Here is a 72,089-nt window from a genome sequence, read left to right on the forward strand (position 1 = left end):
CGACCTGAGCCAGAGGAAGCTGCTTAACTCATTGAGCCACCGAGGTACCCTAAAACCACCATTTAAAGTGGGCCTTTAAGATAAATTTATACATTAAAATATACTTTTTTGATACTGTAGAAATTAAAATAACTGTGAAATCATAGGTTCATTTAAAACCATCAAAAATGGGTGTTGGGGGCACAGTCTGTTGAGCATTTGACTCCAGGTTTTGGCTTAGGTCTTGATCTCAGGGTCATGGGATCAAACCCCATGTGGGGCTCCGCTCAGCACAAGTCTGCTTAGGATCTCTCTCTCTCTGCCCCTCCTGCTCATGCTCTCTCCTCTCAAAATAAAAAATCTTTAAAAATTTAAAAATAAGTAAAATTATCAACAGTGATGGCAATTGAGTGACTAAAGGCCCTAATATAGACCATTACTGTTTGTGATCTCAGAAGCCAGAAATATAAAGCTGGGAACCTGAAAAAAATTAGAAATTCAAATTATGAAGGCAATGAATAAGGATAATTTAAAAGAAGGAAGGATTTCTCTGTTCAGAAATATTAAAATTACTGTACTAATCTCGTAAAAAAAAAAAACCACTCAAAGTTTACTGGTTGTTTAGTTCCTATGGCTGCTGTGACTAATTACCCAAAGTGTGGTTAACGAATGACAAATGGTATTCTCTCACTGTTCTTCTGGAAGCTTCAGAGGGGGAGAATCTACTATATAACTGACCTTTTGGGTAGCGTACCCTGAGGATACCCCCTGTAGTTCTAGGAAGCGTGAGCCCCCTTCCTCCACCTTCAAAAGCTGCCACAGAACCTACTTCTCTCTTGTAAGTAACAGAATCACCTAACTGACCTCCCTACTTCTCATTGAGGACACCTTGCGATCCCATTAGAAGAGCCCACCCAGATCGACCCAGGAATAATCTCCCCAATCCTCAAGTTTCTTGAATCACATCTGCAAAGTCCCTTTTACGCCATGTAAGGTAACCAGTTCAGGTTCCAGGGATTCTTAGGACGTGGATGTCTTTGGGTCATTGCTCAGTCTACAATACCATTAGGTCCCCAACAAAAGGACATATTTTAGAATTCTCATCCCCTTCCTAGGCAGTTGTACTAAATTATTGCTTTCTTGATCAGCTTTGCTAAGCCTGTAGTAGTTATTTTCTATGGACCATTCAGTGGAGTGGTTGATCATCAATAATCTTTCCCAACTGAAAGTTTATCTAAAAGCGATCTCTGAGGGTGTCTGCAGCCCAAAGCTAGTGACACCAGGCGCTACAGTTCTGTGAAGAGCGTGCCTTTGCTTGTGAAGGGATAGGTTACAAAGTTCACCGATTCTTTCCATGACTAGTCATTTCAGATGGACATGGTTGTTGTGCTTGTGTTTGGGTCTTGTCTAATCAATGGATATGATAAGTGATGTAGATTTCAAACCAAAACACACTTCTCAAAATTATTCCTTAACTGCGGCAGGATAAATTTTTTAAAATTTTCTCTTCTTTAAAGAGTGACCTAATTATTTCTTGAGCAGGCCCCGCATAGTGGAAATAAGGTGGGCTTGGGAGTTATAGCTCTGGGCTTACTACTCACTGGGTTACTTTCCACCGTTATATATTCAATAGACTATCTACTTTATAAAAAGTGTGCAGTAATAGAGGATCGATTTACCATGTTTTCAGTATGGTCTTCACAGAATGAATTCGGATGTGATTGGCAAATAAAAGAATGTGAGAATAGTAATGATTCCAATAAGTCCTAAGTAACAGCCTATATTATAAATGTTGAAAATTTTAAATGGGTCCCCCTGTCGCTAAGTCTTAAAAAAAACGGCCACGGCATTGGTAAATGCTGAAAGTTACCATTCTGCTGTTTAAATTGTCATTGAACTGGCAAACTGCACACCAATCTCCCACGCCTCAGCATTTTGCTATTATGTCATTCCAGATGCTTATATTAAAAAAATTCTAGGCAAAGCGTCAAGATTAAGGCCCGGTTAGTGTGACTTAGATATCAGAACAATAACTTTAAGAATCCCTTTGATAGTGACGGAGAAGATAGAGGTATTTTTCTAGATCACAGAAGGTTTTTAGTAAGAAAATCCACCCACACACTAAGGTGTTAAAGAAAAATATATCCTTTCCCGTACAAAAATATTTGAAGTCGTTCTCCTGAGAAATGCCTGCCTACTTTATATATCATTCTTAAGGATGGGGTAAAGAAGATGCTGTTGCAAACCCCTCCTGCCAACAGAACACAGATCTCAAATCCGCAGCGATTGGTCACTAACATGCTCAGAAGCAGTCTACAGAGTTTCTCAGATCTCCATAGGATATGTCATTAAATCTTTCCTCTCGCCCTTGTGGTCTGACTTCTGGACAAAAAAAAGCATATGGTATAAAAAATTACTATATTTGGTAGTGAATACTAATGATCACTCAGGAGGCCCATCCTTCAGTTTTCTTTAGCCTTTAGCTATGCTAGTTGGTTATAAATGTGACATGATTTGATTGATTAATAATCTTTTTTGAATATGTGGGTTCAAAATTGACGGGTTAAATTTAAAGATGTATCTGGTAAAATCAGATGCCCACATATATGGAGATGATATATACATTTATTGTTGGTGTTATCCCATTAAACAGATGGTTAAAATGAAGGCAAGAAAAAAATTCAGGGACTGTCCAAAGCTAAGTCTTACAGAGGTGCTTGTTCCTCTTAAATCAGTGTAAAACTCTGGAAAAACAGATTCAACACAAAACCTACACACAAAAGAGATGTTAAGTGATATAAGGTTTAACACCTGTTGTTTCGTATATAGTGTGGAAAATTGAAGTGACGTCACATAAAACTACCAAAGCTTGTATATTCCACTCTCTATACAGATAAGGGTCTTCTAATCATTGTATGAAATGACAGAAAGAAAGTGTAAGGTTGAAATATGCAGAGATATTTCTATGAACTATACAAAAACAATCAATAATATTTTCTGCGTTACAATAAATTTGCAAGTCGTGTTTACATGTTAGACAGGGTTTAGTCTGTAATATTCAAAACCTGGCATGGTTAATAAAAAATAATTCCACAGAAAGAACTAAGAGAGGTTTTGGTTAAAGAATGTAATTTTACTTCATAAAAAAGCTTCTAAATTACGCTGGCTCAGTACTGTAAGAAATAGGATTGTGTCACATGGTAGGACAGTCATAGTTTCACTTCCGATGGCATAAGTCACTTGGCTAATTTGGCTAATAACATCAATAGTTAGTATACAAATTTTTATTTACCAAGGCCAAAAAAGATTCTCAGAAGTTGCATTATATTTGGATCAAATGTCACTGTAAAAACAAGAGAAGATAGTTTCCATAATATACACGGTTATTATCTAATGTATTCCATAATGAAAAAAACTCCATCATGAAAAATAGTATAAAATATGGATTTTGTATCAAAACTCTGTCAAAAAGTACAGTTCACATCAGAAGTTAATAGCACCGGGGAGTTAAAACGATTAATACAAAAACAATACATATTACAGATATTTCTTTGTTCTTCACTTACCATGATGCAAAACTGCAAGGATTTAACCTTTAAGGGTTAAAGAGTTTAATCAATGTCAATGTCTGATCTTCTGAAGGCGATAAAGAACAGTCTGTTCTAGCGATACCCAACAGAACATCACTTTGTCAAGCCACAAAGCGCCCAAAAGCTTGTCAAGTAAGTTACCAGAAACCTCTTTGTGTTTAGAACTCAGCTCCTTCCTGCTTGAACCTATTATTTGATATTTGACCACTTGGTTGCAAGACACTTGCTCTTTCTAGCTGAAAGGGTCACTGGGGCATCTTGTCAGCTCCCCGACATCTCGGCCTGACATACAATTTTACTTTGTGTGCTACAAGGCAGAAAATGCAGGGCAATGGCCTTGTTTTAAATTCTGTCAGCATCAAAGATGGGCGTCACTCTGGGGTCCTACCAACAACCAAAACAAAAAAGGAGTCTCTTTTGAAGGTCAAAACAGCCATTACCTTGAAGTTTTTCAGCTCGTACTATTTCGTATTACCTGCTCTCCTCGTGTGGGCACTGTCCTTAGGAAGGGCCTAACCATACCTCAGAAATCCTGCCGGCACGCTCGTGTTACTTCCTCATCAAATGCAGACTTGATAAAAGGATGAGTTTTCAGTGCCTGCAGGGACCGGATTCAGCAGTTAACTTAACTTGTTCAAATGGGCAAGTGGTATCATGTAGCTTTACAAGGAGCAACCTGACCTTCTCACATTGACCAGGAGTGACATTATTGTGCAGGAGGGAAAGCAGTCCCATCATTTCTGTTTTGCACAACCTGCTTAAAGTTTGCAACTAAATGCTTGTCTTCAGCCGAGCTGACAAGAGAGGAGAAGAGGGGGCTCAGTGAACCATGGCAGGGCTTGCCATGAAATGACAGGAATCATTTGGCATACATTTCAAATAGCTCTTTCAATCCTATTAAAGTATTGCGGTCCTGCTTTAAAATAGACAAGTATGAAACAACTTTGATAGATAGAGACTAAAATGGCTTATTGATTTTTTTAAGTCTGAAGGAAATTACCCAAAATGTGTCATTCTTTAACATTTAAAAAATATGTTACATAAAAATGAGCCACTGCGATAATAAATAAAACTTAGAAGGAAAAGAGTTGGTTATTTCATTATTCAAGGAGACTTAGGTACCTGCACACATCAAGATGTCACACGATTCTTAAAAACCCACTGCCACTTGTGCTGAAACAAAATTCAACTGATAAGAAAAATCCCCCTTCAAAACAATTTTAATTGTACTGTTAACTCTTCCTGCATTTTTTGTTTGTTTATCTCATAAAGTCATTATCCAATCTGAGTTGGTCGTTTGGCATTGGCAGACATAGTTGCTGAAGAGGAGTGAGATGAGTCAGAGGATTTATAAAATGTCTCCTTTAAGAAAGTGTAAGTTGTGTCCAGTTCAGCTTGCAAAGGCAAAAAATCCCCCACACCAACTGTGTCCGCAGGAAGAGCAGCTCTTGAAGGAATGGAGAGATTTGAATGGTCTCGTGATCCTACCTACAGTATAAAGAAGAAAAAACAAATAAACATAGAGTTGAAAGTGCAGAAACAGAATAAAAAACCAGGAACAGGGAAGTGAGGCCTAATAATCATTGTAGCACAAGATGGGGTGGAAATGTTATTTTTAATTCTGCCATTCTGCCAGTCTGCCAGTCTGTATGAAAATATGTAAATATTAAATTTTTTCCCAAGCATGTGTTCGAAGTCATGAACTCTGCTGGAGTTTGCCTAAACACTGAAACATTGTATAAAACTTTTATAAAGTTATTGCATCAAACAGTCAGTGCAATTGGGCCTTTTTGCCTCTACTTCCATAGGCAATCTCCAGAAACCAATGCCAGGAGTGTTTATTTCATTATGCTATATATAATATGTGCTCTGTAATATGAAAGATCCGACTGCTTAGAAAATGAACTGTGGGTATTTATGTTTTTAAAATCTATCAGCCTGTCTCATTTAATTGACAAATATGGCCCAAAGAAAAATAAGTCAATTCTAGTGACCTCTAGGAAATAGTGCAGTGAGAAATAAAATGCCAGGGAAATGAACTCTTTTGCCTTTTCCTTTGATAATAATGCCACTGCTCTGTTTCAATAAAAACTGTTCTATTAAAAGTATTTGGAAATCATGTATCAATATGTGGGATTGCAACATGGAAACTATTTGCCACATATTTTAAAACATTATTGGTTTCCAGAAACTACTAGAAGTCAAATCAAGAAAATCCACACATCCCTGATGTACTTGAAAACAGAATTAATATTTTGATGAAGCCTTCAGTAACACTGATAACCAGTAGTTAACCTTAACATGAACGAAGTCTTATCAGTAAAGCAAATAGGTATTGTTATTTTATGATATTTGTTGATAGTAAGTAACTATTGATCAATCGTAGGTCAGAATTTTCCAGATTTCCAGCAAATAAATGCTCTTGAGATAATAAGCCTAGCTATAGGTATCTCCATAGGTGTCTCCATTAAAAACCGCACTTTACATTTCAGAGTTTAAAAAAAAACCAAAACCCTCTTTTTGGTAGATTCTCTTACAGTTTTAGCAATAAAATTGCAAGAACTATAAGGATCTGCTTTATTATGTCACATTCTATAAAACCACTCCTACATGCAAAAATAAGAGGGAAGCCATCACTTTGCTTTAGGAAAATATTAGCAATGCAACTGTTGTATATGTTACTAATTTTTGTGGATTTTTTTTTAACTACAAATGGAGAAAAATCGATAGCTGCATCTAACACCTAGTTCAGCAATTTTCTTTGATCTCTGTTCTTTTGATTTCTTGATACTCCACTGCAAGCCTACAGCTGACGGAAATCATCCCTTTTCATGCTGAAGTTAAAAAAAAAAAAAAAAAAAACACCTAAAATGACCACTTGAATGACGTTACGAAGGAGAGGGGTTAGCTGATCCCGACGGAAGGAAAAAGACATCCCGAGATCAGGAGCTGACCCTGATTAGCAACGTTAATAAGGTTTCATTTGCAAAACTGGAATACTGGACCCTGAACAGAGGCATCTCATTCCATCTGAGACCACAGTTTCAAATTCTTGCACTTTTACAGCTCTTAGAATCATCTTTTCTCATTTTTTTTTCCTGTATGTCCGAATGGGCAGCATCATACCTGGTTGATATTGCCACTATGAGGACTTTATTGCCGTCTACTAACTTCTCCTTCTGTCAGACCTGAGGGAAAAGGGGAGATCCAGAAAGGCAGGAGATGGTAGGGCCTGATTTTCTTCTTAATCAAACTGAGCCACAGTATTCTTTATTATGATATAAGAAAACCATCAGGCGAGGCTTCAAAAGTTTGTTTGTTATGTCTTTATATCGCAAGTCTGGTCAAAGAAAACTATACATGAGAAGAGAGAAGTGTGCAAAAGTGGACCAAGGTAGGTCAGGGAGTCTCAGAGGGTATTTTGTTCTGATGCCTTCAACCAGAGCAACAGAATCGCGCCACACGGACCAGTCATCCCTATTGGCAATATTAAAGGTATACGTGATTTACTCCAATCTGTATTCTGTTCCTGTAAGTTTCCTTTCTTGTTCTCATGATTCCATCAACCCAGCACATTATACATTAGGGAGACTGTCCTTTAGGGAAGGCCTCTAACTCATTTCTCATTAGTATTCAATGGATCTTGGTACTTTATAGGAGGGGAGTTCTTTTTTTGCTCATTTCTCCTTAATATTCGATGGATCTTGGTACTCTATGGTGGGGGGTCCTCTTTTGCCCTGTCTCATCTTAACTTTTTAATATGTCTATTTTTCTACCAGGTTGACCAAAAGCATCTTTTCATCTAATCTAACATTTTTTTTTTAACTACATCATCTTGAAATGGGATGTTGGGTATTTCCCTAGTATTTCAAATCAGACTCACTTTTTGCATGTTAGCTTCTGAACTTTTATGTCTTAACAATGGAATATAACTTTTAAAAAAGAGATTTTTTTTAAAGATTTGCACTCCCAAAAGGTATGCCCTCCACCAAGTGAACAGATTGACTTTTGTGTAAATAAAAACACATTTTTTTTTTTTTGGTAGGGTAATTTGCTATACTCCATACATTCCTAGAAAATAGGGGGTTTTTTCCCCCATGAAATGGGTGGGGGGGGGATCTGATTTTTAAGTCACTTAATAGCTTGTAAACAAGACAGCAAAAATTCTGGTGAAATCTTGATTTGAGAATGTGATGCTAAAAAAAAACAAGGAGGGGAGGGGGGTTAAGGGATAGGGTGATGGACATTCGGGGAAGGGTATGTGTTATAATGTGCACTGGGTATTATGTAAGACTGATGAATCAGAGCTGCACACCTGAAACAAGTAACACATTATATGCTTAAAAAAAAATTCACCAAGAAAAAGTAAATATGAACTTTTTTCTTGTTACAAATAGTATCCAGAAATATATCATAACACTTTTAATATAACACAGACAGCAAAAGACAGTTAAATAACTTTTTTATCAGAGACCATTAAAAGTTAATATTCACCGCCTGATCTTATATTTTAAATCCGTAAAGTCCATGGTCATTTGAATTACTTTTTAAACTGCTGAGGTGTTCTGATACTCTCTCATGTAAATCTAAATTTAAGCAATTTTTCAAAAAGAGATTAGTTACCTGAAATAAAAGCTAGGTGTCAGGTGAATCTTTATGGAAGCACTTTTATTTACTCAATAAGCTGTAAATGATTCTATTTGAACTGTTACAGTCCATCAGCTAAATACATATTCACAATACAGAATGTGTTCACTACATTTCTGCATTTTAAATTTTTTATGAAATACAATAATTGGACATGTCTAATAGCTATTTTTCAAGGCTTTAATACCTTAGTCTTCCAAGAGTGTTTTCCCAACAAAAAAAAGTAAATAAAGCATTAGTCTAATAATACAATAATCACTAGATAAGTTGTCTATAAATGAAAGCCAGCCATCTTGCAGACCAAGGCTCCCAAAACAATAACACCAAACTATTTGTCTCCAATGTGGCACATACGATCAAGTTAAGTCTTCTGGAATCTAGTATTCTGAAAAGTGCACGGTAGTGTGATTTAGTAAGCTGCATGCTTGGGTTTCTGCCAGGCACATCATAGGAGCTGGACTGGAGAGCCAAAGACCACGGTTTTCCCTCCCATTTCTGTTGCAGTCTAGCTGGGCCATTGCCGGCATGGGAATTAGTCCATCCACATATCACATCCCCTTACCTATAAAATAAGGAGCTACACACCCTTTACAGCTCTGAAGTTCTACAGATCCACCAAATTCCATGTATGATGGCATATGACATAATCTTAACACCCAAATTTTTGTGAACAATGTTAACCCACAAATCAGTTTTCCAAATACAGTAGTTCAAATTTTGAGGGGGACAAAGAGAGGAGGAATGCACATTGCACATGGTTCTCTAAAAGGTTGCACAGAGGGATGCCTGGGGGGCTCAGTTGGTTAAGTGGCTGCCTCGTGCTCAGGTCAAGATTCCAGGGTCCTGGGATCAAACCCCACCATGGGGTTCCCTGCTCACTGGAAAGCCTGCTTCTCCCCTGTCCCTCCCCCGACCTTCATGCTCTCTCTCTCACAAATAAATAAAATCTTTTTTTTAAGTGCACAGATAACAAAATTAGCCACAGTTTAGATGATGTGGCTTCATTCAGTTAAATTCTGTAGTACCTTTTTTATGTCTTTGACGCCCATGATGATGTTGGAAGTTCTGTAAACTATTGACCGGTCTCAAGTAGGTTGTGCAAAGACACATAAACTGATGGAGAAATCCAAGTACCCCACCAGAGGGCCTTCCAGTGAGGCTCTCGCCATTACTACTCTATCTACTACAGCGTTCTTACCACTGGAGACTCTGAATGCAATATCACAGAGTATTCCACCTTCCACAGACTTCATGTTAGTTAACCAAATTCTACCCATCTTCCAGTTCCACCATGCTGGTGTCATGGAACATTGAAGTCTGCACGAAGTTGGCAATAATGGCAATAATCATATATATAGTTTTCTCTTGTGGAATGATCTATTATATACTTGAAATATATATTAATATATATATATGTATTTGTATGTGTATATGCATATATATATATACACACACAGGCACATATAACTATATTATACTATATTATATACTACTATATACTATATACTACTACTATACTATAACATGAACTTGACCAATATTTGTGTGTGTATTATATGTACTTGCTACGTGCATACATTATATATACACACACAGGTACATATATATGCATGTGTACATATAAACATACACATACACCTGCTATCACATCATTAAATATTTATTCCTTGTAGCTACCAATCCAAACCTACCAGTGCCAAACCTGTAGGGATATTTCATGCATTCTTTTCCCTGTAAGTCAAGAAATCTTCCTGCAGACCAGTTTGGCTCTTTAGCTCATTCTCATCAAGATACGTGGGATACGTGAGTCAGGGGAGTATTGTAAAGGAGTTTCTAGATAGGGAACAACTTAAGAGGCCTTGAACTGAGAGTTTAAGAAGGAAGGGCAACCAGAGAAATAGAAGCAAACAGAAAAGAGAGATGGCAGATGTTAATAGCATACTTGATTCACGTTGCAACAGTTTTGTCCTCAAGTAGACATTCAACAATGGTTCAAGAGCCGGAGCTCTAAAGGCGATCTATCTGGGTCAAGTTTGGCCTTGACTGCTTGGTTAATGCAGCAGAGTGACTGGAAGAGCAGCCTTGAGTCTTTGTGGTGCCTCAAAGCACGTCCTTGGCTATGGGCCCATAGGGCTCTTTGTTCCCCTTGTCCAGCTTTGTCTACCATTTCCTCCCTCGTACTCTGCAATCCTGTCAGATGGAACTTGTGAGCCCCTTATACACCTTTAATATCTATTATTTCATTTAATCCTTATAACAATCCTAGGAGGGATTATTCTTCTATATTATTCCCCACACTTCACACCCACCTTCTACCTGTCCACTGCGGAGTATCCTTCTGTACTTTGTGAGATGAGGGGCTCCCACCACCTTTCAGACTCTGCTCAACGTTTCCTTCTTTGTGAGGCTGTTCCAGATCCCCGCCCGCCTTTCCCTAACACCCAGTCACACTTCTACATTCCCTCATGAGTGTCTAGTTTTCTATTTTTACTTATTTGTATGCATTTACAGCTCCCCTACAAAATTATGAGTACCAGGGGCAATGGAATCAGGACTTTGCATTCCTAGCACTTAGCAGTGTATCAGGGGCTAAATAAGATTTCTGATGATGAACAAACAGCTCACATGGTGTTGGTCTCCTATGGCTAATTGGTCATTTCATGTATATACAGATTCTGTCCCCCCATTCAAAGCAGCACAGTATACTGGGAAAGGATATGAACTCTGAAGTCAGAGAGACCTTGGGCTCCATACCTGATCCTGCCACGTATGAACTGTGAGACCTCTGACAAGTTACTGAGCCTGTGTCAGTCTGCATCCTTAACTGTGAAGGAGGAAGAATAATCCCTCCTAAGGTTTGTTACAAGGATTTAAAACGAAAAAAATAGATATAAAAGGTAAGTATTCCCTTCTTCCCCTTTCCCTCAACTCTTCTCAGATGACAATAAATTCCAATTTATAATTTATAATTATAGCTAACATGTACGAGCATATATGTCAGGCACTGTGCTAGACATTATCTTGATTCTCACAACAACTCAAAGAGAAAGTACTACTGTCACCCTCATTTTGCAGTTGAAGGACCGGGGCTCAGAGAGTACAGTAAATTGCTTCATGTTGCACAGTGGGACATGGTAGACAAAGGTGTGACTCTTGGTCCATCTGATTCTTCTTCAGATGGCTTGACCACTACCTTATCATGCTGCCCAAAGAAGACTGGCTCGGGCTTAATTTATATCCAAAACTGTTCCATAAAGAGAGCAGTGGTTCAACAAATCTCTGTGAAGCTGAGAAATAAAAGTACATAGATTATACTAGAGGATAAAAATAAATGTTTATATTTTTGATAACATATTTTATTATAGTCCCACATTTGACTATCAATGGTACTGGAGTAAATAAATAGATTTTGCAGCATTTACATAAAATAAACGTTCTAGTCCTTCACCAAAGGAGCTTGTATATTGCTATATTCAGAGATAAAAGTCAGCACTGAAGTTTTAAGTGATGCTCGAACATTTAAACTTTAATTTTAAATTACTTTAAAGATGTCTTGTGCCTGACAAGATAACAATTCCCATTTTCTTCTGTGGATGTTTTGATTTCCTGACATGACTGAGGTTGGAAAAACAGTAGAAGAATTTTCCCGAATAACTTTGGTTCTATCTTCTTCTATTTTCTTTCCCAACCCTGTGCTCCTCGCCAGCTCCCGCCCTGGTAATTCTGATACACCTGCCAGGAGCAAGGTCAGAAATGGTCAAGAAATGCAAAGGTGACCATTTCTTCCTCTGTGTCTTAGAAACACATAGTTGCAAAAAATTCAAAGGGAATTTGAAACATAAAAATGTGTCCACACACTCAGGGATATATGAAGGTACAAAAACTGAATAAATATAAACTTGGGCAAACTATTTAGAAAAAAAATGTCACTGGAAAACTGAAATGAAAAGATGATAAAAGTAGCATAACACACATGACAGCCATAAGATTGACTTGCTTTTTTTTTTTTTTTAAGATTTTATTTATTTGACAGAGAAAGAGAACAAGTGGGGGAGGCAGCAGAGGGAGAGGGAGAACCAGACTCCCAGCCGAGCAGGGAACCCAGTGCGGGGCTCAATCCCAGGACCCTGGGATCGTGACCTGAGCTGAAGGCAGACGCTTAATGATCCAGCCACTCAGGTGCCTCTAGAGTGACTTTCTTAACTGACAATAGACTCATGCTATTAAAGAAAAAAGAAAATCAAATTAGAAAAGAGGCTAAGGGTAGTCTAATATTAAGAAAAACAGTGTGGATGGGGCACCTGGGTGGCTGAGTAGGTTAAAGCCTCTGCCTTCGGCTCAGGTCATGATCCCAGGGGCCTGGGATTGAGCCCCGCATCGGGCTCTCTCCTCAGCAAGGAGCCTGCTTCCTCCTCTCTCTCTGCCTGCCTCTCTGCCTACTTGTGATCTCTGTCTGTCCAATAAATAAATAAAATATTTTTTTTTAAAAAGGGGAAAAGAAAAAGTGTGGAGATTCCTAAAAAAATTAAAAATAGAGCTACCCTACTACAACCCTGCAATTGTACTACTGGGTATTTACCCCAAAGATACAGATGTAGTGAAAAGAAGGGCCACATGCACCCCAATGTTCATAGCAGCAATGGCCACAATCACCAAACTATGGAAAGAGACAGGATGCCCTTCAACAGATGAATGGATAAAGAATATATGGTCCATATATACAATGGAATATTACACAGCCATCAGAAAGGATGAATATCCAACTTTTGTATCAACATGGATGGGAATGGAGATTATGCTGAGTGAAATAAGTCAAGCAGAGAAAGTCAATTATCATATGGTTTCACTTACTTGTGGAGCATAAGGAATAACATGGAGGACATTGGGAGATGGGAGAGGAAAAGTGAATTGGGGTAAATCAGAGGGGGAGACAAAGCATGAGAGACTGTGGACTCTGAGAAACCAACTGAGGGTTTTGGAGGGGCGAGGGGTCGGGGGAAGGGTGAGTCTGGTAGTGGGTATTAAGGAGGGCACGTATTGCATGGAGCATTGGGTTTGGTGCATAAACAATCAACCTTGGAACACTGAAAAAATAAAATTAAATTAAGATGCTAAAAAATAAATTAATTTTTAAAAAAGATTGGGTTTAGCTGTAACAGAAAACTCAAAATGTCAGTGGTTTAAACAAGATAGTTTATTTCTCTCTGATACGACTGTTTGAAGCTATCAGGAATTCCAACAAAAGAACAAAAACCAAGAAAAAAAAAAAAGAAGAAGAAATGAAAAGAAAGAAAGAAAAACAAAAAGGAACACAAACTGCCTCTATCTTGGGTTCCATAGCCTCGGTATATGCCTTCAACCTCAGGGCCCAAAATAATTGCTTAAGTTTTAGCCATTTGTCTGCATTCCAGACGGAAGAGAGACAAGAAGGAAGCACAATTTATATTTAAAGACACTTCCTAAAATCACAAACACTTTTGCTTACATCCCATTGGTCAGAAGTTGAGCTACATGTCTAATGAAACTTCAGGGATGTCAAAATTGTAACATCCCCCACCACCCCAAGTGGACCAGGTAATATTCAGAGGTTTTATTACTAAGAAACAATGGGAAAACAGGTATCAGGAAACCCTGGCAGTCTCTGCCTCAGATGTAAATTGGCCTTTTGGTTGGAAAGGGAGGAATACAATAACCAATAAACATGAAAAAGTGCTAAGCCTCATTCATAATTTTAAAAAATGCAACACAAGGGGCGCCTAGATGGCTCAATCGGTTAAGCGTCTGACTCTTATGTCGGCTCAGGTCATGATCTCAGGGTCCTGGGATCAAGCCCCAGGTCGGGCTCCACACTCAGAATGGAGTCCGACTGAGATTGCCTTCTCTCTCTCTGCTCCTTCCCCCCAGCTGGTACAGGCTCTTCCTCATGCACTCTCTCTCTTTCTCTCTCTTAAATAAACAAATAAAAGAGAGAGATACAATACAAAACATACCAATGAAGACAACCCTTCACCTATAAGATAGGCAAAAATATAGATGTCTGATGATACCCACTGCTGGGAGACAAGCTCAGACCACGTAGGCAGGGATGCAAGCTGGTACAACCTATCTGGAAGACAGAATTTTAATTGTACTTGACCACTGATCCAGCAATTCCACTGCCAGGCATTTCTTCTTAGGCCACACTCACAAAAGTTCACCACGGTGAACAGAGAGATGTGTTCACTGAAGCATTTTTGTTTTGTTAAAGAAAAAGAGTTTTTAAGTGAAACTAAAGGACCCCTCCAACCAAGTGCCATTCAAGTGAAATGACACATAGAATATAACCATCCAAAAAAAAAAAAAAAAAATTAAGGTGTATATGTAAATACTAATATATAAGTGGAAAAAAAAGGTTTGAAATTATATGTGTGTGGATAGAGAGAACCCACTTATATTTTAAAAATAAACAGAAGACACAGGCATACATATACTTATTTTTCTTTCTGAAAAAGGAATCACAAGAAAGCGTTCATTATCTTTGGAGTGTGGATGGTGGGGGGGAGTTTTGAAAGTTCAAAATTTTCTTTCCCTGGTTTTTATCTATAAAACTATTTGAACCAGGGCATCTGGATGTCTCGGTAGGGTTAAGTGTCTGCCTTCAGCTCAGGTCATGCTCCTGGGATCCTGAGATTGAGTCCTGTGTCGGGATCCCTGCTCAGTGTGGAGTCTGCTTCTCCCTCTCCCTCTGCCCCTCCTCCCTGCTCGTGCTCTCTCTCTCTCTCTTGCTCTCTGTAAATAAAATATTTTTTTTAAAAAAACTATTTGAACTATGAACAAAGGTTATGAAACTGGCAGTTTGCAAAAGTAAAACTACAGTTGATTAACAAATAAATGATAACCTCCAATAGTCATCAAAAATGGAAAGTAAAAAGGTATTTATTTGTTGCCAATCAAAACTGCATTTTAAATAATTCTGATACTAGATTTAAGTGAAGGTGTTATGAAACAGGCATTTATAAGTTGGTAGTGATGTAGAAATTGATAGAACCACTTGGACTATAATTTGGCAGCTGCCTTAAATGGATAATACTATTTGATCTGACAATTCCATTTATGTCTAGGTTCCTTATATCAATACTAACAGAAAAAATTGGAAATAATCGCAAATGCAACAACAGAAGTATCTTTAAGTAAGCTATAGCCACTTGGCGGAATATTATACAGCCATAAAACTTATGGTTATGGGGGCACCTGGGTGGCTCAGTGGGTTAAGCCGCTGCCTTCAGCTCAGGTCATGATCCCAGGGTCCTGGGATCAAGTCCCACATCGGGCTCTCTGCTCAGCAGGGAGCCTGCTTCCTCCTCTCTCTCTGCTTGCCTCTCTGCCTACATGTAATCTCTCTGTCAAATAAATATATAAAATCTTAAAAAAAAAAAAAAAAAAAAAACAAAAACTTGTGGTTATGAACTTATGGATAACATGGACACACGCTTAGGTTTGACTAGGGGTCAGAAAACTTTTTCCGTAAAAGGTCAAATAATAATTCATGCTTTGCAGACCATACGTTCTCTATCATTACTACTAAATCCTGTCATTATCACTGCAAAGCAGCCATAGATAATATGAAAATGAATTAGTATCCCATGTTCTATAAAACTTAATTCCTGAGCACTTAAATTTGGATCTCACATAATTTTCACATCACGAAATAGCCTTCTTTCTCTTTTTTTTCCAACCATTTAAAAATGTGAAAACAATTCCTAGCTTGCAGGCTATACGAAAAAACAGGCAGCAGGCGGGTTTGGTCCACAGGCCTCAGACATTGCCAACCTCTGAGCTAGACCATCTATGTGAAAAGGTTATACACGAAATCACATAGGATAACTTGCTCTGAGTTAGTGGAATTGTTGGCATTTTCCCCCCAAAAACTTCTGCATTTTCCAAATTACCTACAACAAGCATGCCTTGCTTTTATGACCAAAACCTTTTTATAAAAAAGACTAATTTTATGTATACTGAAACCCATATTCTAGTACAGTTATGACTCTGAAATGTGCAGTCGAAATGAAAATGTAATTGGCTAAAGGCCTCAGAGGGTAGGTCTTTAGACAAGTGGTTTGCAAGTTTCGAAAAGGTCTTAACTTCTTGGAGGCCACTTTCCTATTTTTCACCTTCTTCCATATCTAACCCACAGCCACAATCTCAAGTGGAGCAAATACAAATAATTATATGGAGTGACTTGTCTCTCGACCCTGCACAAAAGCCACTCCTTATGTAGAGTGGCTACTTACAACTTGTGCGCCTTCGTTTTATTCCAAATAGCACTTCCAGCTGCCAAATTACAACTTCTGTGGTCAGAATGTACACATGTCACACTCTATCTGGGAACCATTAGGCAGAAGTGTTCTGACCACTTTTTCATTACTCAAGAATTTCCTCTTAAATTGCTACACCTTTTTGATTCACTGTCAAAAATTTAATAATAACCTGAAAGCTATAAATTTAGACCTTTTTAGCAGTATGTTTTTTCCCTGGGTGGAATTATGACCATGCACTTGGGTAAAGAGGAGAAGGGAAGAACTGTCTAAAATTTAAAGTTGTTTGAAAGAGATGACTTTCCTAAGTCTTAGTGACATTGTACCTGTCGATCACTCAACAAAATCAGCAATAAACTCACATTTGGAAATTGGAAACTCATTTTTTCCCATGCCCCCCACACACACACTGCTGTTTTAAGTTACATTCCCTCATTCTACTCTATCACACCCAAAATTTCTAGCAGTTCTTCACAGAATGCCACGAACAGTCTTTATTCCCTTTGACTGCTGCTACAGCTGGGTCTTTCTGGAGTGGCTGGTTACCTTCAATTATCTTCAGCTAAAAAAAGAACATGGTCTCTCTATCGCCCAGTGAGAGAGAGACCCTTCAAGATGGAAGACAAATCACATGATCTGAGGTCCACATCTGCGGAATGCCTTCACATCACAGCAAGCACTGGGGAGTATGTTCCAAAACAAATCACTTAGCTGGCAATGACATTTCCTTTACATGATAGGCAGGAATGTTCTTTCTCATAGAAGCGGGCCATTTCCCAAAGTCTCAAACCAAACCCATATCTCTAGGGAGAACATCCCATAGAACTGTGAGAATAACACAGCGACCACAAAAATTCCAAAATAATACACCTACAGATTACATTTCAGGAATCCATTCCCTACATTATCAATTCCATATGATGGGTTTTCCCCATGTTTGCATAATGCATAAAACATATCTAAACCCACATCCACCGTCAGGATCCTAAAAATCAGCAATATTCATTAATTCTTTTGAGAAATAACCTATTGAGTGCCTACAAGGTGCCAGATGTTGTCTAGGTCCTGGGAAAGAGTGGTGAACTACACCCACAAAAACTGTGTCCTCAGGGGAGCTCTCACTGTCCTTAACTGATCGGACTCTGGGGCCAGTTCTCCTTCAATAATAATTTGCTGAAATACTACATAACCACGCAGCTGCTATTTCTCGTAGTGTTAAGTTTTGATGTCCGGGGTACTGGGTGTTTACCAGCTTCATTGTTCTGTGGATATAGACAAGGTTCCAGGAATGAGTTACATTTCCCTGGGTCTTCCCCGACTTGCTCACCCAAGACCTCAAATGCCCCACACAGTCCCCGCCAAGAGTTGTCGGGTCTCTCCCCCGGCTGCTGCCTCCAGTGAACCAGCTGTGTCATATGGGTGATGTCTCTACACAGAACTGGCCATATACGCCCCCCACCCACATCACTTGAAAACCGTGACAAGTCTGATGAACCCAGTGTCTCACCGTGTCTGTCATAAAACATTCCCTTCCGTTTCCACCCAGAGGGCCTTTTTCTAAGAGTCCAGATGCCAGGCCCTAGGCCTGGGGGGAGGCTAGGCACTAGGCAGGTCTCTCCACCTCCCAGCTCCTCCTCTGGGCACCTGCCCACAGAATCTCCACTCGTCCTTCACCAGTCACCAAAACCCCATTCAAATGAGCTTCCTCAGAGCCCGCACGCCGATTTTCAGAAAAGCCTGGCCTGCATTTGAAATGCAGTTTGGGCTCAGGGTAGGATGTTCACAAGATGATATTTCAACACAGGCTTTCAAGCTGTTATATATATATATATATATATATATATATATATTATATATGTACATATATATATATGTACATATATTTTTTTTAGTTATTTAAGAAGGTGTCTCTTCATTTTCTCTAACTTAAATGCACTTTTAATATTTGTATACAAGTTACCTCTTTGGTCTCTCTATTGCCTCCTTCATCTCTTCTTTATTTGATTATTATTTGAGAGTATTCAAATTTGCTATTGGAGATGAGAAAAAAAAAATTGGATAGATGAAACTCGAAATAAGTGTTGAGCCTAAAGGATGAGGCAGCCAGTCATCTGTGAGATGCGGCAGATCCACCTGTTGAGAATGTAGTAAGTTAGTGCCCTAGAAAACGGGTTACTTATAGTCAGACGGGGGGTGGAGAGACCACACCATAAGAAAGAGATATGTGTCCTCCAGGCTAGCATCATTCTTAAAATCGGCCCGAGAGCTGCAGACAAAACTCAAGACCGTTCAGCAGCGGGAAGTGGCAAGCTATGGCTGCGGGCGGACATCTTTGTCCTGCATCTCTCCTGGAAGGGAAGCGGGGTGAATGGCCCAGGCGCCTCTATCTCCCAAGCCCCCTGTGTCAAACCTCCGCCCTGGTCCTCACAACCTCACGGTGAGTAGAAAAGGCTGATGCAGCCGAGACACACAGGTCCCAAGATCACATATGACCACCCAGTCAGGAAGTACAGTCCTTCCCCTGGTGGCTCCCTACCACGCTTCTGCTTCCGCCCGTGTGTCTTAACTTGATCTGATCAGTCAGTCATGTATTTGGGTATCTTAATGTGCTCTGTGAGACCTTCTGTTCTGTGACCTCTGGCATAACGGGACTGGCCATGAGCTTAGAGGCGACCATGGCATCGAGGTGATTTCCCATAAAACACCTCTGCTCCCCAGGACCTATCAGCACGCCCACTTTCTCCTGTCCGAGATCCTTGTCATGCTAATCCTTCTCTTTAAAAGGAGGTTTTTCCTGTTTTTCATAACTCACCTTGGGGATCGCCCTGCCCCCAGACTTTCCCGGCCACCTGTCACCTCACATCTGGGTTGGAGGTCCCTGCTCTGTGTCATGGCAACATAGTCTCACAATCTGTTTGCAGCTCAATATAGTGGCCACGGGCCACATACAGTCATTTCAGTTTTAATTAATTAAATTTTATCCAATGTAAAATTCCATTTAAAAAATGAAAGTTCAGTTCCTCATTCACACCAGCCACACTGCATGGGCTCGACAGTCACATTTCCATCACAGGGAGTTCCCAAGGACAGCATTCACTGTTTCTCTATCACCAGGTGTCTTCACTGGGTTCTGGCACCTAGCACGTGCCCCAGATGCTGGCGTGCTGTCGAATATACAGACTTCCTCTAATCTGTATTCCAAAGAAAACCAACAGGAAGGCCATGTTTTGATACTCAACTTTTCTCTCTCCAAAAATATTTTTTAATTCACAAAGTTTCATTTTCTTTAATTCTGACTTCCTTCAATGCCTCCCTTCTGGAGCATCTACAGTTTCAGGAGGGACCTCACTGCTTCTTTCTAGGTTTATCTTTCATGACCTTCTGGTGAGTTTCATTACGGCATTTTACGCTAGGGCACCCGGAAAGAGAGGGAAAGAAGCCCATGACAATAGGCAAGAGGAAAGTTATCTTGCCAACTATCCACTCTCCAGACCCCCAGGCAGGAACCCTTAAAAGCTCGATTTTGTGCATCAAAGAAAAAATGCATTCTTCCCATACAGCTTTTAATTTTTAATTTTTTATACTCTCTGGGGGAAAAAAATTCCATCATAGGCCAAATTTGGAGGCGATCTAATTGTATGATGGAAACCTTCTAAGTTTCTTTTGAGTCAAGCATCTCTCTGCTTGGGCAGAAAAGGAGAAAAGAGGGGATTTACATTTCACTTTGCTAAAACATTAGCATCTTTTGTTCAATCATTTGAATGCAGGACAGTGAGAGGGAAAAACAGCTTAGTGAACAGGAGTTGACACATACAGTGTAAAATCTTTTTAAGGTGCTTGGATTCAATGAGGGAGAAAGTGAGACGGAACTGTATTTCAGCTTCCTAACTGTGCTCCGGTCTGCGGGAACTTTGTGACAGGTCTCTGTCTCTCAGCTACACTTGACTGGCTTTTGCTGACATTCAGCTGTCAGACAGCAACCCTTTACCAGGCCCCTAACATGCTCCACAGCCTCACCCAATTAACTCGCTTTCACTTGACACGACAGCAAAAAGCTTCTTCATAATAGGTGGGCAAGGTGCATGGTGTCTCCTTGCCCTCAAAGTGTTCACACACAGCGAGATGCTTAACTACTTTCCTTCTTGCCTGTGTGCTCACAACTAGTGTGACCACAGTTCAGTCATTCCATGTATTGAATTGGACAGTAATACAGGAAATATTATAGTGATCATTAAGCTGCTCAAAAGCAGGCTTCTCGAACTTCCAAAACTGAACTGAAAGTTCCATTTCAAATCACTTCTGAGAGGAAGATTTGATTTTAGATTACCAAAAGTTAGTGTCAACTAGCAATCAATTTGTCGTTAGTTTTCCCACTCTCTCATCAGTAAGAATATCACCTAAAGAGGACGTGGTGTAGAAAAACAACATTTGACAGGGAGGACAGAAAAGTCTAGGCAAGATTTAAGAGTATGGAATTCAGCCTTTGCTCATAAACATGCACTTTGTGCATGAATTCTACAGTAAGTTTTCTGTAAATTTTGGTCATGTGGGCTTTTCTGATGAAATAGATTGTACTTGAAGATGTTTGGCTGAGAAATCAAAATTTTTATACTTATTTTGAAAACTTATCTGAATAATTTACACATTTTTCTCTTATCTCCCAGTATGTTCCAATCTAAGAATATAATCCGTTTTCATTTATTGGCACTCTGAAAATCTGAAAATTATGGGGGAAAAAGTGACATAAAGAAAAGGAAAAGTGATATAAATTGGACTGCCCTGGGAAACCTATGCTTGTAAAGCTTGGTGATGAAGAGAGCACTGACAAAGTTCCTTTTGATCGGACTCTTCATTATTGAATGCAGCTCTTTTATCGCTATTTTTTATTTTTTTTTAAAGATTTTATTTATTTATTTGACAGTAGATGGAGAGGCAGGAAGAGAGAGAGAGAGAAGCAGGCTCTCCGCCAAGCAGAGAGCCCGACGCGGGACTCGATCCCAAGACCCTGAGATCATGACCTGAGCCGAAGGCAGCGGCTTAACCCACTGAGCCACCCAGGCGCCCCTATAGCTATTTTTTTAAAGAGTTACTTATATATTTTAGAGGGGCATTAGAGCAGAGTGAGAGAAGCAGACTCCCCGCTCGCCAAGGGCAGAGCCCAACACGGGGCTCGATCTCATGACCCTGATATCGTGACCTGAGCTGAAACCAAGAGTAGGATGCTCAACCAAGACAGCCACCCAGGCGCCCCTCTTTATAGCTATTATGAAGATAGAGTCATGATTTCAATTCTAGGCATCCTATCAGTAATCAAAAGTAAAAGTCTGATTATAGGAATAGGGAGTTTCCAGCGTCCACCACCACCGAACCGTTTCTGCTCTACACCAGGCACAACAGGAGTTTAACCATACCTTGCCAATCCACGTAAGTCTGGGAAGACTCTCTGAGCTTCAGAAGTCAAGTCTCCAAGTGGCATGCCTCTGTGACATGTCTCCAAATTAAACAAAATCTTTCTCAACATAAAGTGCGTATTTGTTGTTTTGCTCACTTCTAACCAGAAGCTCAAGGTAGGGGTAAATCTTGACTGAATGGCTGAGCAATTAGGAAACCACCTCGGCATCCACTTGACTCATTAAGTCCTGTCGAGTTTTCCCTAACTCCAATGTCACGTTCCTCCACCCCCACCGTGAAGGCCCTCAAACAGATCACCCTCCCTTCTCACTGGGAACCTCTATTGTAAGTATCCATGTAGATGGTCTACCTTCTCACAAAAGCCACCAGTTCCCTGAGAGAAAGTCCCTCATTTTTTCGGTAAGGATGTAGTATGACATCATGCTTAAGACTGAGGACTTGGGTTCACACTGCCTAGGTTCAAATCTTGGACTCTACACTTGATTGTTTCTTCATCTGGAAGGAGGAGATAATAATAACGTCCCTTAGGTAAGGATAATGAGAATTAAATGAGTTAATATACATAAAGTGCTCAGTACAGTGGCTGGCACAAAGTAGGCATTCAATAAATACTGCTTGACACTGTTATTCTTATTACTACATCCTTAGCACTTGGCAAGGCATGTAGCACATAACAGGTACTCAATAAATACTCAATAATTAGTTATTCCTTTGATTATTGCTTCATTTCAAGATGATGTAAAAAATTAAAAATTTTCATGCAGAATGAATCATGGACATAAAAGCTTGAGTTCGGATGGTATCATTTCACAGAAATAAATAAAAACTGAAAATATAAGGGCACCTGTGTGGCTCAGCCGGTTAAGCATCTGCCTTCAGCTCAGATCATGATCCCAGCGTCCTGAGATCAAGCCTTAAGTTGGACTCAGCGAGCCTGCTTCTCCCTCTGCCTGCTGCTCCCCTCTGCCTGTGCTCTCTCTCTCCCTCTCTGACAAGTAAATAAATAAAATCTTTTTTTAAAAAACTGAAAATACATTAATTTTTAAGAGTCAGTAAAAATTTGGGCCATTTCTGAGATAATTTTTTCTGAGCAGATAACAGAGCCAGCATGAAGAAAAAATGTTCTTTCTTGTTCCACAGTCGTTTGTTGTTGTTGTTGTTGTTTTTTATGTCCACTCTTATTTAAGGATTTGATGCCTTCCTTACCTAATTTAAGGACAATCTCATTATTTACCAAATTTTTAGAAAATGTCAATAAATGGTTTATTTAAAATGAAGATTCTACTTGAATCCCATTTTTAAATGTTTTTTAATTCCTTTTTTCCTCCTGGAAATAGCTTTCCATTTTTCTGTTCTGAAGTTATTTTCAGCATCTTAACCAGAACAGGAATTTGGATTGATAAAATATGAGAAGTACTTCTTAGGCTGAAATGAACCCAAAATGACAGGCCATGCTTTACTAATATGCTGTGTGTCCTTTACTTAAAGATGCATCAGAAACTAGAACTATCCTTTACAAATAAAAAAAATTACTAGTATTCGGAGTATAAACAAAAATTTTAAATTTTGTTTTGTTTTGTTTTATTTTTAGAGGGAGGGGCATAGGGACAGGGAAAGGGACAGGGGAGAGAGAGAATCTCAAGCAGGCTCCATGCCCAGCACAGAGACCGACATGGGCTTGATCTCATAACCCTGAGATCATGACTTGAGCTGAAATCAAGAATCGGACAGATGCTTAGCCAACTGAGCCACCTAGGCACCTCCTTTTTTTGTTGCTTTTTGTTTTTAATTTAAAATTTAATTTGTTTATATCTACCTTCAATAATGAATGCCTTTTGTAAACTACACCCCACATTAAACTTAACCAACTGTATTAGGTTCCTAGGACTGCCAGAGGTGACCACAAGCTAGGTGGCTGAAAACAGCAGAAATCTATGGTCTAAGCACCCTCAAGTCTAGAAGTCCAAAATCAGGGTGTCAGCAGGGCCACGTTTCCTCCTCAAAGACTAGGCAAGAATTCTACCTTGGCTCCTTTAGTTTTGGGTGGTTGCTGGCAATGCGAGGCATTCCTGGTTTATAGCTGTGTCATCCCAGTTCCTACCACCATCTTCACATGGCCGTCTTCCCTGTCCATCTCTCCGTAGAGCTGTGCGTCTCTCTTTATAAGGGCACTGATCACTGGATTTAGGGCCCACTTTAATCCAGTGAGAACTCATCTTAATTTAACTGATTGTATCTGCAAACACTCTATTTCCAAATAAGGTCACATTCTGAGGTTCTTAGTAAACATGAATTTTCTAGAGAACACTATTCAACACTCTACCAACTATTCACAACATAAAACAGAAGTGAGCTTGGGGTATTATTCTTATAATTCTGGGCTCAGGGCACCTATATAATTCTCCTTCAAACTGTGTTAAATGATAGTTTAAATATTAGCTCAGCAAAATCTTGTGGACTTCCCAAGCCCAATTAACTTCTAAAGATCATTGTTCATGAACATCATTTCTGGTGAATCTATATATTTAGTCTTCAGATGCTACTTAGGAAGTGGAGCAAGTATTTTTTTATGTATTGTGGTATCTTAAAGTGAACTAGCTTTTCCCCCCCTTCCTTTCTAATTGCTGAATATTTAACTTTCATTACAAACCAAATATGTTCAGAAATTAGTGGAGTGTTTTTAAAATGTATTAAATGATGCCATGTAAAACATAAACTTATATTCAAAAAATCCAGAAACACCCTATGAAAGAAATTTTTAATATCTAGGAATGTTAAGGTCTCAGAATTTCTATATGTGCAATGATAATTTTCTAATAAATACATGCAGAAATGGTTTATAACAATAGTCCTACACACTGCTGCTTGTTCCATTACCAAATTCATATTCTGTCAATTTGTTATCCCTCCCAAATCTCAAATCTCAAAGTAGCTTGGTTCGTTAAGATCACGTTTTTACTTTTTAAACATAATTTATATATATAATGTATAAAATATATATATAATATAAATATAATTTTATTGTAATTGGATATTATCTATGTAAAAATGAGGCAGATTAAAATGTTAACTTTACAACCTAAGAAATAAAACTCCTATATTCAAAAAAAAAAGGTATTAAAATATAAAAGTAGTACTTCCCCCTGTTATCAATATGTCAGACATTTAACAACAGATCTTGAAACCTAACTGAATGACAGGTTTCTAGGCAAAGGCTACCACCATGCCAGTCAGAAGCGCTCTAAGGCCAAGTACAATGCTCTGAGCCCAGAAGGGGAGGGATTTTGAGGCTCCTCAGTTCCTTCGTACTTTGAGAACAAGTAAAACTTAAAACAATTCTATGTCCAAATGATTAGGACATAATAGAAACAGCATTAGTAGTAAGCAGGGGCTTTACAGATACCACTTCTTTAATCTTCATACAAGCCTAGAGACAGGAGCTACCATTGTCCTCATTTTCACAAATGAGGAAACTGAAGCCTTCTGGAAGAGGCTGTTCGTGGCACCAGGATCACAGGGTTAGCAAGAGGTGACTCTGGGCTTAGAAGAATCCCTCTCCGAGCCCATACACCCAGCCACTATGAACGTGTGGGCTCTGGAGCAGGGCTGTTGTGTTCACATCCTTCTCCAGCACCCAGTAGGCCTTACACTGTGGAAATAATGAGAGTAATAGCAGCGGAAAATACCATATACCCATAGGGGTGTTTTAACTATTCAGTAAGTTAACATATCTTCAATTCTGAGAATGTTGTCTCACACAGGGAAAGTACTGGATAAAAGCTCATCTCTCTCCTCCTTTTCTTACCTGCTCTACACCAGCCCTCTGGCTCAACAAACCCTGTTCTATTTCATGTCCAGAGACCAGGCCTTTACCTGGAAGATACTGTCCTTTGTGTGCAAAATGGCTTCAATAAAAAAATACAGATGACTTAGGCGCAAAAGAAAAGCGGTGGCCACAGAGTCTTCCCAACTTTTCTGAATCTCATCAGTAATACGTTTATCACACAAAAAAGTTATAAGGTTATATATGGGTATGGGTGTATTCTGAAAGCATGAAAGAATTACAGGAACAAACAAAATTATGATCATTGCAGAACAAAGAAAAGCAACACACGACTCCTAGCTTGACCTTGATTGTGACTAGGCCAGCAGCATCCTGTCTCTGCTCACGTAACTCTCCCTGCCCGGAATTCCTTATTCAAACCCTATCATCCCTCAAAATCAAGCTCAAATACAAGTTCTCAAAAATCTTCCCTAACCACCCTAGTCCAAATAAATCTAGCTTTTCAAGCTCCATGAGCATTTATCTTACTGCTTTATGCAAGTCTGTCCTTACTCACCAGCAAGCTTATCAGTTCCAACAAACTCGCCACTCTTCAGTGTGTCTTTTGGTATTCAATCCATGTACAGCTACCACTATCTTCCTTGCATAAAATATAGGAAGAGAAAGAGCTCTAAAAGATTTTAGAACTCTTCACAAGGGAACGAAATTCATTTATTGACTCAACAAACTTTTGCTGGGTACTTAGTAGAAGGTCAAGCACAAAGTAGGTACGAACGCACAAGGATGATTACACACGGCACCTGGCTTCCAGACCCCAAACTCAGCAAAATGAAAAATGCACATAGGACTGCAGGCCTTGATCCTGATCTAGCTCTAGACATACAGGCCTGATCTGAATGACCAGTAGTAGCGAGCTGGCATGTTCCTTGAAGATATTAAGTTGATTCTTGGGACCTTGGTCCTTTTGATCTTTTTTGCTAAACATTGAGAATCTAGAACTAGAGAATTTACCAATGCGCCCCAGATGTCTTCCCCATGAAAGACGGTGGACTCCCAAATCTCCCAAACCAAGGGCAGTCCCTGGACCAGGCTGGAACCTTGGAATTAGTTTGAGTGAAAACAGAATAGTGTGATAACTTGAAAATAAATTTATTATCCCAAGAGCATTATAAATCCCACCATAAATAACTGGAGGAATATGTCTCACTTCTCCTATATGATCCCACAATAAATATATGATTTTTAAGCTAAAGTTTATTAATTTAATAAATAGTAACTCATTGCTATCATGCTTAACTGTTACATGACTTCATATCAGTGAGGCTGTTTGTTTTGGTTTTTTTTTTTTGAAGATCAGGCTCTCACCATTTACAGGAATAAAAGCAAACACAGTTTCTTAACATTCTCCATATGCATCCCCAACATTCTAAATTCATAAATAGGCCTTTGTTTCTGTCACTGACACAAAAAGGTCATTTTACATTTCCTTTTGAAGATTTCTGCTCTTCTTTTCCTTAAATTGATGAAACTGCCCAACTGCCAACATGCCAATCTGAGGGTCACCGAATTAAATGCATCAACGACAATAGTGACAAAGCTGTTAAAAATGCTCAGAAACATACATGTAGTATCGAATCATTACTACATTGCCATGAACTTGAGAGGAAACGGGAAATCTTCAAGGGGAAAAAACTAACTTCAAATAGAGCTGACAAGACAGCCAGCAGTTTGACTCGGGATGTGTCTCCTTACCCAGTCTGGCTGGGTTCAGTAGCTAAGGTTCAGGGTTCAGAGCTATTCTCAGGTGGGCTGACATTCCTATCACCAGATTCTTAAAACTGCTTTGTTTCTTTTTTCAAATTTACTGTTCTACATGGCCATTAATGTTGTAAGAGCTCTTGATCATAGTTTAAAATTTCTAGAACACCTTGTATCTTTCTCTATATTTCTTATGGTAAAGAAAAATAAATTGGTCTTTTTTCTTAGGAATATGGAATGTCAAGACCTAAGTATTATTTGTTGCAGAATTAAGATTTCTATGAAACAGAAATGTATCATAAACACTCTCTTCACTTGAACTTAGAACTTAGAAGAACAGTATTTTTCATTCTTATTTTTAAGGACTTCAGATGGTCTACTCGTGAATTCTTCACCACCACCATTATTACTTATTTATTGTACTCCAATAGTATGTTATGTACTGAATCAAAGACACAATCCTTGATCTCAGGTGAACAATTCAAATCCAACCACCTATAAAAAATTTCTTTCCTCTCCTGTTTTCCTTCTCTTGGGAAAGGAGTCAGGGGGACCACAGAAACAATCTGTTAAATAACAACCGGATGTAACAGATGATCTTAGGAATAAAGAAATTCTGAACCCACAGAGACAGAGAACCAATCACAGCCACAATCTTGGCTTTTTGATAGTTCAGACTTCCAAACAGGCTGGTGAACTTTATGTCAGGCCACATAATTTGGAAGGTGTGATGGAACTTTTGCAAACTATGCCCTATGTCCTAGGTATTGCACTAAAATCTAGGAAGAGAACAATCTCTTATTCATGCAGTACTTGTGTTAGTCAATCAACAATCAATTCCAATAAAGTCCCGTAAATGTTGTTAACAGCCTAATAGGTGTTTTGGAGAGACTTGAGATTTAAAACTTGGGGAAAAAATCAAGTAGGTAAAGGGCAGAAAACAGTACTGCAAGCAAAGGAACCAGTATATACAATTCTCATGATATTGAGAGAGTGGTCCTAATTTTTACTAATTTGTTTTTAAAAAAAATATAATACACTGGTAACCCTACAGATGCTAGAGTCGGTAACCTTGTATCAGGTCTTCGCATTTTGTGCTTAAAAATGAATTAGCTTATTTTATATAATATTTGTGTATTTTGTTTCTACATGACTAGTTAAAAGGGCTTTAGGCTGCTCTATATTGTCTAGGATGTTCTTCAAACTACACATGGGCTGTAAAATGTATGTTAATATATGATTTTAATTCTTCAAAGTTTCACTATATGCTTTTACCAGAATTATATATATCACTATTCTCCCCAAAACAAAGGATAGAAAGTTATACATTTCATGACAAAAAATCAGCATCAACAGTCAAAATCTTATACCAGTAAGTAGTTCCTGGAAAAGTTTATGCAGAAAGTAAAGCAAAAATATTTTTTGGAAGAAACAAAGATAAGTCTTAGTTTTAGGCATTTGAGCAGCTGTAAAGCAAGTAAAAATGATTTTACGAAGTACAGAAGTTATCATCACATTATTCATTTTTTTTTCTTTGCTTTGCCTTGCTTTTTTTCGACCTTCAGTACAGTCTGTATTTTATGACATGTCTACATGTCACTTCTTTTTTTTTTTTTTTTTTTTTTTTTTTTTTTTTTTTTTTTTTTTTTTTTTTTTTTTTTTTTTTTTTTTTTTTTTTTTTTTTTTTTTTTTAATTTTTTTTTTTTTTTTTTATATATATTTTTATCCCCAGGGGTACAGGTCTGTGAATCACCAGGTTTACACACTTCACAGCACTCACCAAATCACATACCCTCCCCAATGTCCATAATCCCACCCCCTTCTCCCAAACCCCCTCCCCCCGGCAACCCTCAGTTTGTTGTGAGATTAAGAGTCACTTATGGTTTGTCTCCCTCCCAATCCCATCTTGTTTCATTTATTCTTCTACCCACTTAAGCCTCCATGTTGCATCACCACTTCCTCATATCAGGGAGATCATATGATAGTTGTCTTTCTCTGCTTGACTTATTTCGCTAAGCATGATACGCTCTAGTTCCATCCATGTTGTTGCAAATGGCAAGATTTCATTTCTTTTGATGGCTGCATAGTATTCCATTGTGTATATATACCACATCTTCTTGATCCATTCATCTGTTGATGGACATCTAGGTTCTTTCCATAGTTTGGCTATTGTGGACATTGCTGCTATAAACATTCGGGTGCATGTGTCCCTTTGGATCACTACATTTGTATCTTTAGGGTAAATACCCAATAGTGCAATTGCTGGGTCATAGGGCAGTTCTATTTTCAACATTTTGAGGAACCTCCATGCTGTTTTCCAGAGTGGCTGCACCAGCTTGCATTCCCACCAACAGTGTAGGAGGGTTCCCCCTTTCTCCGCATCCTCGCCAGCATCTGTCATTTCCTGACTTGTTTGATTTTAGCCATTCTGACTGGTGTGAGGTGATATCTCATTGTGGTTTTGATTTGTATTTCCCTGATGGCCGAGTGATATGGAGCACTTTTTCATGTGTCTGTTGGCCATCTGGATGTCTTCTTTGCAGAAATGTCTGTTCATGTCTTCTGCCCATTTCTTGATTGGATTATTTGTTCTTTGGGTGTTGAGTTTGCTAAGTTCTTTATAGATTCTGGACACTAGTCCTTTTATCTGATATGTCGTTTGCAAATATCTTCTCCCATTCTGTCAGTTGTCTTTTGATTTTGTTAACTGTTTCCTTTGCTGTGCAAAAGCTTTTGATCTTGATGAAATCCCAATAGTTCATTTTTGCCCTTGCTTCCCTTGCCTTTTGCGTTGTTCCTAGGAAGATGTTGCTGCGGCAGAGGTCGAAGAGGTTGCTGCCCGTGTTCTCCTCAAGGATTTTGATGGATTTCCTTTCGTACATTGAGGTCCTTCGTCCATTTTGAGTCTATTTTTTTGTGTGTGGTGTAAGGAAATGGTCCAATTTCATTTTTTCTGCATGTGGCTGTCCAATTTTCCCAGCACCATTTATTGAAAAGGCTGTCTTTTTTCCATTGGACATTCTTTCCTGCTTTGTCGAAGATTAGTTGACCATAGATTTGAGGGTCTATTTCTGGGCTCTCTATTCTGTTCCATTGATCTATGTGTCTGTTTTTTGTGCCAGTACCATGCTGTCTTGATGATGACAGCTTGTAATAGAGCCTGAAGTCCGGAATTGTGATGCCACCAACGTTGGCTTTCTTTTTCAATATCCCTTTGGCTATTCGAGGTCTTTTCTGGTTCCATATAAATTTTAGAATTATTTGTTCCATTTCTTTGAAAAAGATGGATGGTACTTTGATAGGAATTGCATTAAATGTGTAGATTGCTTTAGGTAGCATAGACATTTTCACAATATTTATTCTTCCAATCCAGGAGCATGGAACATTTTTTCCATTTCTTTGTGTCATCCTCAATTTCTTTCATGAGTACTTTATAGTTTTCTGAGTATAGATTCTGTGTCTCTTTGGTTAGGTTTATTCCTAGGTATCTTATGGTTTTGGATGCAATTGTAAATGGGATTGACTCCTTAATATCTCTTTCTTCTGTCTTGCTGTTGGTGTAGAGAAATGCAACTGATTTCTGTGCATTGATTTTATATCCTGACACTTTACTGAATTCCTGTATAAGTTCTAGCAGTTTTGGAGTGCAGTCTTTTTGGGTTTTCCACATATAGTATCATATCATCTGCGAAGAGTGATAATTTGACTTCTTCTTTGCCGATTTGGATGCCTTTAATTTCCTTTTGTTGTCTGATTGCTGAGGCTAGGACCTCTAGTACGATGTTGAATAGCAGTGGTGATAATGGACATCCCTGCCGTGTTCCTGACCTTAGCGGAAAAGCTTTCAGTTTTTCTCCATTGAGAATGATATTTGCGGTGGGTTTTTCATAGATGGCTTTGATGATATTGAGGTATGTGCCCTCTATCCCTACACTTTGAAGAGTTTTGATCAGGAAGGGATGTTGTACTTTGTCAAATGCTTTTTCAGCATCTATTGAGAGTATCATATGGTTCTTGTTCTTACTTTTATTGATGTGTTGTATCACATTGACTGATTTGCGGATGTTGAACCAACCTTGCAGCCCTGGAATAAATCCCACTTGGTCGTGGTGAATAATCTTTTTAATGTACTGTTGAATCCTATTGGCTAGTATTTTGTTGAGTATTTTCGCATCTGTGTTCATCAAGGATATCGGTCTATAGCTCTCTTTTTTGGTGGGATCCTTGTCTGGTTTTGGGATCAAGGTGATGCGGGCCTCATAAAATGAGTTTGGAAGTTTTCCTTCCATTTCTATTTTTTGGAACAGTTTCAGGAGAATAGGAATTAGTTCTTCTTTAAATGTTTGGTAGAATTCCCCCGGGAAGCCGTCTGGCCCTGGGCTTTTGTTTGTTTGGAGATTTTTAATGACTGTTTCAATCTCCTTACTGGTTATGGGTCTGTTCAGGCTTTCTATTTCTTCCTGGTTCAGTTGTGGTAGTTTATATGTTTCTAGGAATGCATCCATTTCTTCCAGATTGTCAAATTTATTGCCGTAGAGTTGCTCATAGTATGTTCTTATAATAGTTTGTATTTCTTTGGTGTTAGTTGTGATCTCTCCTCTTTCATTCATGATTTTATTTATTTGGGTCCTTTCTCTTTTCTTTTTGATAAGTCGGGCCAGGGGTTTATCAATTTTATTAATTCTTTCAAAGAACCAGCTCCTAGTTTCGTTGATTTGTTCTATTGTTTTTTTTGGTTTCTATTTCATTGATTTCTGCTCTGATCTTTATGATTTCTCTTCTCCTGCTGGGCTTAGGGTTTCTTTCTTGTTCTTTCTCCAGCTCCTTTAGGTGTAGGGTTAGGTTGTGTACCTGAGACCTTTCTTGTTTCTTGAGAAAGGCTTGTACCGCTATATATTTTCCTCTCAGGACTGCCTTTGTTGTGTCCCACAGATTTTGAACCGTTGTGTTTTCATTATCATTTGTTTCCATGATTTTTTTCAATTCTTCTTTAATTTCCCGGTTGACCCATTCATTCTTTAGAAGGATACTGTTTAGTCTCCATGTATTTGGGTTCTTTCCAAACTTCCTTTTGTGGTTGAGTTCTAGCTTTAGAGCATTGTGGTCTGAAAATATGCAGGGAATGATCCCAATCTTTTGATACCGGTTGAGTCCTGATTTAGGACCGAGGATGTGATCTATTCTGGAGAATGTTCCATGTGCACTAGAGAAGAATGTGTATTCTGTTGCTTTGGGATGAAATATTCTGAATATATCTGTGATGTCCATCTGGTCCAGTGTGTCATTTAAGGCCTTTATATCCTTGCTGATCTTTTGCTTGGATGACCTGTCCATTTCAGTGAGGGGAGTGTTAAAGTCCCCTACTATCATTGTATTATTGTTGATGTGTTTCTTTGATTTTTTGTTATTAATTGGTTTTATATAGTTGGCTGCTCCCACATTGGGGGCATAGATATTTAAAATTGTTAAAAAATCTTCTTGTTGGACAGACCCTTTGAGTATGATATAGTGTCCTTCCTCATCTCTTATTATAGTCTTTGGCTTAAAATCTAATTGATCTGATATAAGGATTGCCACTCCTGCTTTCTTCTGATGTCCATTAGCATGGTAAATTCTTTTCCACCCCCTCACTTTAAATCTGGAGGTGTCTTCGGGCTTAAAATGTGTTTCTTGGAGGCAACATATAGATGGGTTTTGTTTTTTTATCCATTCTGATACCCTGTGTCTTTTGACAGGGGCATTTAGCCCATTCACATTCAGGGTAACTATTGAGAGATATGAATTTAGTGCCATTGTATTGCCTGTAAGGTGACTGTTACTGTATATGGTCTCTGTTCCTTTCTGATCTACCACTTGTAGGCTCTCTCTTTGCTTAGAGGACCCCTTTCAAGATTTCCTGTAGAGCTGGTTTGGTATTTGCAAATTCTTTCAGTTGTTGTTTGTCCTGGAAGCTTTTAATCTCTCCTTCTATTTTCAATGATAGCCTAGCTGGATATAGTATTCTTGGCTGCATGTTTTTCTCGTTTAGTGCTCTGAAAATATCATGCCAGCTCTTTCTGGCCTGCCAGGTCTCTGTGGATAAGTCAGCTGCCAATCTAATATTTTTTACCATTGTATGTTACAGACTTCTTTTCCCGGGCTGCTTTCAGGATTTTCTCTTTGTCATTGAGACTTGTAAATTTTACTATTAGGTGACGGGGGTGTGGGCCTATTCTTATTGATTTTGAGGGGCATTCTCTGAACCTCCTGAATTTTGATGCTCGTTCCCTTTGCCATATTGGGGAAATTCTCCCCAATAATTCTCTCCAGTATACCTTCTGCTCCCCTCTCACTTTCTTCTTCTTCTGGAATCCCAATTATTCTAATGTTGTTTCGTCTTATGGTGTCACTTATCTCTCGAATTCTCCCCTCGTGGTCCAGTAGCTGTTTGTCCCTCTTTTGATCAGCTTCTTTATTCTCTGTCATTTGGTCTTCTATATCACTAATTCTTTCTTCTGCCTCATTTATCCTAGCAGTGAGAGCCTCCATTTTTTGATTGCACCTCATTAATAGCTTTTTTGATTTCAACTTGGTTAGATTTTAGTTCTTTTATTTCTCCAGAAAGGGCTTTTAGATCTCTCGAGAGGGTTTCTCTAATATCTTCCATGCCTTTTTCGAGCCCGGCTAGAACCTTGAGAATTGTCATTCTGAACTCTAGATCTGACATATTACCGATGTCTGTATTGATTAGGTCCCTAGCCTTCGGTACTGCCTCTTGTTCTTTTTTTTGTGTTGAATTTTTACGTCTTGTCATTTTGTCCAGATAAGAGTAAATGAAGGGGCAAGTAAAATACTAAAAGGGTGGCAACAACCCCAGGAAAATATGCTTTAACCAAATTAGAAGAGATCCAAAATCGTGAGTGGGGAGAAAGGGGATAAAAAGAGGTACATGTCACTTCTTAACAGGTCACTCACTGTTCCTGGATGTCCTTTTGATATAACAGGGGCTTTCAAACTTTGTAATAGCAGAACCCGTTTGTGAAATGAAATATTATTCAGAAGTTTAATTTCTAAATGAGAGAAAAGTAAAATGACCCTGCTTGGGGTTGGGATGTGAAGTGAAAATCTGCCCTTTGAAAGTCTCCCCCAGGACTTCTGGGTGGCTCAGTCGGTTAAGCCACTGCCTTTGGCTCAGCACTCCCTGCTCAGCGGGGAGCCTACTTCTCTTTCTGCCTCTGCCTACGGCTCTGCCTGCTTGTGCTCTGTCTCTGTCTCTGTCTCTCTCTCTCTGATAAATAAATAAATGAATAAATAAATAAATAAAATCTATAAAAGTCTCCCTCATGGGAATAAAGACAACTATGAGATTTACTTAACTACAGTTTCTATTTCTATTTCTATTCCTAGACTTTTTCATATTTTCTTAATGCTGAAATTGTGACCAAATTAAACTCTTCTGACTATTGCTAAAAAATATGACTACACACCTGATGCCTTTTGTTATTAGTGCCACTAAAAGAAGAAACAATGTAGTCCTAAAAGCTGAGGAATTTTAATAACCTTACTTGAAATTTCTTGGTTTTTTTACCCGCTTTACAAAAAACACTTAAGCCTATTTTAAGGAATTGGAGGATTTTATATTCAAATAACTATGGATTAGGAAATATAAGTATATGAACTAAGATCTTCAAAATAAAATTACTCCATAGGCAAAATATAACAATACTCCAAGAAATGAATATCTCTATCTATGAAGAGTAAGATACAGAACAGCTATTTAGATATACATACAAATCTAGATTCAAAACTCCTTCTTAGACATTTTTCTCTTCTTCTTCTTCAAAAAAAAGGTTGTATTACCAAAAAAAAAAAAAAAGGCTAAAACATCTAGGGAATTCATAATTATAATTGTAAGAATCTATAATATCCAATGTTATTTAATAAAATACTTTTTAAAATTAAGTCGTAAGCTCCCAGGAGGGATTAGCAAAATGATGTACCAACACAATCTCTCCCTCATGATAAAATTAGATATAATCTATACTGCATACGATGTATGTAACACATTTTTTCAATCATTCACATTTTCAGTTAGAACTTATCAGAAATAAGATGGTGGAGACTAGAAATATAAAGCTATAACCTTAGTTGGCCCCTTACATTCTGGAAGGGTATCTTTCCAGTTGGTGTCAGGGAAACACTGAGAACAAAAGGATATCCAAAAGAATAAGCTGAATTCAGATTCTATCAAAGTATGCCCTAAGCCAAAGTTCTGGGAAACTAAGACAGCTATTTCTTCACAATTTCTTAGCTAACGTAGAATCTTAAGAACAAACGCAAAAATCCAATCTTCAAAATAGTATAACATGGAAGGATCTACACTTGCAATTCTCTGTACGTAAAGCAGAAGGAAAAAGGAAGGCCTTTTTGTTCTAGGTAAAAGGGCACAGACCTAGTGAATTTGTCAGTCTTCATATATAGTCACTTTTTTTTTTCCTGAAAGGAAAAAAAAATTAGCTTTTCTTCCAAAGAAAACTGTAAAACTTTTATTCAAGTTTAAATCCTCTTGTCTCTTACCAGCCTAAAGTCACGCTCAACATAAGCTTGGTCATTCTTAATGCTTCCCTGTCACTTCATAACTTAGAATCCATTTTCCAGGAAAACTGTCTATTTCCAGCTTTAGTTTAGAGCCTGGGTTCTGGACACACAGGTAGACTTTTCACTATGGATTCCAAACAGCAGGATTTGGGGCAAACTACTTCACCTCTCTGAGACTGCATTGCCTCATCTACAATAAGGGGAAATAACATTCTGCCCATAAGATTGAAGACTGAATTAAATACTAGATGACATAGATGTAGATGCCCCTACACAATATCTGGCAATTAAGATGTTACTGATATTATTTAGATTATGGGGTTGCTAATTTAAACTCTACTTTGATTCAGTGGTCCAGCTCTCGCTTTCAAGACACACATACTGCCCTCGTCAACCCAACTATTCACCCCCATCCACTCCTCACAGTTAATTACCTATGTATTAACTCTTAATTCAACTTGAACAAAAGTTGCCTTGTCTATACGCGGTCCGGTCAGTCAATTGTTCAATGAGTCTGACTAGTAGAAGAAGATGTGTCTTGACCACCCACTTCGTTGGATTTAATGTCTTGGGTGTGGGAGATTTCATTTTAAAGAAATCATTTAGCTCTCTCTTGGGTATTCGGTTTGGCATAAATCATGCATTTTTAAGCACAAGTTTCTTCCAAAATTATTATGAGAATTACGGCTCCTTAGGTTTGTTGTCCAGCTACCCACCTTCCTTTCTTGGCCCTGCTTTCTATCTGATGTGCCCTTCTTAAAATATTGACGAAGAAAAAGTCATTCAGAGCATGTAACAGTTTTAGACACCAACAAAATGGGAACTGCTATAAATATGTAGTTACAATATTTATGATGTCAGTGACAATTGCACTGAAAATTCCAAAGTATTGGAACCATCTAATTATTAAGTCTTTCACTTCCCCTGCAGGTGTAAATACATGAGCCTAATAAGCTTTCTCACTATGAAAAAACATACTTATATTATATTAAAATATTAAAAACTATTTAATGAGCTTCGTTTCCTTCCAAAAGTAAACTGAGGTTACGTCTGAACCAGCTTGAGGCAAGGGAAGTTTCAAACGTAACATTTTTAAAACTGGCCATTATTTCCCCTGTGAAAAAAAAAAAAAAAACTGCAATTTTATTTCCTCACAGCAAATGAAACTGTCAGGAAAATTTAGGTGTAATAAAAATTGGGTGGTTAAACCAACATGCTGGATTTGAAATAAAACTGAATTAAAGGAATTAAAATTAATTCTTATGTCAGTCAACCCTTTAAAAATACTGTTCAAAACTTACTGTTTTTACATACAGAACTCCCCCGTTCTTGATCGAGGCGCAAAACTGACTATCTCCTTGATGACCGCTAATGGCGGCGCAGTGGGATGGTGCATGGAACAACATTTTGCATAAAAAATGTGTTGCTTCTGGCAACTTCTCTGCCTAAATAAAAAGTTGTCAAGCAGGGTGACTGCAATGGTACAGGGTTTTAAAATGGTGGATGCCGTCCAAGGTTAGCTAGTAACGGCTGACATGCCCTGGAATCTTGAGGCCTAAATCAACATTGTTTTCACAGCTGTAATTAAGCCACCTAATCAGAAGCACATTTTGACGGGACAGTTTCTGCAAGCCAGACATTACAATTTCTTATGCCTGGAGCGCAGTGGCTCATGAGAGGTCCTCGTTTAATTTCAGGTTAAAAAGAAGGAGGGGCAGTAAAATAAAAGACTATTTTTTTTTTTTAAGCAACATACAACTGTTGAAATGAAGCAGGCCTCCACGCTCATGCCTTGACCAGCCTTGCACCCCTCCCTCCTCAGGCTCTCCACTGAGTCCCCCCAACTCTCGAGTGGCAGCTGCACACAGTGAGATGAAGGGTGCCTGCCAAGATCAACAGATGAGCTGGTCGAAACTGGCTCTCTGTGTGTTCTGATTGTAAATTGTGCTGGTGATGATTAGAGAGCTCTAACACAGGATGTCGACTCTTAAAACTGTCCAGAGAAAATAATTTTTTTAAGTTCAGGAAAAAATTTTTTGGACTTTTTTTTTGTGGCTGGGTGCAGAGTGTTGTGTCTATAAATTTCATATGATTCAAATGAATTCACTCAAATTAAGCAACCCTGTTATTAAAAAAAAGAAGAAGAAGAAAAAGAATGAAAGAGAGAAAGAAAAAAGAAGGCCATGGCTCGGCTCTGAGCAGGGATCTTCATTTCGGGCTGTTTATAGAAGAACATGGCTGAGTGGGGTTCTCCACCAGCACATCGGTCACGTGCCTCTACCACCTGCCAAAGAGATTCCTAAAATGATGAAAATCCACAATGCGATACACACATCTCCTCCCGTAACCGTCTTTAGAAAGCGAACTTGCCAGCTGAGGCTGTTTTCTACGGTGTTGTGGCATTCTGCAACATTTAAACTTTCAACCCCAGAGGCCATTGTAAAACTATCAATACGAAGGCACTAGTCACTGGAGTCTGATTACATTTAGTTCTGCATTTTAATTACATATGGATTCTATTAACTAAACCTTTTGCCTTATAGGCAACATTTTAATCAAATTACTATAATTTTCAAATATGTTACAATAGTTTGACGAGTTAAAAGTTCACATTCCTAACATATTAAATATCAAAAAAACTTTGCATGAAAAAAGGAAATACTCCTTGCAAATACACTAATACATTTTCAGATTACATTGGGGACTTTCTGACTACCTTGTTACAAGTTATATTGTGAGAGTTATAGAACTGGTATACATTTATAAATGGGTTATTGGTATCGAATATAACCAAACTCGAAATATAATTATGTTATAAATTTAGAAACAGGCGCTCATTTGATTGTTGTGAATTGAAGCAAGAACAAAATGAAACATAGTTAGAATCTAAACAGTGAAAATCAGTACTGGTAACTTCAGCTGAAGAATGTTAGAACTGAGAGGGAACTGAGATTTTATCTACTTGAAATCCTTCATTTTAAAGCCAGGAAAAATCAAGACCAAGGAGATTGTGTGATTTATTTCCCAAACCTCTATGGTGAGTTGTTAACAAAGGTTGTTCTGGAACCTGTGTCTCCTCCGATTCCGTCATGCTGCTTCCTAGCACAACATGTTGCCACTCAGTATAAACAAAAATCTAGCTTCCAATCCATAACACCCAAGACTGAAAAGAAATATTTTTTTTAATGTGATAAAACACACTCAACATAAAATTTACTGTTGGAACCATTTTAGAGTCTACAATTCAATGACTCAAGTGCATTCACAGTGTTCTGTGACCATCACCACCTCTTACCTCTAGAACTTGACCATCACCCCGAAAAGAAACCCCATCCCCATGCAACAGTCATTCTCCATTCCTTCCTCCCCCTTCCTGTCAACCATTAATCCATGTTCTGTCTCTATGGAGACAGAACATGCCTGTTCATATAAATGGGATCCTACAATATGCGGCCTTTTGTGCCTGACTTCTTTGGTATAGCTCAGTGTTTTCAGAGTATGTCCATGTTGTAATATGTATCAGTACTTCATTCCATTTTATGACTGAGTATAGACCACATTTGTTCATCCATTCATCAATCAATGGACATTTGGGTTGCTTCCATCTTTTGGCTCCTGTGAACAGTGCTGCTGTGAATATTTGCTATTTTCCTCTTTTTTTTTTTTATGGTATTCTTCGCCAGTGGAAGTGGTGTCTCATCATGGTCTTGTTTTCCATTCCCTACTGACTAATGACAATGAGTATCTTTGTCTGTGTTTATTGGTCATTTGTATATCTTCTTTGGAGAAGTATCTACTCAAGTCCGTTGCCCATTCTAAAAATTAGTTCATTTCTCTTTTCTTGTTGTTGAGTACCTTACATATTAGATCCCATTCAAACATATAATTATAAGTATTTTCTCCCATTCTGTAGGGTATTTTTTAATGTACAAAAGTGTTTAATTTTGATTAAGTCCTATTTGTCCATTTTTTCTTTTGTCACTTATGCTGTTGGTTTCATATCTAAGAATCCAAGCTCATAATTTATCTGTTTTTTACTAAAAATTTTAGCTTTCCTATTTAGCTCTTTGATTCATTTTGAGTTCATTTTCATAGATGGTATGAGGTAAGGGTTTAAGGAGATCTGTTTTTATAAAATAAGCTTTCCACTTCAGAAATAAACCTCTCATACTCTTACTTTTGGCAGACCCATGCACAGTTCAATTTAATTTAGTATAGCAACATTATCAGAAAACATTTACTGAGTACCCACTGTGTGAGTAAAGATATTAAACTGGTCAATTTCTGTGTATGAGGGTAAACATACAGAAGCAGGGGTCCCAAAAAAATCTGACAAAGTTTAAAATTATTTAAGCGGTATGCTGAAAAAAATGATCCTTGTCACAAATAATTTTGGGTCTTTGTTTTTGTTTGTGAATAGGAAATGAAATGTACAATTTATATTATTTGAAAGTGCTTAAAATTTTTATCATAGATATAATAATACACAATAATACTCTATTCATTCTCATTACGTGTTTGCTAGAGAAGCATATGAAACATAGTTTGGTAAGAATTAATTTCAGAATATTTTGTGTGGGAAAAATTAGGGGGGAATTATGGTTTGTGCAAAGTACATATGTTCCATAACAAGTATGTATTGAATAAAAGTTACTGAAGGAGTATTCTCCCAATTAAGTTCAATTCAAATCAACCGGACACTTCCTAAATCAGATCATTATAATGAATTTTGAAAAATAAGTAAGACATGACCTCACAGACTCACAATATGGTAATACCTACACAACTATGTGATTACATAAGCCAAAGCACTATATGGTGCTCAGACAGATAAAAGCCGTGATGAATGAGCATAACAAAGGGAACCCTTACTTCTGCCAACGGGGAGATGAACTAAAAGCCAGATAGAGTCAGCATATACCTGAATGTCTATAATAAAGAATTTTTACTCTATCAGGAAGAAAGTTTAGAGCCAAAATGTGTTTTGAGTCAAGCTATGGCCTGCCCATATCTGTGTGTGAGAAAGGTAATGCCTGCCACTAAAGCACGGCAGACAGAAGGGGAAAACTACATATGCGGAAACTCACTGGAAGACCATTGCAATGACCCAAAGAAAAGTTACTGTGATCACAACGGCAGAAAGGTGAGAATGGACCTAGGCATCTGTGGTGGTAGAAACAGGGAGACTTAGTGAGTGACTGAATATTGGTGGTGGACAGGAAGTGGGACAATGTTAAGGCTCCTGCCTTGGGCTGCAAGGTGGATAGTTATGTCAGAGATAAGGAACATAGGGAATGGAGAATGTGCAGAAATGGGGAGCGACAGAGGTGAAGACCATGTTCAGTTTGGGACGCCCGTGAGTCTGAACTGTTTGCAGAAAACTAAAGGGGAGACTTCTGAGAATCTAACAGCCAGCTAAAGCCCTCAAAGAACCCAATTTTGTAAGAAAGATGAAAGTGTAAGAGAGATACTCATAAGCATAGTCACTCACTGCTCCTCTTTGAACAACCAATATAAATAATTAGAGCATTAGACTGTCAAATTACCATCTGTATTTTCTACAACCTGATTGTACAGAAAATTCACTGATTGATGATAATGGTCTGAGTTTGAAACTTTCCTTCCTGCCACTCCACACTTGACCCTCGCAGTATTTCATCACATATATATTTATATTTATGTAACATGTATTTTATAAAAATATATTTTTATATTTATACTTACATACAAAATTTAATATAGCTAACATAAAATGTCTATTACTATAGACGTATGTTTATTTTTAACATAATTAAGTATATTATATGTGTCTGTTGATATACATGTAGAATTTAGGATATCATGTCCCTAAGTCGCTATCTAGACATCATTCATCATGAAAGTAGCTCTTTTTAAACTGCATCATACGAGAACTAAAAGACTAGAAAGGAGGTGTGTGGCCAGTGGGATATGCATGATTAACCTTCAGGTCCCTATATACTACACCAACCAAAGCCTGAGTTTCTGGAATATGAGAAACCTTTAAAAGTCTGGATATGTATGTCAAGGATCAAAGGAAAATGTCTGCACATTGACCGGTCTGTCCCACTTAGTGGTATTTTGTTTCCGTTATTTAGCTCTGTTAGTATTCAGAGGCGGGGGCTGGAGCTTGTGATAAAAATATGGGAGAATTTAATAAGCATCTAAGTAAGGCAGTATTTAGCACAAGGGTCCAATGAGAGTTGTTACAGCATCAAATATCAGTGACCTTTGAGAATAAATAGTAAATACATAAAGCAAAGGCAGTAGACGTTTGCAATGGAGCTTGATGGGAGACGTCACAGTCAGCCCAGCCTGCTGAGAATCACGCTGAGGGCCGCACATATCTGGCCCTCCTCCAGCTCATCTCTCCATCTCATCGGCTTTGCTCCAGTCACAAAGACAGCCTTCCATTCCTGGAGCATCCCCTGCTTTCCCCTGTCAACTCCTAACTTGTTAAGTTTTGGGGTATTTTTTTAAATTTTTATTCTAGGTAGTTAACAGAGTGTTAAATCAGTTTCAGGCATGCAATACAGTGACTGAACAATTCTCTACGTTACTCAGTGCTCATCATAAGTGTACTCTTGGGATGCCTGGGTGGCTCAGTAAGTCAGAGCCTTCAGCTCTGGTCATGATCCCAGCCTCCTGGGATCAAGTCTCCCATAAGGTTCCTTGCTCTGCGGAGAGCTTGATTCTCCCTCTCCTTCTGCCTGTTGATCCCCCTGCTTGTGCTCTCTCTTGCTCTCTCTCTCTCTGTGTGTGTCTCTCTCTCTCTTTCTCTGAGAAATAAATGAATAAAATCTTGGGAAAAAATAACTAAGTGTACTCTTAATCCCCTAGACGTCTTTCACCCATCCCCCCACCTACCTCCCTCTGGTAACTATCAGTTTGTTCTCTTAGTTAAGAGTCTGGTTTTTGGTTTGTCTCCTTTTTTGTCTTTGTTTTGTTTCTTAAATTTTGCATACAAGTGAAATCATATGGTATTTCTCTTTCTCTCACTGACTTATCTCACTTAGCCTTATACTCTCATTAGATCCATGTGTGTTGTTGCAAATGACAAGATTTCATTCTTTTTATGGCTAAGTAATAGTCTATTGAATATATATATTACATCTTCTTTATCCATTCATCTATCCCTGGACACTGAGGCTACTTCCCTATTTTGTCTATTGTAAATAATACTGCAATAAACATAGGGGTGCATATATCCTTTTGAATTAGTGTTTTCATATTCTTTGGATGAATGCCCATTAGTGCAATTACAAGAGTTCTGTTTTTAACTTTTTGAGGACAGTCCATACTATTTTCCAAAGTGGCTGCACCAGCTTACATTCCCATCAAGAGTGCATGAGGGTTCCTTTTTCCCCACAACCTCACCAACACTTGTTGTTTCTTGTGTTCTTCATTTCAGCCATTCTAACAGTGTGAGGTAACCTCCTACTTAGTCTTCATGGGTTTTTTTACTATTATGTTCAGCTGCCAGCATATGGTCCATCATAACTTTTTGATTTGGTGTTCAACAATAAATTAGTTATGTATAACACCCACTGCTTCATGTTTTTAACCAAAATCTCAATTCCTCAGGTGGGGCATCCCAAGCCTGCCTCAGGTTCCCAGGCTCTGTGTTCTCACAGCACTCTGTGATTTGACCTCAATATCATTCTTTTTAATTATTTGTATCATAGTGTATTTTCCACTACCTGAAGTGCGAGGACGGTAGAGATTTGTCTTTCTTTTAAAGCCTTTATTTATTTATTTGAGAGAGAGAACAGAAGCAGGGGGGCAAGCAGTGGGAGAAGCAAACCCCCGCTGAGCAGACAGCCTGATGCGAGTCTCTATCTCAGGACCCTGGAATCATGAACTGAGCTGAAGGCAGGTGCTTAACTGACTGAGCCACCCAGGCGCCCGAGATTTGCCTTAACCCACACTTCATTCTCACAGGAAAGCACCAAACAAGGAAACAGAGGCCTTGGATTCTAATCTGTTGGGTTCTAAGTAAAAACCCGTCAGCAAGGCTCCAGTATCTGTACTGCACAGCACTGCACAGTCTCTCTCAAATTAAGTCACAGTTTAGGGCTCCCTTAAGAAAAATTATTTTTTTCTTGAATAGTTTAAAAATCTCAATAGTAAACATCTTGAATCAACCGGGATGAAATGTTCAACTTAACTAGAGTAAGTTACTTAAATTGTCGGCTTCTTGAACCACACAACTCTAAACAGACAGACAAATAATCCTTCCTCTCTCAAGAAATGTAATGAAACAAATGTGGCAAAAAATTATTTGAAAACTTAAGAGACAGGGGATTCTTATAACCAAAATATCTAAATCTTTGACCTTTATTAACAATATGATACCACTTGACAAATGTCGAATCTGACATAATCTGAACAATAGGCAAAGGTCTCTTCCTGTGAAGATACTAACTGGAATGTTCCTCCAATTCGTAATTCATTATTTTCTCATAAAGAAAGTACTATAGGGGCGCCCGTGGTGGTGTGGTTGGTTACGTGACCAACACTTGGTTTGGGCTCAGGTTGTGATCTCAGGGTCATGGGATTCAGCCCAGTGTCGGGATCCACGCTCAGCACAGAGCCTGCTTGGGACTCTCCCTCCCTCTGCCCCCTGCCCCTCCCAAGGGCTCTATTTCTCTCTCTCAAATAAATAAATAAATCTTAAAAAAAAAAAGAAAGTAGCATAGAATTAAAAACATACTGGTTAAACACAGAGTGGAAATGAGGAAAAACAATACTGTAGCTTGCGGCATCGTAACTCAGAGCAGCATGTCTGTGTTTGGCATTTCCTGTTTCACAGACTGAAATGCCACGTGTTTCTCCCCAGCCGCGGGTGTGCCGGTCCCCAAAACACCCACAAGTAATTGGCTTTGATTGCTGCCCTGGTCTCTCCTGGGCTGTCTGTGACTTGAAATCTCTTCCCGGAAGCCCCTTCTGGTTACTGTTACTCAAGCTAAAAGCCCCAGAGCAGCCCTACGTTAATGGGTCAAAGACCAACATACTGAAAATGTGAAAATACTGGCAAGTGCATGTCGGAGGAGAGCCCTAGATGCACTCCAGCGTTGTTAGTATCTGTTGCTGGACAAAAATGAAAATGTCACCTTAAGAAGGATAAAAAGTTTCTAAAGAGGACGATTCACATCTACAGTCTGATCAATCTCTTTCTCTGCATCACAACACGATGATGTATTGTTCTTTATTAATAATAATGAATATTTATTTTTCATTCTCACATAGTTAAATGGCTGGAAAAGACGGTTAATGAACATACACGGACTGCCCTCAGTGCATTAAATAAGTAATAACAGCAACTGTCATTAATATCGGACTTAGTGTGAGCTAAAAGCACAGATTCAAGGCTTGTTTTAGTTCTTTTGCCTCCTTGTCAAAAGATTTCCTCATGGATACATGTATTTTTTAAAACTCTATGTAAAGCTTAGCTGTGGGAAGTGTATGTAACTATCAGAAAATGTTTTTACTGGATTTATTAAATGAAACATATTGTGAAATTTATTGAGCATCTACTAGTATGCCAGTGTCTTTAATCCTCAAACCCCACCCTACAATGTAGGCCACTGTATCTACATGTTACAAATGTAGAAACTGATGCCTAGAATATTGTATGGGTAATAACACAGACAGGATGCACATTCAGGCCTGCTTGACTCTAAAACCTTAGATAAAGGCCCATGGGAAGGAGGTGATGGGGGTTGGGCGAGGATTAGAAAGGAGAGCTAGAGCGTTGAGAATGGCCTAAATAGCAAATACTAGAGAGACCAAATAAGAACATCAGTAGCAAAATGGCCAGAGGCAGAATCAAGTCAGATTATAGAGTACAAGGCATGGATTGGATGGTGGGAGAATGGATTGGGAAGATGGGGTTTGGTGTGACTGTTGGAAGCAGTGTCAGGTTCCAGTGGGTACAGGCTGGGTGCGTGGGTTGGCTGTCTTTAACTGAGAGGGGGAATGGAGCTAAAGCAACAGTACATCTTCTATTATTTAAAAAAAAAAAAAAAAAAAAAAAAAAAACTCTTCCATCATTTTAATTCATTAAACATATGTTTCTATCCATAAGGCCTATTCGTCAAATCAAGTAAAATAGCAATTTTCATTGGTCTTCCCCCTTAACAAGGTGTCAGATTGCTATGCGTTCTTCAAAAGCTCCTGCAAACATCTCATCTTTTACTGACAACGTTAGGCAGAATGAATGCCTCCTTTGTATGTGCTCCCTAGATTTTACACATAACTATTTTTGTGATTTGCTTACGTGTTTGTTTCCCTTGTTAGAAGAGGAACACATAAGAGCCCAAACCATGTCTTTTTGCACTTGTCCCCATAACACAAATAGAATGGCAAATAAAAATCCAAAAATATCAATAATCATATTAAATGTATGTGGTCTAATCACCCTATTAAAAGCCAGAGATTATCAAATGGTTAGACAAAACAAAACTAAACTACATCTTTCTACAGGAAACCCTCTATAAATATAAACACGGATAGGATAAAAGGAAAAGAAGGAAAAATAGATATCATACAAACACTAGTCAAAAAATACCTAGAGTACAAAACGGCAAAAAACTGAAATGTTAGGGGTCGCCGGGGTGGCTCAGTTGGTTAAGCAACTGCCTTAGGCTCAGATTATGACCCTGGAGCCCCAGGATCGAGTCCGGCATCGGGCTCCCTGCTCAGTAGGGAGTCTGCTTCTCCCTCTAACCCTCTCCCATGTCATGCTCTCTCTCAAATAAATAAATAAAATCTTTTTAAAAAAAACTGAAATGATAAAAGTAGACGGTACAGTGAACATGGCCCAAACCAGACTTTCGGAGGCCTAGATTTAAGAAGATATGGAAACATGATTAATTCGCTCCCATCTTAGGATATACTCCATCCCTCTCTCTTACTTAACAGCTAAATCCTTGAGATGGTTGTTTGAATTCACGGTCTTTTTTTTCTTTTCTGGTCAACTCTCACTTATCTCTCCATCTCTCACTGAATGAGACTTTGCTAAGGTTATAAAGGCCTCCACCCACTAAATCCAAAGGCCATTTTTTCAATCCTCCTTTCTCTTGATCTTCAGCAGCATATGACACCATTGATACGCCACCCTTTTTTAAAACACTCCATTCTCATGGCATCACACCTTTTTGGTTTTCCTTTGACCTCTTTGCCTATTCCTTCACAGCCTCCTTTCTAACCTTATCTTCTTCTTCTCAAGCATTGTATGTTGGAGTTTTCAAGATTCATACCCAGGCCTTTTTCTCTTCTTACTCTATAAACCATCCCTACATATGGTCTCACTCTTGTGAACAGCCTCAAGTCCTATCTATATGGCAATGACCTAAAATGCATACCTCCCGGTTGGCATCTGGCTTAAATTCCCTACCAAGCAGCGTTTTTGATCTCTCCAATTGGATGTCTCAGAGGTACTTCAAAAACTCAACATACTCAAAGCTAAACTCACAATATTCCTTCCTATTCCATTGTTTCTCTCTTGGTAAATGAGATCATTGCTCCATTTCCAAAAGGAAAAAGTCCAGGAATTATCTCACATACCCCTTTCTCTTGTTCTTCACACCCAATTGTTCCTTCACACCACAGCCAAAGGGATCTTTTAAAAAAAAAAAAAAAAATTTTTGAGAAAGTCACTCCTTCTTTAAAGTTTTCCGATGCCTTTTCCCTTGCTCTTAAAACAAGGACAACAAAGTCTGACTTCTGTCCCTCTCCAGACCATCCTTACCTCATTCAGGCCACTCTTGGCTCTGCTCTCTTTATTCTAGCCTCACCGGTATTTCTCAGTTTCTTCTGTCCTTCACAGGACCTTCCAGATGTTCCCATTCCTCCTCCTGATCTGGGCCACTGCTGTCCTTCTGCATAACTCCTACCCAGTCTTCAGATACTAACTCAAGCACCACTGACCCTGAAAAAGCTTTGCTGTTACCTTAGTCTAGGGTAAGCTCATTTGTTTCAAAAACTCTTACATGCTTCAGTTCTTTTCTTTCAGAGCACTTATCCTGGTTAATAATTACATATTAGAGTGATTATATGAAAATAATTTCTTCTATTGTTAGATTTTAAGTTCATGAGAGCAGGATTGTCTGTTTTGGTTCACATAATGTCCCTCGGACCAGAATTATGCCTGCTTTAGAGTAGATGCTGAATAAATATTGAACTAATGGATAAAGAAAAAAATTAAGAAGCAAGAATACAAAGAAAGCAGAGCTCAAGTAAGTAGAGACCAGAAAGCCAAAGAAGAAAAAGTCAATAACGAGTGAAACAAAGGAGGTGAGCATTTAAAGAAGAAAGTAGTTAAAAGCTTCATATGTTGCAGAAAGATTAAAAGGCATGAGAAGGAACTAATGAATGGGAGCAAGCAGAAAAACTATTTGCGACCTTTGAGAAAATAGTTTCAGTGTATTGATAGACTCCAAAGTCAGATAGCAGCAGAGCTGAGGAATGAATGGGAGACAAGAATACAGAAGAAGAAGTGGACTACTTTTCAAGAATGTGTCAATGAAAGGAAGGGATATGGGCTGCAGAAAGGATGGAGAGCTCAGTCACTGGAATATACTGATGGTGATCACAGAGGGGGAATCACAAGTCCAAGGCTACGGTAGGAGGCAGAACAAAATGACAGGGTTTGCAACCGAAGACAGAAGGTTAGTAAATTATCTTTTCCTGTGGTGCAATCCAATTACTTTCTATCAAGATAATGGTGATAAAAATAATAGCTGGGGTGGCTGGGTAGCTCAGTGGGTTAAGCCTCTGCCTTCGGCTCAGGTCATGATCTCAGGGTCCTGGGATCAAGCCCCCCATCAGACTCTGCTCAGCAGGGAGTCTGCTTCCCCCCTCTGCCTTACTCTCTCCCTTTCAAATGAATAAATAAGATCTTAAAAAAAAATAGCCAGCTTTTTTTTTTTTTTTTTTTTTGGACTGACTACTCGGTAAGTACAAAGCAAAGTGCTTCAACACTTCTCACTGGAGCTCCCAGCATCTCTGTTAAGGAGTGGGACCATTACCCCATTTTACAGATGAAGACCCTACTTAGCCACACAATGAGCAATTGATAGAATTGAAATTAAATCCAGATTTATTGACTTAGCACACACTATTGATTCCTAATTCCCCTGTTCCTTGACTCATTACCTTACAGCTACAAGTGGCCATGTGGCCCAGCCAATGGGATGTAAGTGCAAATATGTTTGGAGCTTCCTTGGAAGGCTTTTCCTTTTTTAAATATATAAATAAATATATTTCCATATATTTAATATCTATTATCTATTAAATGTATATTAAAATTTATAAATATTTAAATTAAATCTATGTAAATACATTTAAATGGTTTTTAAAGGAAAAGCCTTCTCAGGCTTTATTATATATAAAAAGCAAATATTGCTGGGCCATCCCATCCTCATAACTTGAATGTGATTATAAATCCTAGAGCTGGCTGCTGTCTTATGATACTTAGAGAGTAGCAGAGAAATCACAGAGAAGCTAGACCACCAAGAGCCACAGGACAACAGCCACCTATACCTAGACTTCTTGCTATGTGAGAAAAAAAAAGAAAAAGAAAAAACACAGAACCAGGATTTTTCAAATCACGTTGATCAGGTTTTCTGTTATTTACACTTGATTATATTCCTAATGGGTATAATTCAAAAGCCTCTGCTCCTATCTCGAAAACTCTATCACCTCTTCTCTATGAAATACAAAGACTGAGGCTCTTTCCACCTCCCCCCAGAGCATTCTGAAGGAGTTCAAGGTTGAAAGGCATACACAAATGTCTTGAAAAATGAAATTACTAGAGCAACTTATTGCTGTTTCAAAAAATCTTAAATCTCAACTAAGGAAAGAGATCAGAGTAAACACCCCTAGGGATACAGGATAGGGCAGCGTTTTCCTAGAATGACAAATCATAACCTGCTGGGAGTTTCTCACATGACACATGTCCCCTTTTGAGAATCACAGCCAGGGTGAACCACCTCGTACAAACAAGATGATGAGCATATCCTTACAGATGTGTTCAGGAGAGGAAAGGTTGAGGAGTAGAGTTTTATGATGACAGAGAGGCACACTTTCATTATGACATCAGTAGCACAATAATTGGTAAAAAAATATATATATAATTTTTTTTGAATCCAGGGGGAAACAATCCCACCTTATCAAGTGTGGCCTTTCTTAAAATGCAAGTATTTACTTTTATATGCATAACAGTAACAAACAATAAGTAGTAGTATGACCCAATAAAGCTGACAGAACCTAGACAGTATAATGAAATACTAACCAACGGGACTAGAGCATTCACAGGAAGAAATGGAGGTATGTTTCAGAGAAAGGCTAGAATAAATTTGAAATGCTTTAGTTTTTTAAATAGGTTTCCTCTTCATTTTAATTTATCTTGGTGGAGATCAAATTTACCACTCTCTCATTAAGAAATTAACAAAGTCATTTTTTTAAAAATTGGACTCAACATCTCAGGTCCCAAATTATTGGTTTGGTCATTTTACTGGACGTAGTGCTAGTATTTTCACTCACAAGACATCAGTTAAGCACCTACTGTGGGCAAGGCTGTTCTTGCCTTTAGAGTGCCATCAGAGCAGAGAAGAAATACCCCAAATTGCTTGCCTCTGTGGAACCTATATTCTATGAGAATAGGGAGCAAATAATAAGCAAATAAATATGACGCAATTATGCCAATCAAGAATAAGTGCTATCGTGAAAGAAAGCCAGGAAGGTGTAAGGTACACAGGCCATTTGGGGTGAGAATGAGACAGAGTTTGGGGGTGGGGAATGGTTGGTAGCTGCAATTTTAAATATGATGGTCATAAAGGTTTCATAGGGATGAAGACACCTGAAGTGAGATCTAATGGAATCAACCCATAGTCACACAGCTATTTGCTTTAATACTAAGTCTTCTTCTGTTGAATGTATCAGTGGAAAAGAGTTAATAGCCAAAGGCAAAAATATTTTTAAAAAAGACTTAATTTCCAAAATGTGGAGTTTTTTATTAAGTTACTGGTGTGTTGGTGTACTGAGTTTTTGTTTTTGTTTTTAAATAAATTACTGCACTGGATCTAAAAAAAAAAAGAAAGAAAGAAAAGTGATACTGTTTTCCTTACAAGTCACCCTGAGTCATTATAATCAGGCCAAAAAAGGAAAAAAGGCACTCCAGTGATTGGTAACCTTCTGAAGCTCACTGTTGATATATTTGCCTTTGGAGGAAAAGTTTTAAATGTTCATTTGGTTCCTTTATTCATTTTCTGATATACACCCCAAACACATATTTCAAATGAAGAAAAAATTTGTTTACTCTTAACAGAGCCCAAATTTCATCATGGGCTAAAATTTTAAGACATAAAATGACTGCTGAAACTGAATTTTAATCATATAGATGAATCACAACATGCATCTTTAGCTAGGCATGTATTATGGATAAGTCTAGTTTTCTACAGAGAATAATCACATGTTCTAATTACCATTTTGGTTATACGCATAATTAATAATATTCTGTCTTAATGGGACACACTGAATCTTCAGACAGTTGCAAGCTTTAACTATGCGTACTGCCAAATCCAACTGTCAGCCGGGCTGCCAAACACAAAGGAATCTTGATGTAGTGTTTTAGCATTGCTAACAGTGTGCATATCTTTATACATGATACAATGGAAAAATTAATTGCCTCTCTTTCTTCAAAATTTTCTCCACACTAACAATTTCACACTGCTTGATTGATCACTTACCCTAAATCATATATATTGGCAAGCAATCTCATGAACAAAAAAAAATATGAATGTAAACTTGTGACCCTAGACAAAGAAGAGAAGCAATGTTGTAGGACTTACTGATTGTAAACTTTCATTTTCTCGTAAACAAGCCGTGTGAAGTTCTGATTTCAACGTTGCAATGTGACTCCGATGAGATGTCATTTCCTTCTCTAATGTAGCAATTCTAGCACTTGCAAGCTGGTAGACATCCATGAAACTTTTAATCATAGCCTTAAGAAATAAATATAATGTCACATACAATTCAAATAAAGATGTCCCCAAGAAGAATTTCCATAATTTGAAAGCAAAATCATTAAAATTTTAATATATAAACAACTTTTCATCTTTCTTTCAAATAATAAAGCTAACCCTCACATTTTATATTGAGAACAGGGACTATTTTAAGAAAGTTTGGGAGAAAATAATTGAGACTTCTTTCCCAGAGTATATATTTAAATGAGATGTACTTTGATCTATTGTGTTTAAAATTTAGAATGCAATTTTTAAAGATGGCACACTTATTTTCTTTGTGAAGTTGAATTCAAATTGTAATTTGACCTAAATTTCAATCTTGAGACATACAATAGATGGATATATAAGCAAGATATTTCAAAATGAGCTGAGTTAGTAAAATTTTCAGTCCACCTAAAAAAAAACAAATGGTTTGAAACAAAAGGAGCTGAAATAATCCTGTAATTTGTTTAAGAGTAAATAATGTGATTCTTACATTGTACAAAAAAGCATAATTGTGTTCATTCATATAACAGAGGATTGCTCATGTGTTATACTATATATAATAAAATACAGGTGTGTGTAAGTTTTTTCTCCTCCCTAAATAAGTTATATTTGGGGGATTATTCGACCCCCTGTTACAACAGTTTAATCATATTTTACAGACTTCTTCTTCTAAAGCAACCAGTAGTGAATTGTAAGTCCAAGAACGCTATCACAACTTTTTTTAAAAAGTCTTTTCAAAATACCTCAAATATAATAAAAAACAAATATTTCAAAGACATATTCAAAGATAATGTTGTATTATTTACCTGAAAAAAAATGTTCTAAACACAGCAACAAGCAAGTAAAATGGTAGACAGTCTGAGAATTTCTAAATTCTATTCAATCCAAAGGGTTTGATTTGGAAAAGCTTTGAGAAACTAGATATTTGAGCAATTCTGAATGCACATGAAATAATGTGGTGAACAAAGAATAAGAAACAATGTATACAATGTCTGAAAAACAGAAGTAGGTTAACTATTTATAGGTAAAAGTAAGAAAATACGCACCTTTTCTCCTAATAAATTCCTATTTGCCCTAAAATATTAAGCTCGGACACCATCTCTTTCAAGAAACCTCTTTTGAACCCAAAGGCACTGTTAACATTTACTCTAGCTTTCTGTGGGCCCCCCCATGCTTACTTTTATCATAATGCTTATTGCTTTAGCAGAAAAGTATTAGTTTACGTGTTTCTCTTTACTAAACTGAGGAGCTCCTTAGGCCAGATACTATGCCTAATCATCTCTGTATCATCAGGGATGTTAGTGGCCCACAGTGAGCACTTGTTTGAATGAATGAATGAATGAATGAATGAATGAATGAATGAAAAGATTTTTAAAAACCCCAAGTTGAAGCCGTATGTTGGCATAAAATACCTTATAGGAAAGGATGAAGATATTTGGGAAACTATAATCTTAACACTCTAATGTATAAATTGTTAACTATACTTTGTTCAAGTTGAAAAAAGAAGTGAAAAGCACAGCTGTAGGCACAAAAGGACAGAATACACAAATAGAGAATTCTATTACCCAACATTGAATGAGCATGGTATGACTTCATGTTTGGGAACATCTCTACCTTACTTTGAGTCATTTCAAGATGAGCTTATAGCTAATACTAACACAAAATATTTCTCTGGGTTTCAAAGGTATGTAAAAACCAGAAACTAAGGGGCGCCTGGGTGCCTCAGTGGTTAAAAAAGCCTCTGCCTTTGGCTCAGGTCATGATCCCAGAGTCTAGGGATCGAGCTCCGCATCCAGTCTCTCTGCTTAGCAGGGAGTCTGCTTCCTCCTCCCTCTCTCTCTCTCTCTCTGCCTGCCTCTGCCTCCCTGCCTACTTGTGATCTCTTCTCTGTCAAATAAATAAATAAAATCTTTTTAAAAAACAAACAAACAAAAAAACCTAGAAACTATAAAACCCTATCTGCTTCTTCCTATGACAAGTCTCTCTCTACCCATAATTCATTCATCTTCACCAGGTTGTAAACCAAGTATCACAAGTCCTATTTCGGTCTAGTCCCCACTCTGCTGCTTACTCAGCCTTGCTCTGTTGGACAATGCCACGTCTTCTCTCTGGGCTTCCATTTTTTCCCTCCACGTACTGGGAAGAAAAGGTCATTTTCTTGCCTACTTCCAAAACTGTTGTAAGTCTCAGGTAATTAAAAATCTAAGGCAAAGCCATTCTCTTCATCCTTCAACTTCGTTTGCATCTGTGTAAGAAAGCCCTCCAAAAAATCTCACTCTCACTGAATCTCATTGTAGTATTACTTTAGTTCTATTTTTAAATTCTCCATTAAGATCTTAATGAGACAATCTGTGATAGGTGGTTTGCATACATATATTCTTGTTGGATAAGGACCTAAAAATGTATAAAAGGTACAAAAACATGCATAAGAGCTTATTGAATAAAAAAAGGAAGTACTCTTCTGTCAGTATGGGCTCCTGAATTATGATTTCACTGTTAAGGCACAATAGAATTGGCTTCTAACAGTCAAAGAGAAAAACCTCAAAACATTTCCAAAGTTATCCCCACATCCTAAATTTAGAGAAACATATTTCATGAATTCTCATGTACATGATACTCTTCAAGGAAAAATGATATTCCTTCAAACCTCTTTTTAAAAAAAAATAAAATACTTTTTTGAGGAGTTACACCTAAATTTTTATATGGTGGATGGACCAAAAGTCATAATTATTTTGGCTCCTTCCTTGATCTACTTTTAATAACTAAATCCCCTAATATTCAGCACATATTAAGAGATACCACATATTATTCTTTATAACACTAAAAAGAATATAATGATAATCAATTTTTTGCATAGGATTTAGAATGTTAGACATTTAAAATCTTTTAAAGCAGTATTGCATTTGAGAGATGAAAGCGGTTTTTTACAATGCTTATATATCTTTTCAGAACAACAAGAAGAGTGGTAAATACAGCAAGCATGTTTCATGGCATAAACAGTATATTATAGCATGGTCAGGGGGGGGAGGGGCGTTGCCTGTGAAATCACAGTTACTCCAAGAAAACACCAGACCTTTTGAGGAATTAAAGAACGTTAACTGCCAATATTAAGAAGTAATTCAAACTACGTCACAAAGGATTCCAGTGAAAAAACCCAACTCTTTAATAGAAAAAGGTGTCAGGTGGGAAGAAGTGGAAATGATCCTCTGAATAAACTGAGAGGGCACTGGGGCGGGGGGCAGGGGGAGGGGGAAGGAATGAGCACACTAGTGACTTCCGTATCAAGCTCCCAAGGTCTAACCTCTGTTCTGTACTAAAAACATCTCATCTTTTTTATATCAGCAAACAACGACAGAACAGCATGATACTGTGATCAGCTCGCCCAGCACTGGAGAATTTATGCCGTGACATCTTTGGCCGTAGGGATTTGGCCACACCATGAGACCTGTATCTCAGCGGGGCTTATCTAGTTCCCGGAGAAACAGAACAAAAAGACGGTTTCTGGATAAGAACAGGCTTTTGTTACAGAGATAATCTGGAGTGTTTATAATCTGGAAACATAACAAGAGGAGAGAATCCACATAAAATTCCACACCCTAGCCATTTTAAGGGAAAGGAAAAGGGTAAGTGTTTTCAGAATTCAAAAAATTTTAGATACAGTAGATGACTGTCACTTGTGCACTACAATATTATTTATGTAATTCATTATGTATATATTATTATGTAATTTAGGCTGACTTCAAAACTGGATTTCGGGAGAAATGCAGTCCTTGGGAACCTGATGTCAGGAGAAGAAATTAATGGAAAAATGTCGTGAGGCCCTAGAAGCCAAAAGAGCAAACTTTTTATCTATATTTTTGAGTAACTAGGAAGCAAAAAACCTCAAATATTTCCCTTTAAATATAACTATAGTTATACTTCATTCCATCTACCATATAAATATACCATGTAAAATGGATATACCAAGTATGTGGAATATAATAAATCCCCATAAAATGGGGATGATAATTCCAAACTTATAAGGATTTTGTGAAGATTAAAGCACTATTAAAACCTGGAAAGACCTTACCTGTCTGAACATAGTAAAACCGTCTGGTAAATTTTGGCTGTTAGTAATGATAATGGGATAATGGGATCAAATTAGGAAAATTATTACTTTAACTCATAAAGCAAAGATTCAATATTTATTTTTTTAAGATTTATTTATTTATTTTAGAGGGGGAGGGGCAGAGGGAGAGAGCAGAAGCAGACTCCCCACTGAGCACAGAGCCTGTGGGTCTCAATTCCACAACCCCAAGATCATGACCTGAGCCAAAAACCATGTGTAGGACACTTAACCTACTGAGCCACCCGGATGCCCCAAAGATTTAATATTTCTGATGGGTATTGTTAGACATAATATAAATACTTTAAATATTAAATATTTTTATACATATTGAAATATTAAAGCCCTTTCAAATTTAAAGAATTTTAGAGGCCAATGAATATTTACTTTCTAACAACACAACTGCCCACTGGTAAGACATGAACAGACACTTCTCCAAAGAAGACATACAAATGGCTAATAGACATGAAAAAATGTTCATCATCATTAGCCATCAGGGAAATTCAAATCAAAACCACATGGAGATACTACCTTATACCAGTGAGAATGGCAAAATGACCAGACAAGAAACAAGTGTTGGAGAAGTTGTGGAGAAAGGGAAACCCCCTTATATACTGTTGGTAGGAATGCAAGCTGGTGCAGCCACTTTGGAGAACAGTATGGAGATTCCTTAAAAAGTTAAAAAATAGGGACACCTGGGTGGCTCAGTGGGTTAAAGCTTCTGCCTTCTGCTCAGGTCATGGTCCCAGGGTCCTGGGAAAGAGCTCTGCATCAGGCTCTCTGCTCTGGAGGGAGCCTGCTTCCTCCTCTCTCTCTGCCTGCCTCTCTGCCTACTTGTGATCTCTGTCTGTCAAATAAATAAATAAAATCTTTTAACAAAAAAAAATAAAAAGTTAAAAAAATAGAGCTACCCTATGACCCACCAATTGCACTACTGGGTATTACCCCAAAGTTACAGATGTAGTGGAAAGGAGGGCCATAATGTACCCCAATGTTTTCCTAACAGCAAAGTCCACAACAGCCAAACTGTGGAAAGAGACAAGATGACCTTCACAGACAAAATGGATAAAGAAGATGTGGTCCATATACACAATGGGATATTGACTCAGCCATCAGAAAGGATGATTACCCAACTTTTGCATCATTCCTGCTTTGCAGGAAGCCTGCTTCTTCTCCTCTCCCACGCCCCCTGCTTGTGTTCCCTCTCTCATTGTGTCTCTATCATAAATAAATAAAAATCTTTAAAAAAAAAAAAAACAACTAATGACGTACTGTATGGTGACTGACATAATAAAAACAAAACAAAACAGAACTGCCCACTGATAATAAAATAGCTCCTATTTATGATGTCCTTTTTTAAAAAGTTTTTACTTAAACTCCAGGTAGTTAACATAGTGTTATATTAGCTTCAGGTGTACAATATAGAGAGTCAACACTTCCATACATCACCAGCACCCTCCTCAATCCCCGCCACGGATTTCACCCATCCTCCCACCAAGCCCCGCTCTGGTCACCATCAGTTTGCTCTCTAGAGTTAAGAGTCTTGTCTCTTGGTTTGCCTCTCCTCCTCTCTCCCTCTCTGCCTCTCCTCTCCTCTCTCTCCTTTTTGTTTCCTTTGCTCTTTGGTCTTGTTTCTGAAGTTCCACATCTGAGTGAATTATTATGTCATTCTCAAGGAAGAAAATCTTACTGCGATAACACACTCATAGTTTTTAGTATCAAATTTTGTTGATGAGCACCTGGAATTAAAGGAAAATTATTTTCTTCATTATCAAGGAGTGACTCTGGTAAGGTTGCTCATTTGCTCTCCTTCCAATATTTTAGTAATGTAGGGCAGAAAATTAGAGCTGAAGGGCCTATTGCCAGCCAGGTCTACAGATAGTAATGGTCTCCCGGGCAAGATCCAGTCTAAGATCTCGATAGGACTCTGCAGTCTGGACGTTTGGTTTCTGGCCCATCCACAGTTCTTTGTTTCACGTTGACATTCCAGCGGAAAGCTGTGGAGGAGAGACTGTATCAAGATGGCTGACCGCCAACCACCTCCTTGCTTTGCACACTGAGTGTCTGTGTGTGTGCATGTGCGTAGCGTGCATGTGTGTGTATTTAAAAGCTGCTAAGAATGCCACCAGCCAACAAGAAATTCTGAGGAATCAATAAGGAATAGAAGTAGAAGGGACCATAAACAAAAATTTTGCAGAAAACCTCGCACAAACTACAAGCAAAGGAAAGGAACAGGCCACATGAGGGCTTGAAGCTAAGCATAATAAGCCATAAGAAGTGGGCTTTAACCTTGTGTTATAATATCCCTGAGACCTTCTATTCCCAATAAGAAGTTATTATTAATGATTTTCAGTGAAGAAGTATGTATTTTTATAATTTTAAAAATCTTGTATAACTTTCTGTGATAACTGCGGTTCAGAAGTCTAATTCTGAGTCCCCACCAGCACACCACTCCTACAAAACATGGCTAAAAGATGAGATGCACGGGGGCACCTGGGTGGCTCAGTCAGTTAAGCACCTGCCTTGGCTCAAGTCTAGATCCCAGGGTCCTGGGATTGAGCCCCGCATAGGGCCTTCTACTCAGCGGGGGTCTGCTTCTTCTCCCTCTCCCTTCCCCACTCCCTCCCACTTGGGCTCATTTTCTCTCTCTCTCTCATATAAATAAATAAAATGTTGTAAAAAACAAGGAAAGATGAGGTGCAGGTGACAGAAGGGCACCATTGGCTGTGTTGTGAATCATGACACTCATGTTTCAATCCCATCAATTAAACAAAAGCTTTAACTGGAATTTGGGCTAGAAAAATTTCCAACTTCCCTGAATTCATCAATTGCTCTTTAAATATGCCGTGTTTTTTATTTTAACACAAATACACTTTTTTTTGTTTTTTCTTTTATTTTTCAGTGTTCCAAGATTCATTGTTTATGCACCACACCCCAACGCTCCATGTAGCACGCGCCCTCCTTAATACCCACCACCAGGCTTACCCAAACCCCCAAACCCCCTCCCTCAAAATCCTCAGTTAGTTTCTCACGAATCCACAGTCTCTCATGCTTTGTTTCCCCCTACGATTTCCCCAATTCACCTTTCCTTTAACAAATATACTTTACATTAAATATATCATATTCTAACAAAGTTTCAAAAAACACACACTTTGGTTAGGAAATTATGCGTTCACAACTTTTTACATGTACCTAAATAAATTTTTATAAATTCAGGTCGATTTTAGAAAAAAAGTTGAGAATTCTAGACATATTTTCAAACACTATTTTCATAATGCTTTCTTCCTAATCCTTCAATAAAGCAGTTAGTTTGGCTGTTGTTATTGCTTTGTTTTTGCATATGTCACTTTACCTTGATGTGTAAAAGAACGTGTTTTGTTTGGGAGGTTTTTTAAAATAATTTTCCGAAAATAAAATGCTCTTGACAGCCCCTTGCCATCAAAGAGAAGGTCCAACTACAGACTTGGAATCTTTCTCTTTTTGTTAAAGAAAATTGCATAATTCATACTAAGTTCAAGAGTACTTTGAAGCACTTTATCACAGGAAAAAGAACAACCTTATATAGAAGATTTTAAAGACTACCTTTTAACTCACTGCAAACTATTGTAAAAAGATTACACCATGTAAAATATTTTAATCCGTAAATTCACTTAGAGCAGGACGGGCCACATTGAACAGCTCATATTTGAAACGACACAAGGAAGTAAATAAACCAGCAAGGATACCCCTCCCAGCCCCTCTGCACTGTGAAATCCGGCCCTCCTTTCCTTCAACACCCCTTATAGGAAAGTCTGTGTCTAAAAAAACGAACCAAGTGATACGCCAGTCCATACCAAAGAGATCTAGCCTGGGTTAGCAGGGTGCCCCAACTCAGGGCCTCATCACACTGAAATTAAGGGTCAAATGCAGTGCTACAGACTCGTCTGAGATTCAAGGTCCTTTTCCAAGCTTATTCAAGCTGGTGGCAGAAGAATTTCTTTCCTGAAGGCTGGAGAATGGAGGTCTCCATTTGCTTTGCTGGCTGTCAGTCACGGTTACTCTCAGTTCCTAAAGACTGCCTCATGTTGTTTGCTGGATGGACCCCTCCTTTCTCAACATTGCTGTTTGCTTTCTTCCAGGCCAGCAACAGAGGATTCTCCCTCACTTTACCCTCTTTTAAAGCCTCATCTGATTAGTTCAGGCCCATCCAAAATGATCCTGTATTTACTGGTCTTGCCCACCCTCAAAAGGAAGAGATTAATTACATGGTAGGGGCACACCAGGAGAAGGGTCTTGGGGGACATATTAGCATTCTGGTAATCACAGCCCAACCACACAACCTTAAATAAAAATTAACTCAAAATTGACCACAGACTTAAATGTAAAATATAAAACTGTAAAACTTCTAGGAAAAAAAAAAAAAAAAATAGGAGAAAAAATCTTTGGCATCTTAGGGCTTGAAGTGTTCTAGAATAGATGGGATACTGAAAGCATAATCCATAACAGAAAAAAATCAATAAACTGAACTTCACCAGAATTAAAAACTTTTTGCCCTCAAAAGATCCTTTTTCTAAGATTAAAAGAAAGCTACATACATAGGGGTAAACATTTGCATTGGCAAACCACATATCTGATAAAGAACTGATTTCAGAATATGTTTTTTTAAAAAAAACTCTCAAAACTCAATAATAAAATGACAAACAATCCAATTAGAAAATGAGCAAGAAACACTAAGATACATTTTACCAAAGAAAAAAACATACAAATCTCATATAAGCACATTAAAAGATTTTCAAAATCACGAGCCATTAGGGAACAGAAGGAAAAAAACAAAACCACAGTGAGATAGTACTCTACACCTACCAGAATGGCTAAAAGAAGAAATTGTGACAACATAAAAAAAGCTGGTGAAAAAGCAGAGAAATGATTCTCATACATTCTGGTAAGAATGAAAAATGGTACAGCCCCTCTAGAAAACAGGTTTTGACAATTTCTTTATTTTTTTTAAAAAAGATAGATTTATTTATTTATTTATTTATTTGAGAGAGAGAGAGAGAGATTGTATGTGTGTGTGTGGTGTGTGAGAGAGAGAGAGAGAGAGACGTGGGGTTGAGGGACACAGGGGGAAGCAGACTCCCCACTACGCAGGGGCTGATCCCCCGGGACTTTGGGATCATGACCCAAGCCGAAGACAGACGCTCAACCACCCTGAGTCACCCAGGTGCCCAAAGGCAATTTCTTTAAAAATTAAGCATACACTTACATTTGGCCCAGAAACCACAGTCCTAGGTCTTTTTTTCTAGAGAAAAAAATTTATTCAGGGGACATCTGGGTGGCTCAGTCAGTTAAGCATCTGCCTTCCACTCAGGTCATGGATCCCAGGGTCCTGGGATGGAGTCCCGCATTGGGCTCCCTGTTCAGTAGTAGAGAGCCTGCTTCTCCCTCTGCCTACCACTCCCCCTGTTTGTGTGCTCTCTGTCTGTCTATAACAAAATAAATAGATAAAATCTTTAAAAATTTTGTTCATTCACAAAATCTGTACATGAATGTTCGTAACAGCTTTATAGGTAATAGCCCAAAACTGGAAAAAAAAAAAAATAGCCCAAAACTGGAGGAAAACAATCAAACTGTTCTTCACAAACTGTTCCAAACAAATTGTGAAAACATCCATACCATGGCTACTGGTGTAACAATATAAAGGAACAAACTATTGATAGACACGACAACAGCAATGTAGATGGATCTCAAGGGTATTTATGCTGAGTGGGGGAAAAAAGACAATCTCAAAAAGATCACATCCTGTAGGATTTCATTTATTTATCATTGACAGAATTATAGAGACAAAAAGATTTAATGGTTCCAAGGGGTTAGGGAATGATTCGGGGTACGGGGGTGGGGAGGAGAGGGGCATGCGAAATGTCTAGAAAAATGGTTAGCTGATGGAGATCTTTGTGGCGATGCCACAGTCATGTATCTTGAGTGTGGTGGTGACTATACAAAAACACACATCTGCAATAAAATGTCATAGAACCCAGGGGCGTCCGGGCTGGGTAGCTCAGCCAGTTAAGCGTCTGCCTTCGGCTCAGGTCATGATACCAGTGTCCTGGGAGAGAGCCCTGCAATGGGCAGCGGAGAGCCTGCTCTTCCCTCTCCCTCTGCCTGCCGCTTGGCTTCCTTGTGCTTGTCTCTCTCTCTGTGTCAAAATAAATAAATAAAATTCTTTAAAAAAAAAAGTCAAAGAACTCTAACACACACACACACACACACACACACTGATGTCCATCTTCTAGTTTTGATAGTGTACTAAAGTTACGTAGGATGTAACATTAGAGGAAACCGGATGAAGGATACTATTTTTGCAACGTCTTGTGAATCTATAATTATTTCAAAATAAAAAGTAAATAAAAAAAGCAAAAGGGAAGGCAAAGTCCCTATGCACATATATAGTCTGCTCCTGTTTAATTAAAATGGGGGAGATACATAAATTTAATTACATATCTACACATATTGTAGAAAACAACATGAGAGAAGAACAAAACTGCTTCCAAAACTTTTAAATGGTATCTGCTTATCTGCCAAAGTCTCAGACATACATCTTTTTATATCTTAACCAGTCCTTTTGCCTATAAACTCCCAAAGACTCCTTTATGGAGTCACGTGAGCAAGACAACCTGAGAGGACGGGCAGACACCTGTGTCCATTTGCTCCTGTCACAGCAATGCCAGCTGTTCTGGGGCCGGAGTTATAGTATGGGCCCCAAAGGAATCAAGGCAATCTGAGGGGCCTCTGTCCCCAGTTCTCTTCTCCACTGGAAAGTCAAACCCCACATCTGCCCTAAAATTGGGGCCAATGAGGGACGGTAGGCTCCCACCCTCCCTACCACCAGGAGAATCACCAAATGAGTTGGGAAATGGAGGACAGTCCATAAAGTCTAGGTTTGCTCCAATCTGGGCCCAAAGGTGTTCTTGCTTCCTTTGTAGTTCCCACACTGCAAGGCTTGCCTGGCCCTAGTGCTGGCAAACCGCAGTGACCATGTGCCAAACATCACAACGTGAGCTTTATGTACTCTTCTAATTCTGGCCAGGACTCCGTGAGACACGTTATCTCTACGATTAGGAAACCAAGGTTCAGGTATGCTAAGTACCTTACCCAAGGTCTCCTCACTAATAAAGAATGGCACTGGGGTTCAAATTCACGTCCGTTCAATTCCAGAGCCAGGGCTCCTTCCATGTGTTGCAAGTTTCTGAGGTTGCTTTAAATTTGGGGTTTAGTGTGTTTTATTTGGCTTGTTTGGGGCTGTCTATTATACCAAATTTCTCAGTAAGAGCAGCAGAATTAATCTAGGCTTTCCAAGTTTCAAAAATGCACGCTATAGTCTATCACAGCATTCATTTAAACTGTCGATTCAACCCAGGATCTCTCGTCTCCTGACGGAAAGGGTATAAAAATTTTGAATTTTGAATTTTGCTGTGAAACCAGGATTCTTGAAGTTCCCAAATTCAATAATTATTATATCACACTGACTCGGGACAACTAGTTTTTCCTTACATAATGGAAATATTTATTTCAAGTAAAGGAACTTCAGATGACATTTTCTTGAGCCTTTACTTCTATCTATAGAATATGGGTTCAATAAACACTTGCAACAAATTCATGAGTCTCTATTCTGTCCTAATATGTCACATAATATCTACACTACCCCCAAAAACCTCTTTGGATTTTAGAAAAATGTAATTTGAAAGAAGGCCATGAGATTATTTTAATGAGAAAAAAAATTAAATTAAGCTTACAAATTTAAAGAAAATCTTCTATCATTCATACAATAGGTTATTTTGAAAATGACACAATTTGGAAAAAACAACTTCTAGTGTGTGTTTCATTGACTCATATATGTAAAATGGGCATAGTGTGTTGTACAGCTCCCAGCTGCCTGACTGAGGCGATGATGTTACCAGGTGATGGACATTAGAAGACTTCCAACCACCACGCAAAATACCCCAAATCCTACCCACAAAGAATGAGCTTCTTCTGGGGTCATACATCCTCATTCTCTATGAGATCTATGCACAGTAAACATAGGCATGGAAGGAATATAAATATAACTAAGAAGTTATTTTTAATTCCCATTTTACTGGCTACAACTAGGGAAGGCTTTTATCTTGTCATATCTGGGAAGTTACCTGGCAGAAAATGACCATTTTCTCTACATAGAAAGTAGGATTTTGGCGAATCAAAGTTTTTCCCCCTCTATTTCTCATACAAGATGTTTTCCCATTCCCGGGACAGCCCACTTTTGACCCAAGATGTCATAGGGGGTTTTGCCTGTGTACTAGAATTACTATGTTTCCTTTAGAGACTGGTCTGGGTCCCTGCTACCACTTAAGATTAGGTGCTTTTATTTCTTTAGTACAGGGCACGGTTTTTTTTAAAAAAACGTGTAACTTGATATTCACTGCAACGTACCTACAGACACCGGAATGCTTTAGAGTAATGACAGTGACAATGATAAGGACTGTAAATTAGAAGAAAACATTTTGTTGCAAATATACAACCTTCTTAAATCAAGTTCAACTGAAGACAAAAATAGCATGAATTGACTTGATTTGCTGTAGTGTGTAGATGCAGGTATGTTTTTATTGGTGTTATTTTTATAAAGGAAAAAGAGAATATCAGAGTTCATTTTCCCCCTTTTTGCCATTTGAAATGGCCCTGGACCTGACTTATGCCATCACTCAAAATTTTTACTGGCACTACTTTTGAAGGATGTAAATATAGTAGCTTTTCAGGTATGTAGGAAGGAGCCTCATGGGAAAACCATATTCAGCAGAGTTGCAGAATACTCCTGCAGCAGATTTTTTTTTAAGTGATGTTTTCTTTATATCGTGTTTTAGACTCTAAACTTTCTGCTGGCCTCCACTCAACCATGGCATATACAACTTCAATGTGCCAAGAACAAGAACAATTCTCTTTCAAATATGTTATTTCCAACAGAAACAGAATCAAAAGCCAATCTTGAAGCTAAATGCAGCTTCTAGCCTGATGGTGATTACTTGCTTTTATTATGCTAAAGTTTATCATAAAGAAAGACCAGGGAAGGGATAAGCAGGAACATTGGTTTCCTACACAAATATGGGAAAGAGATCACCAAAAATAATCAAGGACTGTGAGAAAAAAAGTTTCTCCTGGAAATTCCTGCATATGGACATGAAGTCATAAAAAAGAACAGTAATGTTAAAAAAAAAGTTCTAAAAGAAATGAGTTTCTCAAAAGATACTGCTAGGTTAATAATAATAATAATAATAATAGGGTGGTGCCTGGGTGGCTCAGTGGGTTAAAGCCTCTGCCTTCTGCTTTAGGTCATGATCCCAGGGTCCTGGGATGAGCCCTGCATCAGGCTCTCTGCTCAGTGGGGAACCTGCTTCCCTTCCTCTCTCTCTGCCTGCCTCTCTGACTACTTGTGATCTCTGTCTGTCAAATAAATAAATAAAATCTTTAAAAATAAAAAGAATAATAATAGTAATAATAATTAATAATAATAAATACCTTGCTTTAGGACTTAACAATTTAAGCAAAACATACCCAAATGTCCAACATATGCTAAAATTATACAACTTTCACTGTTGGTTTATTAACAAAAGATTGATAAATTGAGAGTAGTTTAGTTATTGGATAAACACAGAATGAATTGTGAGTCATAGGAAACTGTGAAGAAGCTTAACCTCATGACTTTAGCTCTCCTTCAGGAAAAAAGTAACTTATTACAGTTACCATTCTTGAGCACCTACTGTGTGTTGACATCACTGGTAGTTTATAATGGGGATTATTGGGCTGCTTAGATGTTATTGACATAGAGGTAGGACAGTATGGTATGAGTGTGCAGATAGATTTTTGGATTCAATTGTGTGTACGGTTTTGTGAGCTGTGTGAGCTGTGATGCAGGCAGCCTAGCTTTGTCCAAATGTCAAAAACCATAACATCGGGCACTGACACGCAGAAATGTTTATATGCACTTACAGCCCTCAGAGACCAGAGTTATTTGGACTACTATTCACTCCTTATTTTAAGTAATAGATACACGTGTGACGGTGATTTAGATTCCTCAACACAAAAGAAAGGCATTTTCTAGCTATCCTAAACATATATATATACAAATCTGAACACAGTCTTGTTTTCTGTGGCAAAAATGTATAATCTCTAATCTTACCCTTGTTGTACTTGCAATTTAGGATCTTATTAGCACAATTTGCCCATAAAGCTACTGAGGCTCAGAGTCCATAACTAAGTTTCTTAAGAGCACATTGCTAATAAGTGGCCACAACTGGGAATCAGAGGTCCATCTAACTCCAAAACTCCTTGCTGTTCTCCTTAATACACACACACACAGTTCTACCTCTTACAAAGGCCGCAATAGAGAAAAATCTCGGGTTCATTTCTTCATTAACATATTCACCCAAGTACTTCTAAGCACTTAACTTATGTTCTAGGTGCTGAGGATTTGCAGCAGTTTAAAGACCCTCCCCTGCACTCATGGGGTCTTACAATTGATAGTGAAAGACAGGTAATAGACTAATATATTTGGTCACCCTACTATCAAAGAAAAATTAAACAGGGTCAAGGGCCGTGAAGTATGAAGAGAGGAGGGGTGGCTACTTTGGTTAGTGGACAAGAGAAGGCTTCCATCATTTGACACTTAAGCAAAGCCATGAATGAATGAAGGAGCAAACCTCATGAAGACTTGGCATAAGGCATGCCAATTAAAGGGACCAATACGCTCCAAGCCTCAGAAATGGGACTATGCTCGGTGGTGTGCTCAAGCTACAGCAAAAAAAGGTCAGTATGATGCCCTACACTCAGGGACTGAAAGACAGAATGTTAGAACATATAGTTGAAAAGAGGCAAGCAAGGTCCAGATCATGAACAGCCCAAGGGCAAGACGAGAAGTTTGAATCTTATTTTAAGGGTAATGTACAGCCATTCAGCTGTGTTATTAAGAGAGGAATGGTACATCCTGATGCACATATTTAAGTTGGGGAAATAAGTACATGTTTAAATTTCATATTGAAACTGAGTAGATAAAAAATTTAAATCGAGTAAATTATCTCCCCCCAAAAGCCAAATGGCTCTTTCTTCTTATTTAAAAAAAAAAAAAAAAAATTGGAGGAGGAGGAGAAGAATATATAAACAAGACTAGTGATGCACTGAGACTCTTTCCTGCCTTACACTTTCCGAAGACTGCTGGCAAATGGCCCCCCCCCGATCCCATGTAAGTGCTTGCTTTATCCCTCTGTGTTCTGAGGTTCTGTTTTGTAAATCCTCTCTGAACTGCAACAACCCTCCTCGGTTCTCACCCAACCTTCTGTCAAGCCAGGGCTGGGTACAGAGCAGAAGTCCCCTACATAAACTCGTCCCCAGCTTGATTCAATTAACAACATGTAATATCGGCATGGTTTTTCGTTGTAGAGTGTGTGAGACTCTCAATTTCAGTAATAATGGGGGACCATAACTGAGAGTTGCCTAATTATCTTCTTCAAAAAGATATTTGGGGGCTTAACAAAGGGCACTTTGTATTATTTCAATAATCTCGTTCTGATTTACACTTTTTGGGAGACGGAAAGCAGTGATAACCAGCACTTCCCATTTGTCTGTTTCACAAGCAACCTGCAAAGATCCAGCCGCTTTCATCAAATATGGTAGTTTTTAGTATAGCAAAAAAACACAGCCTTGTTGTACTCTTTTTGGGGATTCAGTATGTCAATTTCCTTAAAGGAGTTAGTGGTGTGTTAATACAAGGAGAAAAGTTACAGGAAATAAGTGGCTCACAGGGCTGAGAGCTAGTTGATCACGACCAAAGAAAAACTGCTCAGTCCATTATCTCAAAAAACAAACAACTTCCAGAGAGTGCAATTGATCTAAGCTACCCTTCCAACATACAGAGAAAATGCATACACATAGGCACACAACAGTGAATGCATCATCTTTCCTCTTCTCACATAAGACTGTCAGCCTTAATTATGAATCTCGGCAAAGGACAACCTATAGTTGGTATCTTTACGTTAATTTGCACAGAGATGCTAAAAAGTCATTTCACTGGAATTATAAAGAATTTGAGTTGCACTTGTTTGTGGTTTAATTAAATTCAATACGAAAAAAAAAATTCAATATACCCAAAAGAAAGGCAAATTAGTCAAGAGGAGAGAAAAAAGAAAAGAAAATACCCTTAGGCCTTTATTTAGAGCTAATTCTTTATTACCACGATTCCATTCTGATTATGATATATCAGATATGGTTTGAAAAATCTTACATGCTTCAGTCGAGTTTTATCAAATACTTCAATAATCCCTACAATCTCTACTCGATACCAAAATTCAGTGGGAAGTGAAGTATGTTAAACTATATCTCCAGAAAGAAATTATCGTTACATTGCTTTAAGGACAAATTGGTTCTAAGGCACTTTTCTGGTATTCGACTCTAAAGACATGAATTCACTTTCTGTACATTACAAAGGAAACAAATAATAAGATTTCCATGAAATCCTACAGAGACCATAACTTATTCACAGTATTGCAGAACTTCAGTAGCTGAAAAGAACATTACCGATCATGAGGGGGCACCTGCGTGGCGTGGCTGGTTAAGCATCCCACTCCTGATTTTGGCTCAGGTCATGATCCCGGGGGGCCCTAGGATGGAGCCCTGAGTTTGGGCTTCATGCTCAGTGGGGAGTCTGGTTGGGGGGTTCTCTCCCTCTCTCTCTCTCTCTGACTTTCTCACCCCACACCCCCACTTGCTTGCTTCTCTCTCTCTCTCTCTAATGCAAATAAATAAATCTTTCAAAAATATAAACTACCAGTCATGAGATCAAGATGAGGCCGTCCCACAGATTTCACTCCTGCCACACTATCTAGTGGCTGGGATTCACACTCCAGGTTTTCCCTACTGTATTTCCCAAACAAAAGCATTAAAATGCATATATATATATATATATATATATATATATATATATATAGGTTATTCATTTGAGACAGACAGAGAGAACATAAGCAGGGGGAAGGAGTAGAGGGAAGGGAAAAGAAGGGAAAGAAGCAGACTCCCTGCTGAGCAGGACGGCCGACACAGGACTCGATCCCAGGACCTGGACATCATGACCTGAGCTGAAGGCAGATGCTTAAACCATCTGAGCCACCCAGGTGCCCCCTAACAAAAGCATTTTATAGGAAAAGATATTTTTAGCTACATAACCTTCAAGGCACCCCAAACCACCCCCACCCCCCAAATGCCATCTTCTCTATGAAACCTCCCCTAATCCTCTCCTAATTTGGAAGAATAAATTTCACGCATCTCTGAAGGCCAGGTTATGGTACTTTATTTAAGCCTCTCCTACAGCAAATCATGTTTCCATCTCATGTCACTCTTAAATTCTACATTCCCCCAAAAGATTTTTAAGTCCCCTTGGCATCCCAGAACACAGAAGCACAATGCCTTTGAAACTTGACAGGTGCTCAGTACATGGTTGAATGGTATTAGCCATATCCAATGTATATGTGTATGACCAAGAAGCTGGCCAATTTTATTTTTCTCAAACAAATTTCTTGTGTTTACACTGATCTCTAAATACGCTCAAATGACATTTCTATTTCTCCTCTAGTGTAAGTGGAAAACTGACAAACCAAACAGCATTCTGGTTCCTAAGCCTCCTGTAGATTAACCAGAAACTGGAGCTATAAAACAATCAGGTCCTCGGACTCCCAGACATTGCCCTCTTCACCTAGAGCAACTGCCTGGATACGAGGACAGCCGACCCCTCCAGACCCTTGAAGATTCTACATTACCTTATCCAGTAGGGGACAGATGGTCAGAGGTGAAAAGGAATAAGTATGGTCGATTGTTTGAAGTAGGTCATGTGACGAGGAAATTTCATCCCTTATGCTTTCAGGAATAAAAAGTGGGAGGGGCCCAAAGAGAAGGTCCCAGGGGATGGATTCCTAATCCCATGGAACAGAGATGCATGTATAGTTTTTTGCAAACAGATATTAGACATGAGCAAGATAGAGTCTATTAGAGTCATATCTGATTTGCATACAAGAAAGCTGAAGTCCCTTTGAGTTTTTCCAGGTGGCACACAAACTACTTTGCCATTCCTGTATGACCTCAAGTAAACAACAAGAGAGAATAGTTAAATTAAATTTAAATTTCACCCAAGAACACCACTCCAGATTGAGGGATGGTAGCTACTCTGTGGTGAGCACAGCTTAATGCGTAAACTTGTCAAAACACTAAAATCCTGCACCTGAAAAACTAATGTAACATTGTGTGTCAACTATTCTCAAAGAACAAAACAAAAAAAATCCCAAAACCATTCCACAGACTGAATGTGCTTCATTATAAGAAAAACAAAAAGCTTACATTGTAGCGATAATACACATTATTGAGTGGAATCTGTTTCACAATGTTGGTATGGTTCCCATAATTCCTTATTTGAAAACTTGGAACCAGATGTATTTTGGAGCTCGGGAGTTTTTTGGGGATTTGGGAAATATGGGGCATAGACCACATGTGAAGGAGCCCCGACTCAGGATCTAGGCCAGCGCCTGCTAATCAACTCCATTCTACAGCAAAACACTGGAGTATAATCCCACCAAGGGGGAAAGAAACCGAGACTGTCCAGGGCCTCGTGTCAGTTCTTCTCTCATTGAGTCCCCCACAAGACTAGGTGAGGTCAGGGGCTTTTACCTTCCAGTCTCCAGGCTTTAGTGGTGGAACTCAGAGTTTCAGACCTGGCGTTGTGGGCCTGAAGGATGACAAAACTACTTGCATGTTATTAAAAAAAACAACAAATGTTATCATCTGGGATTGGTTGCTATCCCTACTTGTTACTTTCATACGGTCATGATTATTCACTGGAGTACATAGATATGACAAGCACAATGCTTCTAATAAATTATTTAACGATTTATTGTTAAATTTATTGTAAAATTCGGACACAATATTCTGCTAGTTACAACGGAGGCCAGAAATCAAACACAGGCATGCACATACACACACAACTTAGTTTCCAGCTAACCTGCCAATTATTACAACCATGCAAAAATTAAGGCAGGATGTCAAGATCAAATCAAAAAACTTTTTTTGAGAGCGAGAGCAGGGGAAGGGGGGCATGCTCCCTCTCTCTCTAAAATAAATAAGTAAATCTTTTTTAAAAATAATAATACACCTATATGCTGATTAACTGAATTTAAATAAATACCAAAAAAAATTTAAGAAACTTGGGTGTGTTCAGTATAATGAAATACTTATAATGAATATTATTGCATGTGCCATGAGTTTTGATAACAAAAGTGATTCTATATATACACATGTGTATAAATTTGATGGGCCAGAGAGCGATTTTTTCAAAAGATTTCTAGCTTGTATTGTTAGTTTATATATAAATTTCTTTTTTTAAACTGTCACTTAGCAAATCTAAAGATTTTAGAGATTATGTTTAAGTAATTATTCAGGATTGCTATGAATCTATAATCAGAGAAATGAATACTATGGACATGACTATCTTGTACAGTAAGTGTTTTAAGTGCAAATCCAAGTGGACATTCATGTTCATATTAATAAACTGGTAAACTTCTGTATTAACAAATTCTTTCACTAAGGTTTTACCTGTGATCATTTGTCTCTTAGTCATGGATGTTAACATTCAAGATCTGCTGACCACGAAAGACATAATAAGGGAAAATATCTGTAATGGACCCTGAATTTACCTTTTATCAGTCATGTTTTATCTGCAGCTTAATGCTAACAAGAAATCACCTAACCTCTTAATTTGCAGTAATTATAAACTTGGTAAGAACATGAGAAACGCAAAACTTTCAAAGAATTCCTTTTCACTTGATGAAGAATTGTAAACATCTCTCAACTCACACATAGTGTCTTGATAATAATAAT

General features: G+C 38.3%; 1 protein-coding gene across 1 annotated transcript; it reads right to left on the minus strand.

Moving 5' to 3' along the window:
- Positions 1-4,602: 4,602 nt before the first annotated feature.
- LOC123390134 (coiled-coil domain-containing protein 171-like) lies at positions 4,603-52,068 on the minus strand. The gene is made up of 2 exons (XM_045073487.1): positions 51,914-52,068; positions 4,603-5,057 (listed from the first exon to the last, which is right to left on the minus strand). Exons 1-2 carry the CDS (start codon positions 52,061-52,063, stop codon positions 4,845-4,847), a joined length of 363 nt encoding a protein of 120 aa, XP_044929422.1. The 5' UTR covers positions 52,064-52,068; the 3' UTR covers positions 4,603-4,844.
- Between the last annotated feature and the right edge of the window lie 20,021 nt (positions 52,069-72,089).

Source organism: Mustela putorius, unplaced genomic scaffold (genome assembly GCF_011764305.1).
Source record: "Mustela putorius furo isolate JIRA1106 unplaced genomic scaffold, ASM1176430v1.1 tig00537240_pilon_pilon_pilon, whole genome shotgun sequence".
Taxonomy (NCBI): domain Eukaryota; kingdom Metazoa; phylum Chordata; class Mammalia; order Carnivora; family Mustelidae; genus Mustela; species Mustela putorius.

What these genes read in the sequence shown, in the direction of transcription:
- LOC123390134 (XM_045073487.1), bottom strand. Translation starts at nt 52,063, where the DNA reads ATGATTAAAAGTTTCATGGATGTCTACCAGCTTGCAAGTGCTAGAATT. An exon ending in AAAATGAAAGTTTACAATCA is followed by an intron (nt 5,058 to 51,913) that starts GTAAGTCCTACA and finishes TTTATACTGTAG; the next exon opens with GTAGGATCACGAGACCATTC.